General features: G+C 43.9%; 8 protein-coding genes across 11 annotated transcripts in view; 6 read left to right on the forward strand and 2 right to left on the reverse strand.

The window, feature by feature from the left end:
• Positions 1-1,097: 1,097 nt before the first annotated feature.
• On the forward strand, positions 1,098-11,786 carry cap1 (CAP, adenylate cyclase-associated protein 1 (yeast)). Its single transcript, XM_035428797.1, has 13 exons — positions 1,098-1,250; positions 5,835-5,939; positions 6,442-6,542; positions 6,906-6,983; positions 7,170-7,313; positions 7,567-7,652; positions 8,092-8,197; positions 8,300-8,480; positions 9,068-9,246; positions 9,474-9,597; positions 9,693-9,775; positions 10,039-10,182; positions 10,910-11,786. The coding sequence occupies exons 2-13, from the start codon at positions 5,837-5,839 to the stop codon at positions 10,991-10,993; spliced, it is 1,413 nt and encodes a 470-aa protein (XP_035284688.1). The 5' UTR covers positions 1,098-1,250; positions 5,835-5,836; the 3' UTR covers positions 10,994-11,786.
• Positions 11,787-12,998: 1,212 nt separating this feature from the next.
• On the reverse strand, positions 12,999-17,321 carry ppt1 (palmitoyl-protein thioesterase 1 (ceroid-lipofuscinosis, neuronal 1, infantile)). Of its 2 annotated transcripts, XR_004766505.1 has the most exons (11): positions 17,187-17,321; positions 16,650-16,791; positions 16,207-16,316; positions 15,546-15,673; positions 15,110-15,180; positions 14,924-15,026; positions 14,727-14,817; positions 14,501-14,599; positions 14,308-14,379; positions 13,165-13,521; positions 12,999-13,106 (listed from the first exon to the last, which is right to left on the reverse strand). XR_004766505.1 is itself a non-coding variant. In XM_035428801.1 (10 exons), exons 1-10 carry the CDS (start codon positions 17,187-17,189, stop codon positions 13,399-13,401), a joined length of 942 nt encoding a protein of 313 aa, XP_035284692.1. In that variant the 5' UTR covers positions 17,190-17,321; the 3' UTR covers positions 12,999-13,398. The 2 variants fall into 2 exon arrangements, 1 of the variants encoding a protein (XP_035284692.1); XM_035428801.1 differs by having other exon boundaries at positions 12,999-13,521.
• Position 17,322: 1 nt separating this feature from the next.
• Positions 17,323-26,915, forward strand: si:ch1073-513e17.1 (sialin). 2 transcript variants are annotated; one of them, XM_035428795.1, is made up of 11 exons: positions 17,323-17,416; positions 20,242-20,339; positions 20,785-21,002; positions 21,147-21,380; positions 21,462-21,636; positions 22,299-22,417; positions 22,894-23,055; positions 23,443-23,575; positions 24,088-24,235; positions 24,624-24,714; positions 25,126-26,915. In XM_035428795.1, the coding sequence occupies exons 2-11, from the start codon at positions 20,249-20,251 to the stop codon at positions 25,303-25,305; spliced, it is 1,551 nt and encodes a 516-aa protein (XP_035284686.1). In that variant the 5' UTR covers positions 17,323-17,416; positions 20,242-20,248; the 3' UTR covers positions 25,306-26,915. The 2 variants fall into 2 exon arrangements, with proteins under 2 accessions (XP_035284686.1, XP_035284687.1); XM_035428796.1 differs by having other exon boundaries at positions 20,788-21,002.
• Positions 26,916-33,470: 6,555 nt separating this feature from the next.
• Positions 33,471-37,390, forward strand: LOC118233278 (elongation factor 1-alpha-like). Of its 2 annotated transcripts, none has more exons than XM_035428799.1 (8): positions 33,471-33,626; positions 34,353-34,519; positions 35,209-35,388; positions 35,512-35,808; positions 35,922-36,072; positions 36,173-36,429; positions 36,648-36,882; positions 36,970-37,390. In XM_035428799.1, the coding sequence occupies exons 2-8, from the start codon at positions 34,376-34,378 to the stop codon at positions 37,089-37,091; spliced, it is 1,386 nt and encodes a 461-aa protein (XP_035284690.1). In that variant the 5' UTR covers positions 33,471-33,626; positions 34,353-34,375; the 3' UTR covers positions 37,092-37,390. The 2 variants fall into 2 exon arrangements, with proteins under 2 accessions (XP_035284690.1, XP_035284691.1); XM_035428800.1 differs by having other exon boundaries at positions 33,497-33,624; positions 34,356-34,519.
• Positions 37,391-37,619: 229 nt separating this feature from the next.
• On the forward strand, positions 37,620-47,613 carry LOC118233276 (elongation factor 1-alpha). Its single transcript, XM_035428798.1, has 8 exons — positions 37,620-37,775; positions 38,824-38,977; positions 40,226-40,405; positions 41,827-42,123; positions 43,118-43,268; positions 43,406-43,662; positions 44,710-44,944; positions 47,277-47,613. The coding sequence occupies exons 2-8, from the start codon at positions 38,834-38,836 to the stop codon at positions 47,399-47,401; spliced, it is 1,389 nt and encodes a 462-aa protein (XP_035284689.1). The 5' UTR covers positions 37,620-37,775; positions 38,824-38,833; the 3' UTR covers positions 47,402-47,613.
• Positions 47,614-49,072: 1,459 nt separating this feature from the next.
• LOC118232887 (cyclic GMP-AMP synthase) lies at positions 49,073-56,111 on the forward strand. The gene is made up of 6 exons (XM_035428108.1): positions 49,073-49,526; positions 50,831-51,074; positions 51,191-51,416; positions 53,739-54,032; positions 54,371-54,470; positions 54,639-56,111. Exons 2-6 carry the CDS (start codon positions 50,835-50,837, stop codon positions 55,123-55,125), a joined length of 1,347 nt encoding a protein of 448 aa, XP_035283999.1. The 5' UTR covers positions 49,073-49,526; positions 50,831-50,834; the 3' UTR covers positions 55,126-56,111.
• Positions 56,112-58,778: 2,667 nt separating this feature from the next.
• On the forward strand, positions 58,779-61,748 carry rpl11 (ribosomal protein L11). Its single transcript, XM_035431275.1, has 5 exons — positions 58,779-58,956; positions 59,255-59,361; positions 60,910-61,041; positions 61,321-61,431; positions 61,663-61,748. The coding sequence occupies exons 1-5, from the start codon at positions 58,833-58,835 to the stop codon at positions 61,690-61,692; spliced, it is 504 nt and encodes a 167-aa protein (XP_035287166.1). The 5' UTR covers positions 58,779-58,832; the 3' UTR covers positions 61,693-61,748.
• Positions 61,749-63,926: 2,178 nt separating this feature from the next.
• The window catches only part of klhl43 (kelch-like family member 43), a 9,375-nt gene continuing 5,355 nt past the window's right edge, over positions 63,927-67,946 (reverse strand). Inside the window, exons 4-7 of the mRNA XM_035431274.1 lie at positions 67,398-67,744; positions 66,670-66,969; positions 65,798-65,973; positions 63,927-65,386 (exon numbers count right to left, since the gene is read on the reverse strand). Coding sequence (XP_035287165.1) covers positions 64,603-65,386; positions 65,798-65,973; positions 66,670-66,969; positions 67,398-67,744 — 1,607 coding nt within the window. The 3' untranslated portion in view covers positions 63,927-64,602. The remainder of the gene's footprint in view (positions 65,387-65,797; positions 65,974-66,669; positions 66,970-67,397; positions 67,745-67,946) is intronic.

The raw sequence follows: 67,946 nt of genomic DNA on the forward strand, positions 1-67,946 counted from the left end.
CCCTCATTTCAGAGACAGAAACAGCGGCACTGCTGAGGAGGTCCTCAAACTGAAACTACGCTGATCTAAGCTGACTTGTAAACATCCAGTGTGATTTGCCCAGGCAAATCTAATTTGTGTGGGTGTTCCTCCGCCCCAGGTGACCATAAGCTACTCCCAGTGCAACTGTTTATCAGTCCATTTAATCACGTCCTGTGTCACCAGGGCTGAAGTCACTGTAGACATCAGTAATGAGCTCGTGGGTTTTAATCATTAATTCCCACACACCAAAGCCTAGACACATGCACCTTAATTTAGTGTATGTGTGCGTGTGTGTGCGCACGCACGTGTACGTGCACATGTTTCTTCTCTGTCTCCTGATAAACTTCAGCTCTGGAGGGAAGGACATGTTCAGACAAGAAAAATGGATACCAGAGGGTAAAATAATTCTTCCAAAAAATGTAATAAAATAAGAAATAAGATCCAGATTGTCATCCATGTGCTAGCAAGATTGTCAGTATTAATCTCCTATAAACAGCATGGCAGAACTATCCAGTAGTTCAGAGCTGTGGTCAAGGCACCCCCCAACCCCCATTAAGACTTATGGGAAACACACTCTCGCAATCTTTTCATTTTAAGCCTGTTGAAACTTGCCACGTCTCCAATCGGCCTACAGATGAACAGCAAAGGGGAAAATCTCACATCTCCATGATGTACAGCAGTGATATTTGTACTGATCCCCAGCTACTGGGTTGTGAAATTGTTAATAAATTCCCCACTATGATTATTCTACAATTTTCACTGCACACAGTAAACCTCTCAGATGCATCTCCACTCCAGTTAAAACATGGTTTACATTGTTGATGGCGTTTTCATTGTCACTAAAAAGGATAGTTATCACCACTAATGTCGTACAGGGGATCTGGGTTCAGAAGCAAGTGCACAGATTAATAACTAATAAATACTGTACAGAGAAATGTAATGATGGAACGACGGCATATGCGGACATACATTTTGAAGAGCTGAAGAAACCGTTCAGGGTGGGGAAATAAGCGGAAGGTTTCTGTCTTTCTTTACTTATGTTCACGCTCTCTTCTCCTTATAAGGAAAAGGAATGGCTATGCGAGGAGGGCGGAAACGGCGCGCGGTGACAGCTGGGAACTTCCCTACTGATACAGGAAGACCGAGACGGAACAAGCCGATTGAGCTAGCAAGCGCCCACGGAAAGCAAACAAATTAAAACCGAAATCAGCCCTAGTTTGAGTGAGAAGGTAAGGTATATATCTTATTTGAGTCGTGCTGTGCGCGTAGTGTTTCACTAGTGAAGCCCAAGTAGCACATAATGTGTCACTTATTAATGCACCGTTTCGGTACCTTAAGATGTCATATTTCGCAGCTTTCTAAATATTTTATTGTCCAGATCTATGATTGAATAGCTATACACTTTAATTAAAATATATACATTATGTAGGCTACGCCGAATGCATTGTAGTCACTGACGCGGCGCAGAAATCAGTACGGAAAGTTATGTCTTTAATTTTGCAGAGTAGGGCGCAGTTCGGAGAGGGAGGGGGTATTCGTGAAAATACAGGAAATACCTGAAAGATAGCGACAAGAGGGGGTGCGAAATCCGTGGTTTTTACCATCTTTATTCGAACTTGTTTCAATGTTATTTGTTTCTATTGATGTTATGTTTAGTAATTTACCAGACTCTCAGATTGTGATGCATGCCGTGAGCACCGCTAGCTACGTTGACGACTTCCAATCCCATTAAGGCCCACCTGGAAAGATTATCTGGCCAGTTAAGCGAAATCGGAGCCTAACTGGCAACACAACGCTGTGCTGTCTTGACGCAGTATAGCCAGTGTCGCTTGGCCTATTTCTCTCACCACTACAGCAGACATGACCTGCATTAAGTCTGGACGTAATGCAGACTGCGCCCGATTGCATCGGGTCTGCGCATTCAGCGATGGCACGAAGGGCTTGGACATGCCGCGTAACCCACTTCTCGCCCAGTCAACATGAATGCCTAACAAGCTGAATGGACAGTGTGTTACAGAATAGGATTCGTAATCATATGCGAAACTTTCGGTTATATTACCGGTAACTAAACATTCAAGTGAGGTGAATTGACTGGTACAGAAATGTCTGCCAACATTTTTGGGGTGTGTCAGTTTGAGCACGGATCATTTTTAAACTGAATTTGGTATTATCAGGGAATTTGTGTTTGATATTGCCTTCCGTTCCTAACATTGAGAGTCTTCTAGCATTTTCCTAGCTTTGGCGTTTAGTATTAGTAAAGCAGTGAGTGAAACGGACTCACGAGCTGCACAAACGCGGAGACAGTTGGACCCCCTCCAAGCTTTCTTGGCTGCAGAGCTGTAGAAAAGGGACACCTCCAGGTGTGGGAGACGTCAGACCTTTCATAATGCCTTTGCGCTATTTGGGGTGTAGAATTGCGTAATCTGTTATTCTATATTTAATCTGGCGCGATTTGTTTGAATTATCTGGTTGGTTTTATCTGTTACAAACCAAGGTGAATTGTCCCCCAGTCTTCGCAGTGCTGGGGAATCAGAGAATCGGAGCACGTGCATTTAGGTCAAGGATAGGCAAAAATGGGCCTCAAGAGCCAAAATGGATCAGGTTTAAAAGAGTACCTACATAACTACAGGACTTTAATGGACCAGTGTACCGCCCACATGTGTAGTTGCTGGAACATGCCTAGTAACATAACAGGTTTGCAGGGAATCTTTGGGTAAGAAACAGGGTGACAGAAGATTTGATTGGTTTGGTGAAATATTTAACTGTGGAATATTTCAACAGTTTCTCATTTTACGGTTTGAATAATTGTTGAGAAAGAGAAAAAAAAATACTAGAGGAGAAAACTTGAAAATCCAAGCTCGAGTTCTGTGTGGGTAAACATTATTTATTTTATTGCCCAAAAATGACTGGATGCAGGTATGGCTGCAAGACCTTAATTGTTCCAGCTATTCCTTTAAGAAAGGAGACTTTTAGTCACAGTCAGGTGTAGCTGGGCGTGGCTGACTGGGGCTGAGTGCACATGTGAGCACCTGTGAGTCAGTCTCTTTGCTTTCCAGGTGTTCGGTTTCTATGTGTGTTACGCAACATGGACCCTGCGGCTGTGTGTGTGTGTGTGTGTGTGTACGTGTGGCTGCACTTGCCATTGTGAAAGGACCTCTTTCTAACTGCTGCGGAACAGTGGCTCCTCACTTTGCTAAATCAGCACAGAGACCTTTTTTTAGATAGTGCAGTGTTTGCATTGGATAGCTGCAATGCTTTTCCTCGAGCTTCCATTTGAAGACAGGGCGTAACAGGTCCAGTGATCTGTGTATTATATGAGTGCATTAGTCTCATCATCAAGCACTATATACTGTATATCCAGGCGGTATAAACAACCAGGGTTCTGTGTTGCTCTTGCTCTTAATGTCTGTGAATGACCAGCAGGAATTCACTGATAGGATTGAATCCAGGATGAGACGGTGTTGTTACCTTTGTGAAAGGTACTGAAGATGTATTATTTCAGTAAAATATCCCTATTTGTAATTTGATTGACTGCTAATTCAATTAATTATGTAGGCAATTTAAAGCTCTCTAGTAATTGGCATGTATGAAGCAAACTGTGTTGTTGAACGAGCATGTTTTTTTTTTTTGCATACAGAATAAACTTTGCAGAATAAACATGCATCATTCTCAGCAAAAAGAAGTTTGTATGAAATTAAATGGTTGTTTTAGGATCAAAAGTACTATTAGCACTATACTTTTTCATATTGTATTAATGCCGTTGGCCTTAAACAAAAAGAAACCTCCAGAAAACAGAACAGTACTTGATGCTGAAGCTCTGACAGGCTGTGTTGGTTCAGAAGTAACACCCTGCTGTTCATTAGCATTTGATATTGATAAATCCATATGAAGAGCTGCATTTGCTCCCCAGCCCCTACCCCCATCTGCCCCCACAGTAAACATTATAGTTAGTAGGAAAGTTAATTGGTTCCACCAGAGCCAGCTATGGGTATTAACAGTGATGACACATGCTAGCCTCATCCATTCTCTCCTGCCAGAGCTGGCTTTGTTCTTTCTTTATTGTTCTGTATGTATGTGAGATATCGCCTAGTCAGTAATAGGCTAACAGCAGAAATACTTAAGGAGGCACAGGAATGAAAGAATTATGTTTAATCAACATCATTAAACCACATTTAACCCTCTAATATTGAAATGTGGGAATTAAATACAACTAAATACAATTAAATGCAAGCATACAAAATAAATGCGTGATAAATGTGTCTTGCACATAGTGTGGGGTGCAAATGAGGCATGCCAACTGTACAAGGTTGAAGAAGAGATACTGTACACCTCAACACCACTTCCCTCACACTTCAAAGATGAAGGCGTGATGTACGGTGTAGTCTGACAGGGTAGATGCGCTGGAGTGAAGGCTGTGAGAGGATGTTGAGGAGATGGGTAAACATGGCACTGGAGGCAGAGCCCTTAGGTTTTTAAACCCCGAGTGTTTGCCCATCTCCACTAGGTTTCGTTTGTCATCCCAAATTATAACCAGCAGCTGGAGGATTTGTGCCACTTATCAGTTTTTCTTTCCCTAAATACCTCAGTTTCCATAAACATTATTTTGTTCCATGCGTTGCCCCACCCCCACCCCTCCCACATTTCCCTGGAGATGGAGGAAGAGGGAAATGCAGAAAACAAACTGGGTGATGGGCAGCTCTCCAGGAGCAGGGCTGTGGCAGTGGAGAACAGAAGTTGTGTATGTGCAGCAGTGAGCCCCCTAGTGGTGGAATAAGCTGCGTGACAAGTGCTGCTAACCACTTCCTGCTGCCGTCTCCGTATGGCTCACGTCTAATTGAAATGTTTTCCCTCTGTTTGCCTCCCAGTTTGCATTGCTCAGTGACGTTTGTAGACCAAATTTAGGGTGTGTATATATCGGAGTGTGTCTCTGTTGTTTCTTCATTGTGGTGACCACCAGCTCGGCTGCAGAGTCATGGTGCTGAAGGGCTTATCTTCACGCACAGCTGGGACAGGGAGATCACGGGTGCTTGTAGGACTAAAGCGGCTTCTGCTCTGAGGCGAGGGAAACCGTGATTTGTGAATCCCCCCTCTGTCTGTGGGCAGCAGTGACCCCTGGTGGCTGACTGCAGTAGTGCACTCCATCCTGAAATACAGCAGGGGTCTTCTGCAATGGGACAGGCTTGCAGCTGCCATTGGGAATTTCAGAGGAATAAATATTAGGGATTTTTTTAAAGAAGTTGCTGATGAAGATGATGATAACAGGCAAGGGAACATCCAGTATGCACAAGCCTGTAGTTGCCATCAAACTTCATTTATGGTTATGCACTGTCTGTGCACACCTGAAAGATGTTCCATGACTTGTCCAAACCCACCCACCCCCCAGCTTACCCTTCTTTCCTGTGCATTTTTCCACCGCTGTGAGGGAATGTTTAACTCGCGCTGACATCCACATTCTGTCGGCCCCTGTAGGCAATCTCTAACATTGCAGAACTTAATTTAGCTAGCGGCTCAGATGCTGTTTCTAGTGCTGGGGACTGTACTTGTCTGTCTATGCCAGGTTTGTGAGCCTCTAGCTTTCATGCCATCTGTGGCCGCTGTTCTAGTGGTAATTTGCTCGGACCCCACGGTTTAGCACGCGCGCATCACAATGTATTATTCATTGAGGATTTGTCCACCCAAGTCGGCTTTTGAAGCGATGTTCTCAGCAATAACTCCAGTTCACTTCCACTTTCCACCAATGAGAGAATAGTGATGTAGACACCCCTCCCACTCCACTGACCTCTGCCCCCCCTGATCCCCGTCCCCGTCCCCAGGTATGGCTGAGCTGGCGGGTTTGGTGCAGCGCCTGGAGGTGGCCGTGGGACGCCTGGAGGCCGTCGCGGGGGGCGGCGGCAGCTCTGCTGGGGGAGGCCCCGAAGGTACCGCCAATCACTCACCTGGCTGAGTCCGCTCTAAAGGGCTCGTGCAGTAAATTCACACACCTCGAGAGCAGCCACGTTTAAGTGGGGAACGTCGTCATCCAAAACGGTGCTGCCGTTATTAATTGATTATGGAAAGGTGATGTAATGGTGAGGCAAGAATGATAAACTGCTGCATTATCAACCACTTAAGTCTTCGATGGTTATATTTTCATGGTTTTATGTTTCTATCATTAGAGCTTGTTATGGATATAATGCATTTAGCAGAGTTAAATTGCATCAGTGCGTCTTCACTCGCTGATCTAGGAATGCTGTTAGCTCGGTGTGACACCATTGCTCATATTAATCAGGTGAACACACTTATGTTTCTCCTACATTGCAAGTCATTCCGACAACAGCGTTTACTAAGTGCAATGTAATGTGAATTATATTTATTCATCACCATAAGCGTCCCTTATGTACTGGATATAATAGTGAACACCCCCCCCCCCCCCCTCCACAGTGGTGTCTGCGTATGTGGAGGCCTATGATGACTTCATATCTGGACCTGTAGCGCAGTACTTGGTGATCAGCGGGCAGATTGGGGGCGATGTTCAGAAGCATGTAAGTGTGTCTCACGCTGGCTGTCTGCGGGCTGTGTGGTCCCCTGGATTCTTATGTCTGCATGTCACTCAAGGCAGGATGCTCTGATGCAGGGGCGTGTCCAGTCTTACCCGAAAAGGGCCGGTGTGGGTGCAGCCTTTTGTTTTAGCCCAGCACCAAGACACCTGATTCTACTAATTAACTATGCTGGTCTTTCATCTAGACAGTGGAATCAGGTGTCTTAGTGCTGGGCTAGAACAAAAATCCTGCACCCACATAGGTCCTTTTTGGGTTAGATTGGACACCCCTGGTCTGGACAGATGAAGAAGTGCTGAATAAAATAAAATGTCTTCTCTGTGGTCCTTGTTTCTCTCTCTTTGTCAGGCGGATATGATGAAGAAAGCTTTCACCTGTCAGAGGCAGTTCCTGGTCACTGCCTGCAACTCCCAGAAGCCTACTGATGTACGTAAAATCACAGATTCACACACACCAAATTAAAAGACAACATGCTTGCCTTTCAAGAATTTCTGTTAAGCCTCTATATAACAGGTTATCTTGTTTTTAAAAATATGAAATGATTTGGAAGACACTAGGCACTGCACTGGGTTGGGTGAGCGTTTTGCCAACACTCTGTCCTTCCACCACTAGGCCGCGCTGTCGTCCCTGCTGGCTCCTGTGTCCGACATTATCCAGCAGGTCCAGTCCTTCCGTGAGCAGAACCGTAGCTCTCCGCTCTTCAACCACCTGTCTGCTATCAGCGAAAGCGTCCCTGCCCTTGGCTGGGTTGCCATGGTAAGAAAGAGGGGCTGTATAGTTGTCGGCATGGAGACCGCGTTGGTGTTTGTTTTCTGTTGTGGCTGTCATGCCTATTTCTGCCTGGCTACCTGTCCTCCTGTCTCCTTCTGTGTGACTCATAGTCTCTCTTTCTATATCTATCTCTCCCTCTCCTCTCTCTGTTTCTCTCCTTCCCCCTCCTCTCTGTTTCTCTCTCTGCTCCTCTCTTTGTGGAGGATGTGTTGTATGATGGGGTCTCTGTCTCTGGCAGGCACCGAAGCCGGGCCCCTATGTGAAGGAAATGCAGGACGCTGCCATGTTCTACACCAATCGTGTTCTTAAGGATTACAAGGAGAAGTGAGTGCCACCAACCCAAGCCGTTTGTGTGTCTTTCTCTCTCGCGCACATGCGCTCCCCCTCCCTCTCCCTCTGTCTAGTACGGTTGCGGCCATCTATACACATATATACATACATACACACACATGTTTGCAGTGTAGTTTAACCCATTTTTATATTGCTCCTCTATGTATGTGGTTGCCTCTTTGTGTAAATTAGACAAACGGTGACTTTAAAGGTGGTTCTGGGAGATCAATGAATTAAATCTGTTTGGTTTCTTGGTCCTAAGTCTGCAGGCTTAAATTTGATCACAGCTGAGGATGAAATCAGTCGACTCAGTGAAAGAATGCATTGCTAACTAAATGTACAGCACTTAACAAGCCTCAGCCCATTAACGATGCACATTCTCCATGAAGTCTGTAAAGATGTCAGCAGCAGTCTCCATTCCCGTCTCTGTTAGGGATAAGAAGCATGTGGACTGGGTGAAGGCCTACCTGGCCATCTGGACCGAGCTGCAGGCCTACATTAAGAAGCACCACACCACAGGCCTCGTCTGGAGCAAGACTGTGAGTACCTTCCTGCGCTGGCTGCCTGCATGGCCCAAGCACAGTGCGTCCGCCTGTGTCTGAAGCTTGCACAGTCCAGGAATGCCATTTGCTCCCTTTTAGGGTCCGGTTGCCTCCGCCTCCTCTGCAGCTGTACGCCCTGCTGGTGGGGCTCCTCCTCCACCGCCGGGGCCCCCACCCCCTCCCATGGATTTCAGCCAATCATCTGCTGGCGGCGACTCGAGCGCCGACTCCCGCAACTTACTATTTGCTTCCATCAACAAGGGTGCCAACATCACCAAGGGTGAGTGGCAAGTGCTGCTTGCTGAAACTGCACAAACTGGGCTATGAAAACGGCATGCTGCAGTGTGCTTCCCTGGCAGAGCTTGTTTAAAACTGAGTGAAGCACAAAAATGCTCCGCAGCAAGAATGCTCTGAATTGTAAATGGTAAATGGACTGCATTTATATAGCGCTTTTATCCAAAGCGCTTTACAATTGATGCCTCTCATTCGCCAGAGCAGTTAGGGGTTAGGTGTCTTGCTCAAGGACACTTCGACACGCCCAGGGCGGGGTTTGAACCGGCAACCCTCCGACTGCCAGACAATCGGTCTTACCTCCTGAGCTACGTCGCCCCAATTGTTAGAGTAAAACTATGGAGCCTGAAAAAAGCTGTGTTCACCGAGGAACATACTCGCATTTTATTTCAGGATGGTTCCGTTTACCCTGCATTTCAAAGGTTCCAACTGAATGACTTGTCTTCCCTAGTTGAACTCTGAGATATTTGTAACCCCTTTCATCCCACATTAAAACATAAAGCATCACAACATTCGGAAGGTCTATTTGGAGAAGCACTTGTATGTAACTCCATTTTCTCTGGCCCACTGACCCAGGGCTGAAACACGTGTCTGATGACGAGAAGACTCATAAGAACCCGGCGCTGAAGACCCAGGGAGGAGTCGTGCGCTCCGGGCCAAAACCTTTCACTTCACCCCGTCCTGCGCCGGCCGCCGCCCCCACCGCCCGCACTTTGCCCCCCATGCTGGAACTGGATGGCAAAAAGTGGAGAGTGGTGAGTGAGCAGACACCTTATGAACATCTCTGAGCTCAGAAGGGCTGGGTGACTGCCTCTGGGTTAAGGATACCGAGCTGTGAGAATCCTGTGGGTCTGTGAGTCTGTGGCCATGACCGCTGCTCTACCAGGCACAAGAGCTTGTGCTGGATGGGTTCTCGTATCAGGTGATCGCTTTTTAACCTCCGCTCCCCCCCCCCCCACCACCTTTCTTCCTGTCTCTGCAGGAGAACCAGGAAGGCGCTCAGGGGCTGGTGATTGACGACACGGAGCTCAAGCAGGTCGTCTACGCCTACAAGTGCAACAACAGCACCTTGCAGGTCAAGGGCAAGCTCAACTCCATCACCATCGGTACGCAGCGCCCCGTGCCGCTTTGCGTCTGTACGCGCGTCGCGCCCAAAGCGGCGGCCGTCTCGTTCACGTCTCCCGTCTGCCCTCTCTCTCAGACAACTGTAAGAAGTTTGGCCTGGTGTTCGACGATGTCGTCGGGATCGTGGAGGTCATCAACTGCAGGGACGTCAAGATCCAGGTGCGTTCCTGTCTAAAAGTGCTCCGTGGTTCCACCCGGGGTGCAGGGCACCATTTTCAAACGGCCATTTGCATGATGCCGGTGATAACATTGTGAGAATCTGCCTTAAAACAGAAAGGCACTCGTGCAGTTGTGTTATTCTGTAATGATTCTGATAATGAATTTAGGAAAGTTTGACAGGTGTACCTGGGTGGGGTTCGGCCTGCTGCTCTTTCTCTCGCGTGCAGTGCGTGTGCGTTGATGCCTTTCTTTTTCCGTTCAAGGTTATGGGCAAGGTGCCCACCATCTCCATCAACAAGACAGACGGTTGCCATGTCTACCTGAGCGCTGATTCGCTTGCGTGCGAGATCATCAGTGCCAAGAGCTCGGAGATGAACGTGCTGGTGCCAGGCGCGGGGGGAGAATATGTAAGTTCCGGGATGGGGATGACAAAGCAAAGGGAACAGTCTCGGTGTGAATATCAATGGAGGTTATGGGGTGATGGGTATGACAAAGCTTTACAAATACTTTTTACTGTTACAGCGGGAAATGTTTTTGGTTGTAATCTATCGTCAGCAAAATCCAATCCACAGCTGTGCATTGGGAAAAACAATACAATTGATTGATTTATACAGTATAGTGGTAAGGGAGGCCCCATATAGAGAACTATGGAAGCCAAGTTTATTTCTCGTAGTTCTGACTTTATTTATCGTAATTCTGACTTTATTTCTCGGATTTCTCTTCAGTCCTGAAGTGTTAAATGGATTTTGCCTTGGTATTAGCTAGTATTTTCTTGTAAGAAGGAGCATATTCCTGTTGATGTGACCATTTGTGCTATGTCAAACTGGAAGAGCATTTGTTTACTTCCATCCATGTCAGAATTGCAAGAAATAAAATAAAATTGCGAAAAAGTCAATTCCACAAAATAAAGTTTGAATACAGAATTGAAAGTCAGAATTTTGCTAACTTTTTTTTGTGGTGTAAACAGGCTTCCATAAAGAACAGCTGTTGATCTGGAGATAAGATGTATGGTGGAATTAAAGGTGGCATGGGGATTGTTTTAAAGGAAGTTGAAACCAGGAGGATGAGAGCGTCTGTCATAAGTCAGTTTTAACAAATTAAATGATGCACCCTCTCCCCTTTTCCCCCCCCTAGACTGAGATTCCTGTACCTGAGCAATTCAAAACCGTGTGGGATGGCAAGAAGCTGGTCACCACAGCAACCGAGATTGCAGGATAAAGCAGCCCACGAGAGGCCGCCCCCTTTTGCAAATGCCGACCTGACTAACCGACCAATCACAAAGTAGACTGAGATGCCAACCTCTCACACATTTCCTATCATCCAGTTACAGCTGCAGCCCCTACCTTCCTTTTGCCAATGAGAGGACTGCTTGCTTTATGTGGAGCACTCCTACAGCCAATTGCAGGGGAGCGACTTCATTCCGTTCGGTACACAGGGCTTTATCAGTGGCCACTGGGGAAGTGAGTTCATTGAATGGTTTTATTTTCATTTTGCCAATACCAAGCTTCTGCTTTATTTTGAACATTCCAGCCAATTTAGGAAGATGGTGAGTGATTCAGAAATGGCCAAATCAAAAAAAGTAAGGATTTGTCTGCTTTTCTGTTCCATTTTGACTCCTCAAGCAATCGGGTTATGTTGTGCTGATTTCTGTAACCTCATGTGGGAGGGTCATTTATGTCTGATTCTTGTTTCCTTGTTCTAGTCAGGGGGGGCAGGCGTACGGGAGGGCCAAGGTGGTTTTTGTACCATATATGCAATTCAGCTGTAAAGCACATTTACAACTTTCTGCAGTCATTGATACTATCATTCAAGATGATGATGATAATAATAGTCATAGAATTAATGACAGAATTTGTGTCCTCGTCCTCATTAAAAATCTAGAGAAAATAACGAGTTATGTGCAGGAACACTGTTGTCTTTTTTTATCATTAACACTGAAGAAAAACAAATGTAAAAAAATAATAATAAAAAATTAACACCAAAAGTCTTCTTCATCTCGTACGACACTTTCCATCTCGTTGTACGTTCCCATTAATGCCTGCTTTCAGGACTCAACATTCCACTTTTCAAGCTCACGTTGAAGCAGAAACAGGTGGTTGAAAGTGAGAAGGTGGTGAGGACAGGTGTCCCAGTTCTGGGTGAAAACTGGAAGCGAGGAGTTGTGCAGAATGCAACATGCCATTTAAGGCATTGTGGTTGAAAAGTGTGTACCTCCTACGTGTCCTGCTTTACCCTTTATAGGGCTTGCTTTGTGTGACCCCAACATACCTTCCTGTCTGCCTGTCTGTCTCTGGTGCCCTGTGATGAACCTTCTTGTCCTGGCCGTTTTCCTCCACTCCGGCATGTCCTTTGTGTCAAGTTCCAATGATTCCCCCCCCCCCCCCCTTTTTTTTCATTTAATCTGTACTCTCATTCTGAATTCAAATCCTGTTCATGAGTACTGGAGGAAGACATCTTCAAAAAAAAAATAAACAGAATAATTCATAGACCTTGTGTCCATCAGTATCTGTATTCTGAATGTAAAAAAGGAATGGATTATCAAATGACTTTTTATGGAGAAATGAAAAGCAAGATATACCACTGAATGGTGGGGTGATCAGACATGGGGTGTATTTTAAAAGCTTGCGAAGCTCTCTAATAGCAGTGAGTGTGTGTTGTAGCAGCCAAATTATATTGGTAATTGAAAAGCATAAAGCATAGTCACATTTCGCATAAATACAAATTTTACTCAAAATCTCAAGTGTATTTTCAGATAAAATATTTCCTAGGAGTAAACATAAAGGCAAGCTTCTGTAAATCGGTAAGCAAAAATGTAGATGTAAAACGCAGGAAGTTGACCGCTTCCTTATAAGCTGTGAGATTTTTTTATTGAATCACTGGTCCATTTAAGTGGAGCTGAGCAAAGAACCTCCAGGACAGAACATTGTGCAGCTGCATGTGAAGGACGTTCCAGTGCCCCCCCTCCCCCCAGGCCCATCTCCGAGTGTAACAGAAGGTATGTGCAGCAAAAGGTATCCAATGGTAAAGATGCAGGTTTGGTGATTTGTATTTAAATCTAAACGGCTTCCAAGTTTTAGTGACAGTAAAATTAATGTTTCAGTGATATATTTTAGGAATAAACTTTCTGGTTTAGGGCTGAGCTGAACAAGATTGGTGTATAGAGGATAATGAAAGACATTGTAGTTTTTATGCTTCGTATAATAAACACACTCCCAGAAACTGATAATGGACCATTCAACTTTTATTTCCAAAGTTTACCTATTCATTTTTTTATAAAACACTAAAATCTAAAATCATTTGAAATCTTTCATATATTTACTCATTTTCATTTCTGTAGAGACAGTTAAACCAAGAAATTTTCAATTTTTAGTTTTTTTTTTTTAGAGCAACACAGTAAGGTAGATGAGCATCCATCTTCACAAGCAGACCAATTTAGTTGCGTTAAATTGATTACAGCAGTTAAAGAAACAGGAGTGCAGTGCAAACATGTGTGAGCTATAAGCATGTTTAAGTATGTTACCAGTATGTTAAGGACTGCTGGCATGTCCAAGCATAACATGCCGAATATTACACTGAGTTTGTGCCCAAGTTTGTCCCACTACCAAATACAACCCTGTGTACATTCAGCGAAGGTACGGCACCAGCTTGGCATTGAACCACTCCCTGGTGAACTGCAGGTGATCTCCATCTGAAGCCAGGAACACCAGCTTCCCTGCCTTGTCCATCTCTGCAAGGCCTAGGCGGTCCTGCAGAAAGCAAATGCAGGTCCTATTGGTGCTGGACTGATAAACTCACAGCTCCAGTTAGCGTGGGACTGAATACATGTAGGTCTTGTGAGTATGTGACCGAAAAGCAGACACCGTTAAAAAACTTCTATGAGCACCGTCACATTGCCATTAAGTAGCCAAACCGGCAGCAGACATGAAGGCCATTGTACAACCAGGAATTACTATGAAGAACACTTGCTTTTATATGATCGCTAATGCAACAAACCATGACTACAAGGGAGGGAAACAACTTTACGCAAGCACAGAATAGGCTAGTTTTCCCAGCGGCATTTACCATGTAGCTATTAGCTAAGTAGTGTGAGCAATCTTACCCCATGCTTGCAAAAAAACTCTTCTGCATGCAGATCAGAGGCTTAGCAATAATTACTATAAAACAAAAACCTACATCCCTACCCTCCACCAGTGACTCCCTGCAAGTAAATGTGCCTCCATGTGGGCCTATGACTACCAAGGTACAGATGGCACTTCGATAAATAGGTGGTCTTTTGGAAAAAGTCCTCTAAACAGCAAATTATACAGTCCTTAAGAATGCTACTAAAATGGCATCTCTGAAAGGGAAACTGGTCTTAGGGACATGAGAAAGAAATTCAACCCATATCCAATATACCAGTCATACAATGGCTACCCTACTATAACAGTGCTGTGTTACTTGTGTCCTCCAATGAACTTTGACTTTTGTGGTTTGGTCACAATAGAGAGTTGTATGTGCATACGTACGTGCGTTAATGAAATATAGTTGTTTACCTCTTTATACAAAGTGCTTTCCTGAAGAGTCTCAGTTTCTTTTGCTTGACCTGACTTCAGAAAACCAAACCACTGAGAATGACAGCGAGAAAGAGATAAAAAGACAGAAAGGAAAGGGGCATAATTATACAATAATCCTACTGATTTGTCCATCATTCATATATGAACATAAGGTAGGCCAGTTCCTCTCTACCTCTGAGTCTACTGGGTCAACTATTTGGTCCTGCAGGAACTTCACCATCACAAAGTTCTCCAAAGACTGTAGGTTCTTCTTATAAGTCTCATTCACTCCCTGGAAGCAGGATAATGAGCAGTGAGAGAGAGATTCTGGGTCACATGAACAGAAAGACAGACAAATGACATAAAGAAGGGACAGAAGGACAGAGAGAATGGACATAGAAAAAGACAGATGGACAGACCCGTTCTTGGTTGATGTCAGCGAGGAAGAGGCTGTGTGTTCTGTACAGGTCGTCATTGAGGGGGTCATGCCAGTACTGCGCCTGCACAAGACTGAGAAAGAGAGAGTATTTGAGAGGACATTCACATTTACAAAACACACACGCGCGCGCACACACACACACGCGCGCATGCGTGCGTGCACAAAGCAAGCACGTACTGTTTCTGCACAAAGTCAGTGTAGGCCCCAGAGTTGAGCTCCTTCCGGATCCAGTCACAGATGTGCGAGCTCTCTCCTGGGCAGCGGGGAAGACCGTATACTCCTGAAAGCATAGAGCAGACCTGATGGTTGCTCAGTGTCACAGAGAGGGACAACATGCCACTGCCCCCATTCTGCTGTGATTACCTTGGTGCTGCCCCCCAACTGAGATCAAAGTTTTCATGGGGGGAGATGGACAGCGTTGAGCTACTGCTCTCCTGGATGGATAGAGGGAGGAAGAGAAGAAAAGGGAACAAACAGAGCGAGAGACATCTTCATTTTATACTTGTTCCTGGTTATGGTTATACACTTTGTTGTACGTCGCTCTGGATAAGAGTGTCTGCCAAATGCCTGTAATGTAATGTAATGTAATGTATTCAAATGCCCAATCACCAAAGGTCCCCACTGAATCAACTGCACAAATCTTTTCCACACCAAAGGTTGAGACTATCCTTTTATCGCATTAACCTCACATCTGTAATACTCCTGGCTGACCTAACAGTGTCTAATACAAATTTATCATCTCTTCACTCACATAACAGCTTTTGACTCCTAAAATGGGCCACAATCAAGCACAACTCACAGGAACTGGCCTCCCTGGGAGAACCCCATGGCATTGTAACCCCCCTTCAGTTTGGGGTCCTGGGACAGCTGGTTACACACAAACGCCACCTGAGCATTGACGTCCATGAAGAAGCTGTTCTCAGTGTCCTGACAGGGAAACAGAAGAAATCTTGGTTAGTGTTGGATGTGGATGAAAGAGGCTAGGAGAGTGTGGGAAAAGTGAGAGGGGTAAGCATAGTCTCAATAAGGTAGTTATTTAGGGGCAGGGCTACCCAATCCTGTTCCTGGAGATCTACAGTCCTGTAGGTTTTCACACCAACCCTAATAAACCACACCATTTTCAAAAGGTAGAGGTCTCATTGAGATACTAATTAGAAGAGTCAGGTGTGCCAAATTAGTGTTGAAATAGAAACCTAAAGAACTGTAGATGTCCCGGGTCAGGATTGGGCAGCTCTGTTTTGGGACAAGTCAAGAGATTGCAAGAGGATTAGTGTGGCAGGAGTAAGGGGTGAAAGTAACGTTATTGTAGGGAAGCCAGTGGGTATTTTCAGTCAAAAGAGAAGGGCAGGAGTGTCCAACCAGATACGAAAAAAGCTCAGCCCAGCTTGATAACACTTTATTCCACTAATTAAGCAATCTTGGTCTTCATTCAAGACCTAAAACAAGAAGCTCTGTGGCACCTGAATAATGGTTTCGCCTATCTTCAGCGACAGAACGTAGATTCCAGGCACCTCCTCTTCAACCATTTTCTTTATGCCACCCATGCTCAATGGGTTACAGCAGCTGTCCCCTACACCCACATACCAGAAATAGAAACAAAACAGAGCCCTGTTGTGCTGCGAATGTTCCCCAAAACTTATAAGTGAAAGTGACGTCAAAGCCTCTCTCCCACTAAAGAGAAAGAAGACTAACTTCCTTGTTAAAGCTTACAGTAATCACTCTAAACATTCTTAAAAAATCAACTTCACGTCATCTTTGCTTTTCGTTCTTCAGTATATATCAAACTAATTTCATTATCGTTTTTGTATAGCCTAAGTTTTATTTACATCTCTTCTATTCATTCAAGACGACTTGTCGCAACAGAAAGGTACGGATTATAAATTAGGCCGTTCTTAATTCTCACCCATTCCGTGCCACATAACAAGCGGAGTGGTTGTGTTGGATCCCCAAGCCGAACCGAAGATAACGAGCAACAGGGGGGCCGCTCCGAAGAAAAAGCGCAGGAGAGACGAGGATGTCATGTTTGAAGGCTTTCTCTGAAAATGCTTGTGGAAAGACAGGCACACACAAATTCACATCAGTTGGTAAATCATGTGACAAAAAATGGAGCCAGAAAAGAAGGAAGCGGGCGTCATGTGTTCACAAACATATCAATGACGAATTAAACGCTTAAGATGCGTTGGAAGCTTAACCCAGTTTCTGCGCATTTTTTGCCGGGGCAAAATAATAACTAACTGAACACCAAGCCCAGGAAAAGTCGTGGAGCTAGCTAGCCCGAATATATAGCTAGCTCTCGTTAGTTAGACACGACAGGTAGTTAACAATGATTGGTATTAAATTAATCTTTGCCGTCATGAATTACACAAGTGCTTTGCAAAAATAAATGCCAAGCAAGCAACACGTTATTTGCTCTGATTTACAGTGTTAATATCAAACGTACCATTTCTAAGACATGCCTAGAAGGTTTAGCAGTAGAGTTTCAAGGTAGATGCTTCCGTGTCACGTGACCGTCGAGTGCCACGTAATTTCCTTACTGCTCTGTTGCTTGAAACAATGTTTCTGACTTGTATCTCTAGAGTCGGTTTGCAGAGCGATGAGGACGATCTGACGCCAGTTATACATCTGTTTGACCCTGATCGATCGACTGGACCAGTCGACTAGCAGTATCAGGTAGAGTCGTATGCAAGATGGTTATGTAGACACGAATCTGTTCTCTCTGTTTGTCCGGTGAACCACTTCATTATAATTCGGTTTACAGTACAATGAAATACAAACCGGTAGCCAACCGTCTAGCTAAATTACCAAATAGAATTGCGTAACTTGCTTGCTGTGTTATGAACGTAAGGAAGTTTATTTTGTTTGTCTTGTACTTAAGAATAGTTGTGCGATTTGTTTCCAGATCGATAGATTGCCATATAACTATGTTAGTTAACTAAGCTAGTTTTGAATGATTCTCACCATTCTTCCAACACTACTTTTTATAAATACTGTTTCACTACGCAGTGTCGGGACACGTACATTTTCAGCGATATTCATATCACTTACTTTGGTTAATAAATATTTTAATAAACAAAATTTAAAAAAACACAATAGTCACACAGCCATTCCTCACTCTGGCACATGTACAATGTTATTTTATGTATGACGGTCTCTTTTTTGTAACACAATGCAGAAAGTGTCCCTGGAAACAGGCTTTTGTATATTAGAATTAATTTGTGCCACTTTAATTTTTATTTTTGGTCTCGAAGTTGTGAAGGTGCCCACCGTTTTCGTCTTGTCGGTTAATGTAATAACTCCAATGAGTGAGAAATTACTGCATTCTGTGTTTCCAGTCAAGTGCGATTTACTAATGGGAGTAAATGATTATCACATGATGCACATATACACCAGGCAGACAGGGCAAATATCGAGAAATATTAAACAATGTGTGTGTCCATAGTTTGCTGGACCATCCATGATGGTCCACTCAGAAGAACGGTGATCACTGGCAGGCTGACATGCAGACACAATGGTTATTTGTAATCTTAATGTCCTGCAGATATGTAAATATGATTTTCTGATACCTCCCTTGTGAGTGAGTGTGTGTGTGTGTATGGATGCAGTCTTGCATGCTCCGTACTGTCTTCAAAGTTGTGTTGTTCCAATGACCTTCGCTGTGCACTTCTTGTACGTCGCTTCGGATAAAAGCATCTGCCAAATTAATATGATGTAAAGTATTTTAAGCCTGCTGTCCACTGCCAGAGCAAAAAGCCTCACCATGCTGACCGTGGTCTTTGTTTTGGTTTTAGCTTTGTCAGCAGAAGCGCTTCTGTCTGTGTCTTCCGGCTGTCATCAGCCACACACAGTCAGCAGTCCTTTCCCACTAATAATGGTCCAGTTTAAGGGCGCACCTTACCTTAGACCTACGTGTCAATATTGACGTACTTCCACAATGGCCCCGCTTCACACAAATCTTCCTATGGGCCAATGTTTGCTTCAGCCCTTTCTTTTCCACTCAATAGGTTTATTAGCATTTTTTATTTAACCTTTATTTACCCAGGGTAGGTTCGCTGAGCACGGATACTCTTTTGCAGCAACCCCCTGCTCCACACTCATACACATTCACACCAGGGAGCTGCCCAGTACAACCACAATCCTCTATTGTTGGCCACCGAGCAGCTCCACTGAAGGGAGAGAAATTTTTTTTTAGCCAATTAAATCAGGGGATGATTAGGTTTCAAGTTTTTGTGAGAGCCAACTTCAAACTCAAAATTTGGCATGGGTATGAATAATTTTGGGCTTAACTGTAAATATGCATTGTTAAAGCAACGTCACTACTTGCCATTCTCTTTACGTTGGAGATGAGAGAGACCCTGCTAATGGTCTGACACTAGTTTGTCAAGGTCTTGGTTTTCTAGAAGTGACACTTCGGTTGGTGTATGGACTACTGTATTTCTCTTCATGTAGGATATGAGTGTAGTAGTCGGGAGACCTGGCTTCTTAGGGTCGATGCAGTGAGTATATGAGCACTGTGGAACTCCAGGAATGTCATCGGCCTTGTTGTCTGCCTCCCTGCTAGCTATCCTCCAGGCATGGTTTACTTCCCCGACAAAATGTGTTACAATCAAAAGCCATCTTATGCCCATCCTCCGTTTACACACACACCCCCTCATGTCCACAGCTCCAACACCGACCCGCACTCATGCACACATACGTAAACACACACTTTATGTTATAGTTTTTTATTATTACTACTACTTTTTTTAGATTGTGGTCTTCATCATATTCTGTCATAGACACAGGCAAGCCCCACTATCACTTAATTAGATCATGGGACATAATTGGCCGCTACCTGGCTAGACCTCTGGCAGATGATTGTGTAGAACCTCCCCACTAACCAGCAGGCAGCAGAGGTTAGTCAATTCAGTTAACAAGCCAAGACATCAAGGCATAGATATCTGATGTTGAGTACACATTTCTCTTTCCTACCTTTGAGAACAAAGGACTCGGATATGGTACTCTAAGACTGGTGTGATGCTTTGCAGTAATCACTGACTATCTTGTTGTAACTGTTTGGATACCAAATTAAATTTAGTCAACTTTTCAACATCGCAGCCGTGCATTATAATTTCTTACATAATACACACTGAGTGCTTGATTTATCACTGTTTTGCTTAGATGACCTTGCTAGCAAACCTTGTTTTTCATACCGAGTAGTCAGTCAGTCTCAGGTCTAGTCTGAGAGTTTGACAATATGGAATAAAGTCCAAGGGCCCGATTTACTAGTCCTTTATCAAAAACTTTAGCACACACAAAAGTAATAACACAGCCAATGGTTGATGCAAAACCAATAACATGGCCAATCATTGGTCATGTTATTGATTTTGCACGTGCTAAAGGTCATATATGAGGCCCTAAGACTCATTCAACGCACATTTCCTCGTAAATTGACGGGCATCACTCATCTGTTGTAACTGCGTGTTTCTGTGTATGTGCGTGGTGCACTTGTCTGACAGGGTTGTCATGGCACGAAACCAGTGGCGCTCAATTAACTCTGCTCCCAGTGACCAAGATGACCAAGACGTGCCTCTGCTTGAGAAAGCGCCAGAAACAGGTGTGTCCTTGTGCAATTGCCTTGCTTCTCTTTGAGTTTTAATGTGAGGCTGTAGTTCCCAGTATGATCGCTTGCCCTTATGTATCAAGCGGACGTCAAGTGCACCTTAATTTCATTCTTCTTGGTTCTCATTTTTCAGTGAGTGTCTTGGCCTAGTTAGATTGAGAATGATTACTGTAACAAAAACAATCACATCAGACTTACACGTCAAAGAATATTGATAATATTGATCAATATATTATATAATTGGAAGGCTTTATTAAAAAAAAGAAACACTGAAAAGGTGATTCTAACAACAGATATCATTATCAATGTCAGTCATTTTTATAGTGGTAGCAGTGGTGAGACCATCTGCATTCATTTTAAATGGAGTTATTTGCATGTATTTCATTGGTAATGGATACTCAGTGTGGCTGGGGCTTGGCTGTGTTTTTGTAATGTTCAGCAGTGCCCCCACAGTGCTGCTCTGCTCGCTGCAACCTGGCCACCCTGATGTTCTTCGGCTTCGCTGTAGTCTATGGACTGCGTGTCAACCTTAGCGTCGCCATGGTTGCAATGGTCAACAGCACCAGTGTCCATCCCTCCACCAACCACTCCCTTGTGCACGTGTGCCCAGCCCCTCCGTCTGGCTACAACAGCAGCACTTCAGCGCAACAAGATGGGGTGAGGAACAGTTCTGCAGCACACACACACACACATATGAGTATGAGACGTGTATGTGTTTTCTAAATAATTGTTTTTAAATAAACAGAAGTCCCTCCATCCTTCTCCCGCTTTTTTCCCTTCCTCTCTTTCTCCATCTCTCAGATCCCTCAGTACTCGTGGGACACAGACACTCAGGGCTACCTGCTAGGGGCTTTCTTTTTCGGGTACCTGCTGACCCAGATACCAGGGGGGTACCTGGCTGGGCGTCTCGGGGGGCGGATCTTCATGGGTGGAGGGGTTGTGGGCACGGCGGCCCTCACCCTCCTCACCCCTCTGGCTGCTGAGCTTGGCGTCTACTGGCTCTTCGCCCTGCGGATGCTGGAAGGCTTCGGCGAGGTAAGGCTGCTTTTAATGTGGAGTTCGCGGTAGTGTTTCACACCTATTCCGAAATGTACGTTCCTCATGTGCGTTTATCAGGGTGTGACGTTCCCAGCGATGATGGCAATGTGGGCTTGCTGGGCTCCGCCCCTGGAGAGGTCGCGCCTCATTACTTTTTCAGGAGCGGGGGCAAATTTTGGTGCCTTCATGGCTCTTCCCCTCACGGGCTTCATCTGCCACACATTGGGCTGGCCAGCCGTCTTCTACTGCTGTGGTGAGATGCATACCAGCAAACATACACACACACAGACATCCACACACACACACACACACACACACACACACACACACACATACACACACACACACACACATACATACGTACACACAAACATACGCGCTCATACGCACATTCACTCAAACCCATTGATTCACATTCGCAAACACAATAACACATACACCTTCATACAAACTTGTGCACGCACACACACACACACACTCCTACAGTCCTACAAAGACGCATGCATTTATACGAATGCACACATCCTCACACTCGCACAGACACACACACACAACAACTCTGTTCCAAATGTTTCTGTTGAGCAGTACAGTTTTGTATTTCTTTGTATTTTTAGCTTTTTAAGTCAGTTTTTTGGAATATTTTTTTCAAAATTATGTCCGTGTTTTACAACTCCATTGCTTTCAATTACCAGAAGTGATTGTTACATCAGCTTTTGAAAGTTCAGTTAAGAACCTTCTCATCACATATTTGTGATCTCACACCCTAAAGGGTTAAGCTTAATAACTCTATAAATAAAGCACGCTAATCACAGTGATGTCACGCAGATCATGTGAGGACTGACCTTTAAACAACATATTCATAAACACACCACAGACCCAGCCATCCTGGTCTTACAACACTTCTTTACCCACCAGGGGGTGCTGGTTGTCTGTGGGGACTGTTCTGGTTCATCTGTGCGTCAGATCATCCTCGCTCTCATCCACGAATCAGCGATCATGAGAGAGATTACATCATCAGTTCCATTGGGTCTCAGGTAACACGTCTGATTCTGGGTGACTCATTTGGTTGACTCATTCTGTGGTGCGTAGATGTGCCTCACAAATCCGGGTTGTGCCTGTACTAGCAGATTTAGGTAAATCTACTGGGGCTGACAAGCAATTGGCTATTCCTTTGCCCAGGGTATGGGTGAGTTCAGTTGGTCTGTGTTCAGCTGGCAATCCTGCTGGGCGATTGCGCAGGTTCGGCAGTGCTGCGTGTAAAAACAGGTGGACGAGCCACGTATTTCATAGGAAAGCTGTGTGTCTCTTCCACGGGTCCCGTGCAGTGGAGTATACCCGTGAATGCTGTTGGGACATAACTGGACTTTCCAAAATGCGGTGGGAATTAGATATACACAGCCCTGTGTTGGGCAGTCAATTATTAAAAGAAAATAAAAAATATTTATCTGTCAACAGAACACCAAGTTATTGTACTAACTCCTCATCCTCTCTCTCCTTTTTTCTGCCACAGGGTGGTACCCATGGTTGGTCAGTTCCCTTCAAGCCCATGATGCTCTCTGTTCCCTTGTGGGCAATCATTCTCTCGCAGATGTGTTCCAACTGGGCATACTACACACTACTGACCTCACTGCCCACCTACATGGACACAGTGCTGCACTTTGACCTCCGGCAGGTGAGGACGAGAGGACGAGAGAGAAGGGAAGGAAGCAGGGAGGGAGGGATAAATGCCTACAGGAGAGAGAGAAAGGGGGAGAGGACATAAGGAGGATAATGGGGAAATGAGAGATTGTATCTCAAACCATTTTACTGTTGAATGTACAAATGGGTGACAAAGGAAAAACCTGAATAAATGAGAGGAGAAACATAACGAATGTAGATGCTTCCATACATGTGTACTGCATGATGCCATTATGAATTTTTGTTTTTTCCTTTAATTTGTCACCCGTCTGTATATGTGAAAATCCCCTCCCGTCTCATGTTTAAAGGGGTGGATATTGGCTGTCGTTTCTTCTCCTTTTCTGTCCATTTTCTCCCTTTCTATCTCTTTCTCTCTCTCTAGAATGGGTTCCTGTCTGCTTTGCCATATCTAGGTGCTTGGCTGTGTGCTGTGACGTCAGGCGTACTAGCAGACCACCTCCTGGAGAGGAAGCTGCTGAGTGTCACTGCAGCCCGCAAGATTTTCACTCTCACAGGCAAGGTGGATGGACTGGAGGACTACAGAGTGTGGATAAGGGGGGGGACAGATAAAATTAAAGAACCAAGATTTATATTATATATTTATACAATAATGTAATGGAATCCTTTGTTTTATTGAATGCCTTTTTGGCTGGACCGCAGCAGCAGGGCCAGCCCTACAAACGCGAATGTCTGTGACTGAGTGACTGAGTGAGTGATGAAGTTACACCATTGGTCGGCCGAGTTATGAAGTCACACCATTGGTCGGCCGGTCCAGCCATATACTAGGTTTTGTCCTGGTCTTGTTTATCTACCTTTGTACCTTGAGTTTTACCATTCGGGTAAGGCGTCTCATCCACCTTAGCCAAGTAGTACCCACCTCTTATCTCTTACTGTCTGATTTTATTTTAAAAACCAGTACCTTTCTGCCAAATGAAGCCTCGGTGTAATGTGTAAACTTTGCCATTGATAATTTCATCAGTTCCATCAGTATAACATTCTAATTTAGTCACATGTATCTATCGCTCAGGTCTCCTCCTGCCCGCTGTGTTCCTGGTTGCCGTGGGCTTCGTTGGGTGCAGTGGTGTGCTCGCTGTGACCTTCCTCACGCTCTCCACCAGTCTAGGGGGCACTAGTGCAGCCGGAGTCTTCATTAACCAGATCGACATCGCTCCCCGGTATGCGTGTGCTGTAACCAGGGTAACAGGGGCCTGCCTGTGCGTCAGGTGCCTGTTTTAGCTGTCCAGCCGTGTCAGTCTCGTTTATCTTAAGTTGTTTTGCCTGACTGTGTGTCTGTATCTCTGTCTGCACTTCTCTTTGTCAGCACACTTTCTCTGTCTCTCTCTAAAAAAACTTCAGCATGGTTTTATTGGAATGAAAAAAATATTATATGGCCAAAGCACGTATGTATTGTACATTTATTTCTGTACTGCTGTAATTGTTTAGTTGGCCTTTCTCTCTCTCACACTTGGGTCTCCATGTCCCAAGAATGTACTTTCGTCTGTGTTTGCTCTCTGTACCTGCCCTGTCTCAACCCCCTTCGGCTCCACACTCTCTCCCACTCAGATACGCAGGCGTGCTGTTGGGCATCACTAACACTTTTGGGACCATCCCAGGGGTTCTAGCTCCCATCGTCATGGGCTACCTCACAAGAGATGTAAGTGCTCATTTTGCAGCCCACTAGACCTAGTCTTACTGGCTCTGTGTTGGTACTGCCAATTGCTAATTATTTCCATGACTCCTCTTAATCAAGTACACCTACCGTCAAGCCAGTTCTCTCTTTCTCTCACTCTCTATATGTCTCCCTTTCCCTCTCTATTTAAATATCATTTTCATTGTTTAGTGTTATTTTGTTAACCCTACATTTATTCCACCAATGCTGTATTGCACTGTCATCATCCATCAAGTCAGACAGGAAGTCCAGGAACATGTTTTCTGACATAATTTATGCAAGGTGACATAAAAAGACCATACAATGATCTGCATAAGACATTGTAGGTTGAAATTAGGTGTGCGAGAATTTGTAGCATAAACAGATTTCTTGTCTTTTACCCCCTCCCTTTCACAGCACTCCTTGACTGGGTGGAGGAGTGTCTTCTATTTGTCGGCAGGGGTGAGTGCATGCGGAGCCCTCATCTTCACCCTCTTTGGCAGCGGAAAGATCCAGAAGTGGGCTTTGGAGGATGAGGAATTTGAAAGTGAGACAGAGAGTGAGCAGCCAGATGGACGGGTGTATGAAAACGCCTGACCCGAAGCAAATGGAGGACTGAAACGGGACTGAAGTGGAGACACCCTTCGTTTTGGGTTTGAGCCAGTATTAGACTGTCAGTCTGACCGTGTTGTACAGATTTTTATCCATTTTATTGCATGATTTGACAAAATATGCCACTGTTGCCTACTATTTAAATAATTCTGTGATGGTTTGAAATACTATACATTTTTACAGACATTGACACAAATCCATTCCACACACTCATCCACATTCACAGATACAAACACAATAATACAAACACATATGGCCATACTTTCATAGAAACAAGCCTGACCTGAAGCAAATAGAAGATTGAAATGGGGGTCATATGTAAACATCCTCCACATGGGGTTGGATGCAGTCTGACAGTGTTAAACAGATTTCATATATTTTGTCACATAATCCACCGCTAATTATGTCACTGCATGTCTACTGTTTAAATTATGTGATTGTTTTCAATTCTGTAGGTTTTTTACACACATTCATTCAAACCCACACCGCTCATTCACATTCACAAAAACAGACACAACAACACACAAAATATGCCATTGCTTGCCTACTGTTTGAAATATTTTGTGATGGTTTTGAATACTGTATGTTTTTTTAAATAATCAAGCACCATTGCAGTGATGGAACTTCCTGTCATGGTGCAGTGGTTCCCATGTACTGGCCATGCAGAAAGGAATCAGGGCCCGGTACAAGAAAGTAATCTGATATTAACGTGCAACTTTTTTTTATGTAGCAACATACTCATCCTCAAGTTCATGCAACTGAAGGACTTACTGCTGAGTATTTAATGTAAATTGAGAATGAGAGCTGGTCATCACTTAATATGATATAACTTAATATGATATTCCATAGATTTAGAAAAAAAAAAGAAGAATACCATTTTGGGCCTGGGTTGCCCGTTGAGCTCCTGGTAACAAAGTTTCAGAATTGCTGCTACAGTGTCACAGTGGTGTAAAAGCTCAGTTTTCTGGATATTAGACAGTAACTGATGGTACTTGTGTTTTTACGTGTATTAATCAAATCAAATCTTAATCTGTATTTATGCAATGTGTTTACTTTTTGTTTTAAGTAGTTATGGGTATATGGGAACATTCTATGAAACAAGTTTTTAGAAATATTGAAAGCCAAATACAAGGTACATGTGTTCAGAGTGAACATTTTATAGTAAACTTATGAAACTCATACAATATTATTGGATGTGCTACACTGAAGATTGTAAAAAAAAAAAAAAATAATAATAATTTCCAAACGTTTTATTTTATATTACATTCCAATCTATCCAGACATTCATTAAATGGATTAAATGGATGTCCCAAATCCAACTCTGGACAAAGAATGCTGGGAAAAATCAGTTTGTATGGACATTTTAACTTTTTACTGTTGACACAACTTTTTATGTGTTAGTTTTACAAACAGCAAGGTAAAAATCTAGCTGTATGTACATGAGACAAATGTACAAAAGTCTGTAATTAAAATACAAACAAACTCATTAAAAACCAGGAGACACCTCAAATGTTCAGGAAATCTTGCACTGCCACAATTCTGGTGTGCCTTTAGAGATGATTTTGTTTTAATAAATCATACTTATGAAAATCTCACTTTATGCATTGTCATTGTTTATTCCTGTAGGGCAGTCTTTTTACATTTTTCTGTAACAAGCCCAGATTAGGCCTAACGGTTACATGTACTCTGTAACTATTGCTATGCATATGAGATGTGGTGTTTACTATGTGTGAATGTATAACTTCACAATATCAACAACCCATTTTAACTTGTTTCTCACAACCCAGCAATGGGTCTCAATCATAGATTTTTACGTATAAAAATATGGTAACCACAGCTACAGACAGAGTCCTTTCTATATTCAAACATCAAAGAAGCAGATATGTTATACACTGCAGACGTTACAATACGTTTTCAGGATATTTAGGGGCTTCTGTGTGGCTATAAAAGCGATCAACTGAATAATTCAATTGGCTCATTACACCTGGGAGTTTTTGATCAACAGAACGGAAAGAAAAAACCAAGGCGTCACATGAGGTAACTCATTCACCAGGCGGCGCTAAATAATGATTTCCTCTTTTAGTCGGGTCAGTCTCTTGCATCAGATTTTGTTCACGACCCGGATGTGCATAGGGCCACGCGCATTTGTAGCATTGCTGGTTATATAGTCTATGATTAGCACTACGAATAAATATATTTTGATGGATTAAGATCCGTCGCCATTGACAGCGTCCAGATATTGTGGAATATCCCTGAATATAGTGTGAATTACAGTGTTCTTGTGCGATCTGGCATAAGCCATTGATGTGCGTTATTACGTTTATTCTAATGGTTTTGCTGGATGGTTTGCAATGAGAATTGTGTTACGCTGGGTAGTGTTGCCAAGTATCTGATGTTTGTTAGGTCTCGCGTATGATTTAATTTGTTATATCACGCAGGCCTTTCACACCGAATATCTGCTTCTTGTCTACTTTTAAAGACCGTGTTCTGTAGTGAAATACGTCAGATAGCAGAGTTGAACAGATCATATAAAGTTTACTTAACGTAAACGAGGGCTGATTTGTGCGTGTTCCTCCAAGTTTGACTAAACTGCCACGTGCGTGATGCACACTGAGAACTTTGTCCTGCAAAATGGTTGTGTAATTACATCACGAACACTGAATATAATCTGCTCGCGCCATGTCTGGGTGGGGAGGAAGGCTAGCAGTTTTTTTTTTGTCATCCTCGTTTAGTTTAACCGGGGGGTGTCCAGTCTTATCCGAAAGTGGCCTCTGGGCGCGGTTTTTTGTTTTTGTTTTAGCCCAACACTAAAACAGATGATCTACTTAAGGTCTTGATTTAAGATCAGATTAGTTAACTAGTTGAAATCAGATGTCGTTGTGCTCAGATAATGGACACCCCTGGTTTAATCAATACTTGTCTGAAGGAAACTGGGACATAGTACTCGTTGGAAATAAAGTAGAGTAGGCTACGAGCGCATAATAGGTTACGATAATATTGTCACTCCTAAATTGAGCTAAAATAACACACTTAAATACAGCACTAGCCATTTTTATCTGGTCATTTGTCGTTTCATCAATTTACCGTCAGGGCAGACAGTTTATTAGTTGCACTAGGCCATACACGTAGCCTACTTAACTATATGCTGTTAACAACACTGGCTTTTCCACTTGTTATGTAGCAAACGTGTAGATGGGTTCCCGTTTCCTGATTACAGACACGGTTTACCAACATATCCTGGACAGACATATTATGGAGTCGTTTGACTTTTTCAGACAGCTGTTTTCAACAGATAAGCCTGTAATACGAGTTGTGCGAGTAAAACCGGCCGCGCCTAGGGCTACATCGTTTTCATTGTCAAGTAGTGCTAAAACCCGCTGTCTGCATTAAAGTCCATGATTTAGTAACGACCATTTTTTATGCATCTATTGACGGTAGGTTCAGAACTCCGTTAATCATATTTTATATCGTCTTAACACTGATACATTACCTCTATTCATTTCACGTGGATAGAAGTCGCCAGGCGTATCAAAATGGCGGCAGTGTTTCAGCTTAGATGGTGGCCATCTTTGTGGTGGCAGCTGGAGGAATTATTTTGCATAAGGTACAAAATGAATTGGTGAAACAACATAACTGTTTACGTTCAGACTTGTCATTTTATTTAAAAATGTGTAGTGAATTATTAAATGAGTGTAGTGAATCCATCATTTGTACTTGAATGTGCTTTCTAACCGTTGGCTTTACATCTGGTCACACATTTATGATTTTACTTACTTTCTTACAATTAAGTTTACGAGGATCACAATCCAGGAAATGTAGATGTCATTGTTTTACCGGCAACAACAACAACAACAAAAAACAGTCATCCTGAAAGGCACAAGATAAGTGCAACGTCAGCATGTTTTTGTGTAGACGCAGACATTTCTCTTTAGATAACTTTTATTGTGTCAATATTCACTATTGAGCACTGCATCATTTAGCAAAATTATTTACAGCTTTTTAACTCTTTGCAATAATATATTGGACAAAAACATTTTTATAGACTTCTTAAACTTTTCACTGAAGTATAAATCATGCATGTAAGAAGTTGGTAGAACCAGATTTGAAAAAGATGACAAATTTGACCACAGTTTTGTGATATCTGATGCTTATTTGCTGCACTGTCAATGAGTGAGGGAGTCTTTGGTCCGATGTTTTATGTGTGTGCTGGCATGCTGTCATGTCAAATTTCTCCGACGAAATGATAAAAGGCAGGTCCAAAGCAAAATTTTAAAGGGCTGTACCTTAGAATGACGGCTACCCCTGGTTGGATGAGAGGTTTTCAGAATTGACAGGATGACAGATTTAACAGCTTTTTTTGTCAGGTAGTCATTTGAGTGTTGTAGGGGAAACCAGGTGGATATTTGCACAAATATGACATGTTAAATTAATTAGAAATTGTCAAACTAAACTAATAAAAATATGATGATCTAGATATGATATAAACCTAAGTCATATTTATACCATTTTGTAAGTTCTAACAGTTCATAGGGTAGCTGTCATACAGGATTCAGGCTGCTGTACTAGTATCATGTTGGCTAGTCTATATCTCGAACATCTGATTTTTCAATCTGTCAAGTCCAGAAATATACAGTTAATTTAAATGCCATAAACTAATAGATATTTTCTTCACAATTGTGGAAGCTACCTGTGTTTGGACTTTTTTTCAGTGTAACACCTGAGGCAATTTTGCAGAATTGACATGACAGAGGTATGTGGACACCTGACACCCAACATCTCCAAAATTATTAATATGCAGGTGGTCCACCCTTTGCTGCTATAACAACCTGAGGTCAGGGCTCTGTGCAGGCCAGGCCACATCTTTCACAACAAAACCATTTCTCTATTGATCTTGCAGAGTGCCTGTGGGGATTGTCAGGCTGAAATAGGAAAGGTCCTTCCCCAAACTGTTGGGGAAACACAGAATTGTCTAGATTGTACACTGTGCCATTAAGATTTGCCTTCACTGGAACTAAGGGGCCTAGCCCATAACATGATAAGCAGCCCCAGACCAAGGGGTGTCCACATACATTTGGTCATATAGTGTATTAGAAAGACAGACGCACAAACTCACAAAGGTGTACGCCCAGACAGCGAAGCCTCCTTTGAAATCAGCTGTAGAACAGACCGCCCCCCTGGCTTCAGGTATATGACTCACTGCAAACATTCTGCCCGCCCTTTCAGCCCTTTGCCTGGTTAATATTTGAAATATTTTGTCCAGCGGCAATAAACAGGCAGATCCTGGGAAAGAAGCATGAACAGTCACAGAGTTCACAGCTCACCCAGCCAGTGAGACTGCAAGTGATACATCTGTTCATGGTTTCTCCTCTGCAGCATATATTTCTCTCTCTTTCTCTCAGACTCATCACATGTAATCTGGGTGGGGCGGAGCATGGGGCCTGGCAGGCACATGGACAGCTGCTGTTGTTCTTAACTGACTGTCCCGCTGGCAGATTGATGGGATACATCGTCACTCCGACCACCACTCAAAATGTCACCCACTGCACTCTGTTGGCATGTTCATTCCGGGCCTCTCTTTTATGTCAGCGCTTGCAATCGAACTCGAGTTCTTCTCCCTGCCGTCTCCTTCCTTCCCCATCACTCACCATCCCTGTTCGCAGCTGCCCTCCTTCACAAGCAGGGACTGGAGTAAGTAGGTGTCTTTGCACATGACCCCTTAAAAGTTTGGCAGGGCTTCGGGATGCTTGTTATTCTGCTAAAATGATTATTTGTGGACCATGGATCCCACCAGTTTGGAGCTGTTTAAATGGTGGTACTATGAAGCATTCTAGAGTCATCTGCCATTTTAACAGGATATTCCTCTCATTGATTTGAATGTGATTCTTGAGCAACAGCAACTATAGCAGTGTGAAAATGAGTAAATAATGAATTATCTGTGTGTACAATTGAGAATAGTTCTAGATTAAAATAACTATAAAACAATATGGGCAGTCAACACTGAGTTGAGTTTGGGCCAAATGCATGTTTAACCTGAAAGGCTACTGTCAGTTTACAAACCAGGAACCAGTTCCCAGCTCTGCTGGTGGCACCGACACGCTTCCATTACTTCAGCTGTCAGACTCCCAGTAGTGAAACCTCATTTGGCAGCTGCCCAAATCTCACGCATATTTCCTCCCCTTTCTAACGATCGAAATACAGTTGCATGAAATGATGTACCCTGCTCCGATTTATTGTTTTAATAATCGTTTCCCCACTCTGCCATTGGGACAGAGTGGCTGGGAATGTTGTTCTTGAAGTATTACATTACATTACATTTATTTAGCAGATGCTTTTATCCAGAGCGACGTACAATAAGTCCATACTGAAGTATCTCTCAAGTAACAATTATTTTCTCAGTTATAATTCAGTCCATCTTGAACAGTTACAATATACAACATTGTATAACAGCAAAAGCAAACAAATTTAATTACATTTTTTTGTATAGTGCTTTATACAGAGACACTGTCACAGAAACTTAAGATGGAATGATGTAAATATACACATTTATAATTACAGACTAACAAACTTTTCTAGTTGGTGAGTTGCAGATTATCCTTCTAAAATGTAAAATTAATTTATTCATCACAGTCCCTAAGGAGGTTGCAGATGAGGTGGTTGTGTGTTTTGCTATAGATTAAATATACCTCCTTCCCAAGAAGAAGGGGGTATTGTCACCAGATTGGACAGGTCTGTAAAATATTAATAGTTATCTGTTTTGGTATGAAATAAGTTTTCTTATTTGACAGGGTTTCACATACATATGCACTCTATCCATAACGACTCTTACTACAACAGTGGCGTCAAATATTTCCCTACCCTGATTACTCCCAAGAGCACAGGGCAGTCTCTCTGCTTTCCTCCCTCTCTCTTTTTCTCTGGATTGAAAGCAGCAGCTGAGAGGAAGGCCAGTGGCTGTCACCTGAATGTGAGAAGAGTGAATGAAGAGAATCAAACAGTTGATTTTTACACACCCAATGTTTTGGCTATGATCAATTTCCCACCTAGAATCAAGCTTTGCTAATGATGCAAAGACACAGAACTGGCTAAGAAACAGCTGAGCAGCTAACTGCCAAAGCCAAACTACTTTTGCTTCCCTAAAATGGTGGGACTATGTATGAAAAGGGCTGTGATTCCTGCACGGATCACCTGATATGGTAAATACCCTCAAGTTAAAGCTGACGGTCTGCACTTTAACTTAATATTCATAGTTTTATTTAAAATCCTGTGTGCTGGAGTACAGACCCAAAACAACAAAAATTGTGTCACTGTCCCAATACATTTGTATTTAACTGTATATCAGATTAATATACTCCATTTATTTAAACAGGAATGGGTAGCCTATTCCAGCTGCCGGAAAACAAAAAATGTCTATTTTTAGTCACAGGCCCGGAGGGTACAAATATTTTACAGGGCTGGATGTCTAGCATTTTTACACATATTTTCACAACCTGATTTTCAGGATTTGAGGTAATGGTTTTCCATGACTGGAGGGTGACATATTGCCTGTTAGACCAGTTTTCGTGGGAAAAAAGCATGTCCAGGATAAGTTAAATTCGTGAAATTTAGCGAAACGTGTTTAGTTCTCATCCATTTGTTTCCCTTCTTCACACCATCTTAGCTTTATGTCTTCTGAAGGGTGGTACATTTAAACAGAAAAATAACCAGGAAACAACTATCAAAAGGGAGATTCATTTTTTGTCAGACTAAATAGGCTAACAACAAGACGACCGCTGACATAAAAGCTACTAAGCAACGGCAAGGCCTATTCTGTGATTTCCCGCTGGTTTTACATTGCCGAGCTACAATTTATCTTCGGAGTGTATCATTAGTTTAACAAGGAAACAAAATGACAACAGGCATGACAAAATACACTGCAAACACTATATAACAATATGTCGCCCATAACATATTAAAAAATGTCACACAAGAAGTTCATTTTCATTTGTGGCCCTATCCACTTCTATTAAAACCAGAACTGCAGCTAGTCTACATAACGATTTTGAAATCCTTTTTTGAGGCTTGCCACATGACGTCGACATAAAGTTTTCCACATTCTAAACGACATGGTGACGTACGTCGACAGGCGGGGAAATTTTGCCTGAATTCTGTGATTTGTGGGTGGATTGGGGAGGGGAGAGGAAGTTGGGGGGTGCAGCCCTGACTGGCCGCCTCCCCGCGTATAAAAACTCCGACACAAGCCTTTCTTCCTTCTCTTTCTGTTACCTGGCTAGGGGCAGTAGCTGCGGCCGAGTGATCGCGTAACACCGGTAAGTATTTCGCATTACTTGCCTCCTGGTCAAATGGAATGTAGCGTACTTTTCCATTTTTTGTTTAGTAAAAAGGAAAATCAACTTAATTACAGAAAGCTCCACGGCACATTTTCTACAAACAATGGATGTATCACTTACAAGATTAGTAGGCTTTTATTCCAAATTTGGTCGTCTCGCAAATAATCGCATGGGCCTTTTAAATTGTTACTTGTATTGATACATTCGGTTTTTTCTAAATGTATTGTGAGAAATGTTAACTTTTTGTAGCGTTTGGAAACTGCTGGTGGGGGAGGGGAGCAGTGGACAGAACAAAGGAGTTTTCCCCGGCAAACTAGGCCTTCAGTATGAAGGAACTTGATTCTTTTTCTGAACCCCTCACCCGAAAAGACTGTGCCCAGAACTGGATCTGGGTGTGGTGATGTTTTCGAATGTCTGGCCCATGGTCTGGCCGTAGGTTAACTTAATACGACGTGGCCTTAAGCAACACGTGTCGTATTGGCTCCCGGCCCGAATCTGAGTACCGGGACCGCCAAAAGGCCTTGGTTGTCAATCTGATGTCTTTGGAACTATTTTGCCCTGGGCACAAGTGTTTTTGCATCCGTTTTGTTTAATGCACAGCGGCGTTTGTCTGCAGGCTACATACATTTTGGAACTAGGTTTCTTTTTTTTTCTTTTTTGTAAGCCAGATTGGGGAAGCTTAAGTGTGACTTGTTTTACTCACAGAAACGAAACGAAACGAAGTAACCATGGGAAAGGAAAAGTTTCACATCAACATCGTGGTCATCGGCCATGTCGACTCCGGCAAATCCACAACTACCGGCCATCTGATCTACAAGTGCGGGGGCATTGACAAGAGAACCATCGAAAAGTTCGAGAAAGAAGCTGCTGAGGTGAGTTATCACAAATGTGTTCCTGCTAATGTGGACTAAAGATGGCGGCGGAAACGTGCGTGCCCTGGCCATTGAATAGGGAGAACCAGTGTACGGGGCCTTGAAGCCGGGTGGGCATGCGATGGGCGGAGCATGCGCAGACTCAGTTTCGTGTGTGGTGACGCTGCACTTTGTATAGGGCTTATAGGTCAATTTGACCTGAACATTTTAACGGCTGTTTTTAAACGAGGCCCTCTAATTTACATTCTATTGTAGATGTTCTGAGTGTGTTTTAGTGACTTATTTTAACTTTCGGTTGTAATTGCTACGGTTGTCTGGAGTTGAAGGGGCATTGGATCATTTAACTTGAATGAACTAGGCTATATGGCTAGGATTCCATGTAGCTACTAAAACTTACTGAATTGTGAAACTATGAAGTTATAACATTTAAATCTTTGTTTAAATCCTTTGATAATTTTAGATGGGCCAAATTCACACTTACACTGGCTAAAATTGGTGGCAAGTGGTGCATTAAATGCTTTAGTGTGGTTAAAATTACATTGTACATACTGAAGAATATCTAAGGCCTAAAGATGTTTCTTAAGAAACTCATAAGTTATGCTTTTCTAACACTGGTTTTCTGTTATTTCGCACTTGAAATGTCAGTTTTGAAGCTAAATATTCAGTGCAAGCAATTTGTATGTTTTCAGATGGGCAAGGGCTCCTTCAAATATGCCTGGGTTTTGGACAAACTGAAGGCAGAGCGTGAGCGTGGTATCACCATTGATATTGCTCTCTGGAAGTTTGAGACCACCAGATATTATGTCACCATCATTGATGCCCCTGGTCACAGAGACTTCATCAAGAACATGATCACTGGAACATCACAGGTAGGATGGTTATCTTAAACTGGGGGAATGTGGCTTGGCAGCCATTAAGCTTGACCAGTTTGGTTGTGTGCTTACATTGGTTCCTCTGCAGGCTGACTCACTCTGCCTCTCTTCCCTCTGTAGGCTGACTGTGCTGTGCTGATTGTGGCTGGTGGTGTAGGTGAGTTTGAGGCTGGTATCTCCAAGAACGGACAAACCCGTGAGCACGCCCTCCTGGCTTTCACCCTGGGAGTAAAGCAGCTCATTGTGGGAGTCAACAAGATGGACTCCACTGAGCCCCCCTACAGCCAGAAGCGTTTTGAGGAAATCACCAAGGAAGTCAGCGCTTACATCAAGAAGATTGGCTACAACCCAGCCACCGTTGCCTTTGTGCCCATCTCTGGTTGGCATGGTGACAACATGCTGGAAGCCAGCAGCAATGTAAGTGTTCCTGCAGTACTAAGTTTGTACACTTCAGTGGACTTTGAACATTACCCTGGCAACTAAGCTGTTCCCCCTTAGTTTGTGCAAACCACTGTGTCTCTGCCACACAGATGTCCTGGTTCAAGGGATGGAAGGTTGAGCGCAAGGAGGGAAATGCCAGCGGCACCACCCTGCTGGAGGCCCTTGACTCCATCCTGCCCCCTGCCCGCCCCACTGACAAGCCCCTGCGTCTTCCCCTGCAGGATGTCTACAAAATTGGAGGTAAAGTCCAGTTTGCTTAGTTTCAGGTTTATTGTATTTATCTGCTTGGGTCATCAGTGGCTCTGCCCTGAACAGTACTGACATTTCTGCTGCTTTCCAGGTATTGGAACTGTACCCGTGGGCCGTGTGGAGACTGGAATCCTGAAGCCTGGTATGGTGGTGACCTTTGCCCCTGCCAACGTGACCACTGAGGTCAAGTCTGTGGAAATGCACCATGAGTCCCTGCCTGAGGCTCTTCCCGGTGACAATGTTGGCTTCAATGTCAAGAACGTCTCTGTCAAGGAAATCCGTCGTGGCAACGTAGCTGGAGACAGCAAGTGTGATCCCCCCATGGAAGCTGGTGTCTTCACTGCTCAGGTAAGGTGCCCTAGTTGGCTTAAAGTATTCTACCCATTTAAACTGGTAACCCTACATTCTCCAGCTAAATGGTCTTGATTTCGTTAGTGCTGACTGCTGTCTTTCTATCTTAAGAAGTTCATATGCGTTTAATCCAGGATTCGAGCAGTTACTGCAGTTAATGCAGTTTGTAGTGTGCTTGTGTTGAAGCTGCCTAACCTGATCATCTCTTTCTGCAGGTCATCATCCTGAATCACCCTGGACAGATCTCCCAGGGCTACGCCCCTGTGTTGGACTGCCACACTGCCCACATTGCCTGCAAATTTAGCGAGCTCAAGGAGAAGATTGACCGCCGTTCTGGCAAGAAGCTTGAAGACAACCCCAAGAACCTGAAGTCTGGAGACGCTGCCATTGTTGACATGGTTCCTCAAAAGCCCATGTGTGTGGAGAGCTTCTCTGAATACCCCCCTCTTGGTGAGTTGCCTTCTAGTGCATTTGCATCTTGAATGAGGACAAGTTTGAGATTGAAATTGCTAAATTAAATGCAACTTCTTTCTATAGGTCGCTTTGCTGTCCGTGACATGAGGCAGACCGTTGCTGTTGGTGTCATCAAGGCTGTGGACAAGAAGACTGCCTCCAGTGGCAAGGTGACAAAGTCTGCACAGAAGGCTGCCAAGAAGTGAATTCCTCCCCCCCAGGCTGTCCCTCAGGGCCTGGGGTCTGCAGTGCCCCATTACACCTTGTCTCAGAACCTGAGCTCCCTCTTAAAGGACTGGCTAATGCTGATCAAAACTCATCGCAAAAGTTTCCGCAGGAAAAAAAAATCAAGGAAATTCTTGGCTTCATAAATTGAGTGACAGTGCCTCTCAGTTTAAATTTGAGTTGATTGGAAAGCTGCACTTGTTTTGAACATGTCACTTATTGGATTGGAAAGAAGCTGCTGTTAAACTAATAAAGGTCTTTGGATTTCTTGATCATTTAATGAGTTTCCTCCTTTCCTTCTAACTTTGAGCAAGCATGTGGTAAGGGGGTGAAGGTGTGGGTTGTGAGCACTGCAGTGAGGATTTCTTACTCCTGTAATCTTTTGTGCCTTGTCGACCACGTGTTATTTCTCACCCCCTCCTCACTGCAGCTGTCACTGACGTTCTGTGTCCTGAATGATTTTTATTTTCGTTTGCCAACCAATCGACATGGTGAATTTGTGCTGCAGTAGCCAATAATACCCGGCTATCTTGCATTCCAGCCTCACGGTCAAAACTGACAGGTTCTCCCGCCCCCCATGTGCCGGTATAAAATGCGATGTGGGACCGAATTCGGTCCTTTCTCCGGTCTGATCCAGGGATAACTGCCGCAATCGCTTACAGCAGGTTTGTATCCACGTTTTAAACTATTTCTGGACAGATGGTGTTTGTACTGTCGTGCCTTATTCTGCATTTCTGTTCTACTGTTTTCTCACGTTTTGTTCGGGACATCGATATGGACGAGAGCGGGGGAATGTGAATAGATTGGTATTTTTGCATTCTCGGGTTCGTTGACTGATTTCGGTCACTGAAGCGGCGTTGCCAGATTAGAATTTTATTTGAAAGGCCCAATTTGGTGACTCTTTGGATTCCAGCAGTATCTAAATTGTCATGGTTTGGCTAACGGTTTCGATGCAAATCCTTTCGTAGCGTTGGTTTGCAATGTCTGTCCGAACACTGACGACAAACCGTTACTTTCTTGAGATAACGGTCCTGTCTGTTTCCATGAGTCATGGAATGTCAAAAATCATGCTTTGGGGGGGAAGGGAGGAGCTGCGGTCCCTACTGGGTTAACTTTGCTGCATTGGATTGAAGCTTTAGCTACACAAATGTAACATTTTGGCGCAGATATGACGTTTATTTTGGTCCGTATTAAAGGTGGTGTTTAGCTAATTTTATGGTCAGAAGCGGTACTGGTGGTAGAGGGTAGGTTGGGAGCCGGCTGGACTTTACCCAGTCTGCAGGAGTATGAAGCTAGCTACATGGTTGGTTGTGCTGATCTTAATATGGCCGGGCGGTGTTCTCAACGGCACCTCAACATGGAGGGCAGAAAGGGAGCATTGGAGGGGGCGGGCACAGCTGCGCAATGAAAAGTACAAACGTTAGCTAGCTAAATTCTAAAATGGTTGTGCGGATATTCTTTAAAGACAGGCGCTTGCCAAATAATTGTCCGGCGCTTAAAGACGGGCAATTTCCAAAATTGTCTGGCTCGTTATATACTGGCCGGGGTGGAAATATTGTGTTAATACGATCACTTGCCAAAATGGCTTCACTACCTTAGCGTTAAGGTTATTGGCTAAATATAGCGTTCTCGCCTAGTTTGCTACAGTTATTTACTGGGATTCTAACGTCGACTGAATGAATTCACATCGACGGTATTTCCCTCCTGAAATAGTAAATAAAACATGGGGAAGGAAAAGATCCATATCAACATCGTGGTCATCGGCCATGTCGACTCCGGCAAGTCCACCACCACCGGGCACCTGATCTACAAGTGTGGTGGCATCGACAAGAGAACCATCGAGAAGTTCGAGAAGGAAGCTGCGGAGGTGGGTGTCGGAAATGGAGGGAGGAGGAGGAGGGAGGGAGGAGGAAGGGAGCGCGAAGCGTGTTGCAAAGAGGAGGGGTGGGGGGAACCACATGAATATGATCATTCCTCGGGCGTGTCTTGTGTAACCAGCGCCTAAACGGAACAATGGCGTCACCTACTGTGCAATTCTGTGTACATCTGATTCCCAGTTAATGTGGTTCAACCCTAAAATACTATTTGATTGTAAGCGGAGGTTGGAAAACGTTTCTTCCTGCCCGTATCATATGGAATAGGAAAATATCAGACCCGATCGAGATATTCATGTGATATACCCTTTACAGACAGCAATTCTACACTTTTATATGCAAGCTAAAGCATTAGTCTGGAAACGTTTTCCTCTATTTGCATTCAATCTTATAAGTCTTAGATTAAGTCAGATGTTGCATGTTACAGTGCTTGAATGCACAATATTTATGTTCACCTTTATTTTGTGTGATATTTTCTAAGAATATTGCCCAGTACTGTTCATGAAAATTTACTGGAGGATGTCATAGAACAAATAGCAAGTTATGAGACTGTACACTTGTCTGGTATGTGCCTAATACATATGACTGCATAATGTACAGTCCTTACTAGAGCGTCGCATGAAAGGTTTATTAAAGGGATGTGTTTAGAAATAGATACATACACAAACATAATCTCACAGTTTCCAACTTATTCAAAGGATGACTTCAAATATGAAATATTTATGAGCTTCAAAATTAGTATTTTAAAATGCTAAATTTGGTGTACAAAATATATCAGTAGGTGCAGATTTGTGTAATTTTCTGCACATTGCATATTATACGTGTTGTAAAATACACCGTATAGTATTTGCATGAATTGGCATAGAGTTGGTAATGTATGTGTGATGTGCATATTTTGACTGTCATCGCATCTGCAACATAAGGTTTATACTGACTTCTCTGTAACTTTAGCTGCTATTAATTTCAATGCAATTGCCTATGTAAAAGCTAGATCTGTAGTCACTACATGGTTATTGGAGGTGGGACAGTGCACAGGAATTTTTAGAAAGGTTACAGTCTTTTGCACCTTGAGCAAATCCAGTTCTAAATGTTTACAAAATGTCTTAAGTTGTAAAATGTAGTATTATCACATTGACTCAGTCAAAACTAAAGGGACTGTTTAATACTGGTTTAATCTTAGGTTAGATGATGTGTTGTGTTACATAAAATACAATCCTAAATTGTTTTACATCTGTTTGTAGATGGGCAAGGGCTCCTTCAAATATGCCTGGGTTTTGGACAAACTGAAGGCAGAGCGTGAGCGTGGTATCACCATTGACATCTCGCTTTGGAAGTTTGAGACCAGCAAGTACTATGTGACCATTATTGATGCCCCTGGGCACAGAGACTTCATCAAGAACATGATCACGGGCACATCTCAGGTAGGGTGTTCCACAGGGTTTTGAGAGTAGGGCAGTACACCACCACTGCGGGGAGCTTGTGTTGCTCAGGTAGTGGCCCCTTTATTTCAGATGTGTAGTTGGGATTAGTGGGGGTTGGATCAGTTGCAGTTATGTGTGATAGACATGCAATGCAGTTTTACAAGTAAGCTTCCTGCATTAATCCATCTCCATTTAGATTTTTTTAGATATCTCTGAGGACTTACAGAATATACAATTCTCACAGACAGTCAGAATGGGAGACGTGGGTATGCAACTCCACCACAGTGATTTTACATTGGTTTAAATTCTAAAGTTATTGTTTCAGAAGTAATATTTAACCTCTCGTTTCAGCCTTTATTTTACCTGTGCTCAAATATTCAGGCAACATTGGGTATATGTCATTAGTTCAAAGGGTCAGTTTTATTCGTGGTCAATCGGTAAGGGTTTTTCAGTGGTTGATACCGATATTTAGAGAGCAGGGAGTTTTTTTTATTAAAATGTATGGGATGTATTTTTTTTGTACCTGATAAAATATAACAGTACAGTGTTTGCTAATACTAGTCAAGTTGGCAAATGTGTGGTCTTTGCAATCTTAGGATCCTATTCATTTACCTATTGATAGCAGAGTTCATGACCAGTCACTTTTCCATCATTTGCAAATGCCCGTTGGTGACTTGGCATACCAGCAAACCAGCCGAACTTGTAGCTAGCCAAGTTATGTAGGCAGCTGACTTCCCCTCAGAGTACCTATCGATATTACCTGACGTTAGCTGAGAAGGAGAATCTATTTGAGCTAACGTTACTTAGCAAACTAACTGAGACTTGCACAAAATGTCAAAAAATAATTACCATTGACATTGTTTGAATCAACACAATAAATATGCTAAGCAAAAGCATATATTTAGCTAATTCACAAGTTCACTAATGTTAGCTAGCAAGTTCACTAGCTAGCTTAACTGGTTGATGACAACTAGTTTTGCGCTGGCTAATGTTACAGTTGCCAACTAGAAATCGTGTTTTCTCATGAATCTATTTGAATTAATTGAATTATACGTACATTAAGCGGTGTATATGATATTAAGAATGGCCAATTAAATACACTGAGATTTGAAAGTTAGGACTTCAGTCTTAGTGTTTTCTCTCAGGCATATTCAGTGATAGCAGCAAATTTCCTACTGTTCTCTCTACAGATGGCAGAATTGACACAAGGGGGAGTGCTAACATTTTTATTAATTGGCCATGTGGGTGCAGTCATTGTCCAATGCCTATGGAGTCAAAATGCCATATATTGGCCCAATTTTTCGGCTGACCACTACAGTTCATTTGAAGTGGAGACTGGTGCTGTTGGGTGTCACCAGTTCTCTTTATTAGCACCTTACTGAATTTCTCCCCCCCTCCCCCCCATCTCTCTCCCTTTGCAGGCTGACTGTGCTGTACTGATTGTGGCTGGTGGTGTAGGTGAGTTTGAGGCTGGTATCTCCAAGAACGGACAGACCCGTGAGCACGCCCTCCTGGCCTACACTCTGGGAGTAAAGCAGCTCATTGTGGGAGTCAACAAGATGGACTCCACTGAGCCCCCCTACAGCCAGAAGCGTTTTGAGGAAATCACCAAGGAAGTCAGCGCTTACATCAAGAAGATTGGCTACAACCCAGCCACCGTTGCCTTTGTGCCCATCTCTGGTTGGCATGGTGACAACATGCTGGAGCCTAGCAGCAATGTAAGTGTTCCAGTGAGCAGAACCAGACTGCCTGCAGCCACACTGACCTGATTAAAGCTTCCACTCGTGGAACTACTCTATCCTATGTACATAGTTTTTGGTGTCAGGTTATTATGTCAGCTTATTGCTTATAAAACAGAGTTCATAAGAGTTCAGGTCAATCAGGAGTATATCTGTTAAGCTTGACATGCATGCGAACCTGACTTGCATACTGCAGAGTGAAATAGAATGCAGTGGCTAAAATCACACTTTAGCAGAGAGCAAGCGCCTGTCCGCTTATTTAGCGGAGGTTGCAGCAATGAGCACGGATAAATCCTGTTATGGGGGTTCATGCCGGGTCCGGCGAGGACATGTGGATGACGCACCACACCCCCAAGCTGTCCATGTTATTGGCAAGCGAGTCTATCCAGTTAGGTGCAGGCAGAGTTCCACAGCGGAATACCGCCAGCATCTGATTGGATAGACGCGCTGCAGTTTGGTTTCGGCTCCCATTTTCAAAACCAGGACAATATGGCCAACCATTGACAAACTTTCTCTTTTTCCACCTAAACAGTCATCTCTGAAAACATTTGAGGCGAGAGATAGGCAATGCAGTTGCAGAATCTTCCCTTATATTTGATCTGCAACACCTAGTTTGAAAATTTGATCTGAGTTTTGTGAGCCAGAGCGACCTACGTTTGACACATTCATTTGCATAGAACAAGGATGTAGTACATTCTATGCAAATAAAGAACCGGTGACAGGCCACATCACTTGCCGGACCACTTCCATCACCGAGCAGCCTGTCGATAGAGAATGAATAGGATGCATTGAGTGCCAGATATGGTGTGAAAACCCCTTTAGACGTTATTAATTGAGGAGGGGGGTGTGGGGGGTATTAAGAAACGGGTGGTTTTGCCATAATTTGCTGTTTCTGCAGTACTGCAGAAACGCACAAAAACAAAGCTGTTCCCCTTTGAGTTTGTGCAAACCCCTGCGTTTCTGCCACACGCAGATGACCTGGTTCAAGGGATGGAAGGTTGAGCGCAAGGAGGGAAATGCCAGCGGCACCACCCTGCTGGAGGCCCTTGACTCCATCCTGCCCCCATCTAGGCCCACCGACAAGGCCCTGCGTCTGCCCCTGCAGGATGTCTACAAAATTGGAGGTAAAATCCTCTTAACTGTCCCTTTCTGTCCTCATATTTGAAGACTCATAAATGGCAGAAGCATTCAGGTCAAGGTACTGACCCTGTGATCCTGTCAAATCTCAGTTAACCGGCCCTCTTCTCCCCCTTCCTAACAGGTATTGGAACTGTACCCGTGGGCCGTGTGGAGACTGGAATCCTGAAGCCTGGTATGGTGGTGACCTTTGCCCCTGCCAACGTGACCACTGAGGTCAAGTCTGTGGAGATGCATCACGAGTCTCTGGCCGAGGCTCTGCCTGGCGACAATGTGGGCTTCAATGTCAAGAACGTGTCCGTCAAGGAAATTCGCCGTGGCAACGTGGCCGGTGACAGCAAAAATGACCCTCCCATGGAGGCTGGAAACTTTACGGCTCAGGTGAGGGTGGGGCTTTTTCTTTCTTTTTTTTGGAATTTATCTGACGAAGCATCAGATGCACACTAAGGAAAGGAGGGGTCTGTATTGTTGAAATATAGCATTTGCTATGTGTGTTCATTATTCATGTAGCATTAGAGTTTAGATTAGTTAGATAGTTTAGTACTGGCAAGAGAAATAACTGCAGCATAGTTAAAGGCATACTATGCAGGATTTTTCCCTTGAAAATATTACCATGCTAAAACATATCAATGATGCACTGTCAATCTTTGTCTTCATGCACTTTCGCAGAATTTGTGCACCTGCACCTTTACTTGTTATTCTAAAATGCATTTGGGACATTTCTGAGCGTGTCACTCTTTTCTGTGTGGGGAAGGGTGGGTGTGGCTACAGAGCCTGTGGTTTGGAATCTGATTTCAGTGAAAGCAGTAACAATACAGAGAAGCTTGTTCAAGAACTAGAGTTAACAGTCAGCTGAACGTCACCGAGGGCATGAAAAGCGACGTGGAGTTGGCTTGTTTTCTGTTGGACCTGTAAGTAACGTAATCTGCTGTGTGAAGCTAGCGACAATAAGGACTTTTGCGAGGGTCTAAAATTTTCAAATTTCCAATAAAACCGAGATTACATTCAACATAATGGAATAATTAAGCAATAATCAAATCTGCCTTCTTGCTGTTGCTCAAGGACACTCATTTCACGGTACTACCGTTACCTCTAGCTATCCAGCTCGCTACGTTATGTGGGATACTCGGGGTGAGTGGGTTGAAGACAGAGGAGGAGACTTCTTCGATTGTAAACACAGGACCGCAGCAAGGCTGAAAATCCTGCATAGTACCCCTTTTATTTTTCTATTAATACAGCTCAGACATTCTACAACTCTCAGAATACTCATTTTACAATGAGTAGCTGTTGTTCTATGAGACTTTCTTTTTCATTCAGAAATGCTGTTTTGTGTTCCTGTCCAAGTGAGTGTCAGGTCCTGGCCAGCCTGGTTTCGCTTGTGACCTCTGACCTCACCCTGTACCCCCTGGCATTCCTTTTTATCCCCAGGTCATCATCCTGAATCACCCTGGACAGATCTCCCAGGGCTACGCCCCTGTGTTGGACTGCCACACTGCCCACATTGCCTGCAAATTTAGTGAGCTCAAGGAGAAGATTGACCGCCGTTCTGGCAAGAAGCTTGAAGACAACCCCAAGCACCTGAAGTCTGGAGATGCTGCCATTGTCGTCATGGTGCCTGGAAAGCCCATGTGTGTGGAGAGCTTTGCCACCTACCCTCCACTGGGTGAGTTCCTTTCCCCATAGAGACTGTTTTGTGTACCTTTACAACCCTGCACATACTCTGTAGTTCCTCTGTTCACAAGGTTTGCCAGATCTGAATGAAACTCTTTTTCAGTATCCTTCTTTCCATGTCGTTTAAATATTAAAATCCAAGGCCCAATCCTTGCTCTGGTACATACATTTTCCTAATTCATCTTAGATTCCCAGGGCACACAATTTTGAATACATTTTAAATACACGGATGGCTTTTGAGCTTAAAATAAGGCAAGGTGAAAATGAATCTTGTATTTCCTGAATCCATTTGACTGTTTTGGTTGGTTAAAATATTTTCATTCAAGCAAGTCGCCCATCAGCAGCTGTTTTTCTCTTTCATCTAGTGTTGAGCTTAGAATTTTGTGCACCACACAAAATCCTACTTATGTTCAAAAACTACAGGATAGCAAACTTCTTATTTTGTTCTGGCTTCAAGTCCCGTGCAGTCAAACATGTTGCAAACAAAAGTTGCTTCAAGGTATGGAGAGTTGTGGTGTTATGTGTGGTGTTGCTTCAGGGTTTTTGTTCACATGGGCACTCCTTTGAGATCTCCGAGATGGTTAATAATAGTAAAATGTATGGAACGATTTGTCTTTGTGCATTTAAAAATAAAAATAAGCAATTTCATTTCGCCTTAACTACCAGGGGGGAAATGTGTCAAATGTTCCTGGGTTGGCACCTGTAGCCCAGTAGAATTGCACAAAGTGTGAAAATTGGTCGTCAGGTGGAAACCCCGTAATATAAAACAGACAATGCAAAACAATAATCAAACACTAAAGCGCCAAAGAAATTGGCATCAGCAACATGGGGGCGCCAGTGTAACCACCTACAGCACAAAAGCATGCAAGTCTGGTTGTTGGTGCTTTCAGGTCACCACTGGGGTCTTCCTTTTTTCAAGGAAGATCTGCTTCACAGCCCAGGCAATTGGTAGTGGTTCACTGATCATCTACTTATAAAATAAGTGAGATAGCTGGCTATGTGTTTCCCCTATGATCGCTTGAGAGTGTATCGCTAGCTTTTGTCTGATATTACACTGGCTTCGGGGTGTGTTAGCTATGGATAGCATAGTTAGCCAGTTAACTAGAAAAGGCCAACCCGCTCATTGGCAGTATAAACCAGCTATCTAGCCAATGTTAGCTTTACGTTAGGGAGCATAGCATGGAGCAGAATTATCAGTGCTGTTCTGAATACAGCTGATGGACTAGTTCCCGTTTGGGTGCTACTAATCTAATTCAGCCTCACGCAAATGATCAATTGAGCTACCATTACATGATGTGATAATTATGATGTTCAAAACAACAGCAGGGAGATTGTATAGAAAACGGACTGACCGTCTTATCAAAGAGTAAACACTGCAATTCATTGGCTCCGTTAATATGAAGTTATTTATTATATTCACAGGAGGTGGAATAGCTAATAGGCTATTATATATTAGCTATACTAATAGTTAAGAACATATTTGAATTGATTTGTAACAAATAGAAATGACAATACTAACAATTTGTAATAACATTTAAATGAATTCTGTATTTGTTCATTCACTCATGCTTTTATTTATTGAAATGGATAATTAAACACAAAAGATCAAAATCCCAACAGAAATGCATGTGTCTTAGAAAATGACAAAAAAAGAAATAGAGTCCTTCGGAGTGTGGGGGGCTCAGTCTGGAAGAAGTCTGGAAAAATCCGACTGGAATTTAGATTTGTGAAAAGAGCAAGAACCCTGTTGCTTTAACAGTAAGTTCTGGAACCAGTTTGTAAGCTTCTACCAATGTGGTGTAACACTGTATTGCCTCAACCAACCACGAGGAGGAGGCAGGTCCTCCTGGATGTTCGACTTGTTTATTGAAAGATTCATTTGAAAGTCGGGATAAGTGTTCTGGAGCACGGGGACCCTCTTTGAATCTTTCTGTGTTGGCTGGTGTCCCGTTAGATGAACATTTAAATTGGAATTGAAAGACAACAAGATTTTTTAAAAATGTGTTTAAGTAATCTACATTAGCCAGTCTTCAAGGGCCTTCTATGTTAAAGATACATACTGGCTCGTATAGTAATGGGACAGCGCACTCACCGAGTCATTAGTTTGCAGTGATCTGTGATCCATCTCATGAATACCCACCATCTTGGTGCAGCTATCTTTAAATTAAATAAAAGCACTTGTTGAGTTACGTCATGCCAACTCTTCCTCCCTGCCCTTTCTCTGACCTCCCCCCCCACGCTTACCTTTCTCTGACCTCCCCCCTCCCCCCTCCCCCCCCACGCATCCCTTTCTCTGACCCCCCCCCCCCGCATCCCTTTCTCAGGTCGCTTTGCTGTCCGGGACATGAGGCAGACTGTGGCCGTGGGCGTGATCAAGGCTGTGGAAAAGAAGACTGCCACCACTGGCAAGGTCACCAAGTCCGCACAGAAGGCTGCCAAGGCCAAATGAACTCCCCCGCCAGACCCCCAGCGCACCGCGCCCACGGCTCCCCGCCCCACCACGTGTCAAACCCTGAGTTCTCTCCTGAAGGACTGGCTAATGCTGATCAAAACCCATCGCAAAAGTTTTCGCAGGAAAAAAGTTTATTTAAAAAAAAACTGCTTTGGGGGGAGGGGAAATGCTGTTAACAATAATAAAAATGATCAATAATTGCGTAAATACGAAACCAATGCCACTGTGTTCTTTCTAAGTCAGTGTGTCTAAGGCAGTGGTCTCCAACCCTGGTCCTGGAGAGCTACAGGGTCTGCTGGTTTTTGTTTTTACCTTAAAATCAGCACCCAGTTGAGACCCAAGACACCAGGTGAGTTGAGTTAACTGTGTAATTAATTGCTCTAATTGATTCATGAAGTGCAGAGTCACTATGAAAACCAGCAGACTCTAGCTCCCCAGGACCAGGGTTGGAGACCACTGGTCTAAGGCAGATGGGGACCACCATGGGTAAAGGGATGTCATTGCATTTCTTCAATCAATCAATCAATCAATCAATCAAACTTAATTTGAATAGCACATTTCATACAACATTTGCAACTCAATGCGCTTTACACAATAAAAGGGAAGGGATAAAAACTACAATTAAATAACAATAGCAATAATGGCAAAATGAGTGTATTTAAAATAAAATAAAGGGAGTAAAAAAAACAGCCACATTGGCAATAGCAGCAACAATAGTATATAATGTAAATAAAATAAATATCAATAAAATGGTTGGCTAAAGCAATACCAAAAAGATGTGCCTTAAGATTCAGTGTCCACGGATACAGACACACACATCCTCATGTGGGCTGTTCCAAAGGCCAGGGCCACAGTAGCTCAAAGCTGCCTCTCCATGCCTTTTTAGAATTTTGCTGGGCACAGACCTATTGGTAGACCATGCAGGAGGGCGTTACAGTAATCAAGCCTGCTAGCAATAAAACCATGCGTTCTTACTTCTGGTTGTTACAAGCAGCAATGTTCAGTTCTTTTTTTATTCAGGTGTTCTTTGACAATAGTTCATGATAGATGTGCAGAATGTATGAATACATTATAAACAGGAAATATTTTGCAGCTCTGCTCATGTAGCAGTCATACAGGGCTGACGCCATCATGTCAAACGTCTATTTATGTCCTGTCATCCCAGGACATTCATGCCTTCACCGCTCTCTGTTATTTATATTAGCGACATTCCTCACAAAATCTTCCATGGAGATTACACAATTATATTAGTGCTTCTAACTTCTAGCTGTGAGGACTTTCCTTTTCGATGGAACAGTAGAGATCAGTGATCAGGCATCAATTCAGTTTTTTCCCCAATTTCCACTGATTGCAGACATCCATAGACAACATTTTGTGGGGTGTTATGATATGTCTTCCAGACTCCCGGTAACCATGAAATAAGTTCCTGTTCCACACTGTACACTGTCCATACTGTACATACTAAAGATACTGTAAGCATGCACAATAGACATGCACTACAGTACCTTCTTCTGCACCTACGTTTTTTATTGCACTTGCCACTTTACTATATATATATATATATATATATATATAATATTACTTATCATTCTCCTGCTTATTTAGCTAAATTGTCTTTAGAACTGTTTTTTATATGTTGCTGCAAGGACGAGGAGCCGAAACCTAAGATTTTTACTGTCTTGTACTTTGCGTAATGGGATGTGACAACAAACTTCTTGAATCACATGCGCTATTTCACATGAATAGAAACTGAAAGAGCACTCAGCTTGGCAGTGCAGTTCCACACCCTCTGTTAGAGGAGGTGTCTCCAGGCGTAGGTACTCTGAACAAATACGACCTTAATTACTTTAAGGTTTTCGTCGGGAAATCACAGGACAGACCATACTGGCTCTGTATACTGTACTTACTGTACTTGATCTTCTTTTTTTTTCTACTGAAAATAGCCTCAGGGCTTTGACTGAGCAGTTTCACCGAACAAATTTTGCCTACATTCTCTGGATGGGACAGGAAACCGGATGGGACAGAGCAGAGGCTTGTTGACGTGAAACAGCTGTGAAATCAAATTAAATCACCTGACTGCACATTTGAGGCACTTACCTTGGCATTGTCAACCCTGACACAGGTATGGCTTAATGTATTTTCTTTTATACAGTCATCTGACATTTTTGTAATTTTTTCTTCTTTTAAGTTAGACTGAACATTGGTTCAACAGCAGAATAGCCGGCTAGGTGTGTTTTTCTACAATGGTGAGAGGGAGGCAAAGAAGCATAAGTTTTAGACTGGTGGCTAATCAGGATCATTGCCTCTGTTTAAGTGAGAAAGATTCAGAGGAAAAAATTACCTGGCAAGAAATATTGTCTGTGGTAAATGACATGGAAATAGTAGATGTCACTTACAGGCAAAGTTAACATGATCTTGAGAGTATAGGGGAAGGTTCAGATTTCGCCAATAGAACTGTGTAACTAGACCCCATTTGATATCGGAACGCTAATGTGTAGCTAGGAGAGGTGTGAATGGGGAAGGAGGAAGGAAACGGGTATTTGAGTGCATGGGAAAAGGCCCTTTTCAGGACGTTAACTTCTCATAAAACCAGTCGTGCTACTTTTACTAAAAATAAATTTCTGCATAAAATGAGCATCATCTGTGGTGTCTACATTTAACTTTAAGCAGTGATCTACGCGTGTCCAGAGTAACCTCCTAAAGAAATTATTCTATATGGACATTATGATGTAAGATTATGTGAAGTTTCAAAAAAATTGGGGGAAATGTTATCAATGGCACACTGACACTCACAGTGCCTTGTTATAGAGAGCAAATTGTTTACATTGACCACACGTTAGCTTGTGCCATCATGGAATTTATGAGGCATGTCCCTTTCTTATCACTTCTGTAACCCCTTACGAGATGTACACGGACAGTGTCTAGCGAATACCAGCACACACAGTTATTTAGCAATGTGCTTATCACCAATAATGGGGATCAGATGGGTGAATTCCAATATGAAGCAAAACCCAAATCGCCTCTTTTTTCAAAGTAGCATGCACAGGAACTGCACCTCAACTGTAAAGCAAGCAGATCACCTTGTGTCACTGGCAGGGTTGCCAGAGGGGGCAATGCCCCCCCCCCCCACCCCCTTCCCACTTTCAACTCTCACCATACAGCATGTCTTTCAGTTTAGTACTGATAATTTGATGTTAGAAATAATACCCCCCACCCACCCCCACTAGGCGGTCCCCTTATCCACCATTTTTCAGTCCAGACAATTTGCTAAATTTTGTGCTGTTACATTACAGAATGCCTTGAAAACATATTTGTCTGTTTGGACCCCACACTTCTGAAATCCTTTGGGCACCCTTTGTCACTGGCATCTCTCCCTAGTGGCCTTTCAGAACTCTGAATCCATGGTAACTGTCCTTGTGTGTGCAGGAATATGAACAAAGCTATGCCCCAGTCCGATGAGGACGTCCCCCTGGTGACCCCGGCCATCTGCAATCTCATCAAACATCGGATGAAGCACCTCACCCCGCGTCGCACCGACCAGCAGCATTCTGCCAAGCTGGTGAACGACCTGCGAGACAGCCTCCTGGACTTTCTGAAGAAGAACAAAAAACAGCCCTACTTCAGATCTGTCACAGTGCTCAACAGCGGAAGCTACTATGAGATAGTGAAGGTGAGCCATCCCTATAGCGAGAGACTTGATTGGGCTGCGTCCACACAGGCTTCATATATTTTTCGGTTGTTGCTAAAACCCATGACGTCCTGCTCCAACCCCCTGCTTTTCTGCAGATAAATGACCCAGATGAGTTTGATATGATGTTGCTGTTACCAACCCCACGGCTAACCTGGACAGAGCTGAAGGAGTTCCACGGGCTGCACTACAGCGTCTCCCTGATCCGACCCACTCGCACTGAGATCCAGGCCTTCCTGCTGGCTGACGGGCTCACAATCTCAGCCAGCAGAATCCTCAGCGAGATGCGTTGCCTGGTCAGAAATTTCATCAGCACTTACAAAGGTCAGTAGAATTCTGACAGTGGGGAATGGGGAGCTGAAATTCATTCAACTTTTATTTAATTCTCGGGAATACATTGAGGGTGGGCCCTCATTTTCAGTGATGCTGAGGTCATTATGCAGCAATAAAATATAATAAAAACAATAAAATACAAACAAAACACAGATAAAAAAATCTGTTAAAAGAGTTACATACATAAGCAGGGAGGTTTGTGATCATGGTTTTAAATTGTCCATGGGTTAATAGAGAATTGATTTTTAGCGTGTGTTGAAGATCATTCCAAGAAGTTGGGGCACTAAGATAAAAAGCTGACTTTCCAAATTCAGACTGCGCTTGGGGGACATTAAGCATAAGCCAGTCATTTGAGCGAGTTAGATAGGATCCAAAGTTTCAAACCAGCATCACACCATAGCTATCACACCATAGCTATCACCAGCAATAAATCTGCAGGACATGATTCGTTCTTATATGCCTGCTCGACCACTCCGCTCTGCAGCAGCAGGGCGCCTTGTACCCCCTCCCACCCGAGCAAAGGGATCACAGAGCTTCTCCACCCTGGCTCCCCAGTGGTGGAACGAACTCCCTGTTCCTCTTCGAACCTCTCCCTCACTACCCATCTTCCGCTGTGGTCTCTTCAGACTATACCTGGACTCATCTCTTCAGACTATACCTGGACTAACTACCACCACTCTGTATATTTCAGTCTAAATATATATATATATGTGTAGGTAGGGAATTAGTGGTTTTGTTTTTGTTTGAGTTTACTGCTTTCCAAAATTTTGCAGGGTTTGAATAGGAACTAGTAATTAGGTCTAAATAATTATAGATTTGGCGTTTCGCATGGAAGATGTGTATTTATTTCTAAGTTGTCTAAATACTGACCAATGTGATGGATCCCCAGAGTGTCTGGCAAGTGACCAGGCTCTGTTCCTTTCCTTAAATAAGACTGATAATTTGGGTGAAAACCAGGGAGTTACTCTTTTATTCTAAGCTTTTTGAATGGTGCATGTTTATTAATGACTGAAAAAAAGGTTTTTGTGAAAAAGTCCAGCGCCATTTTAACATCTGGGATCACAGATGTATAGTGTATGTCGCTATGGGAAATGTCAGTTAAAAAGGCTTGATCACTAAAATACCTTGTCTTAAAATGGTTTCTCTTTGTAACCGTGTGAGATTTTGCCTTCTTTAACCGAATATTTATGATACATGCAGTAGGGCAATGATCACTAATTGCTAGCTCGAAGACACCACAGGCAATAATTTTGTCAGCCCTATTGGAAAAGATGAGGTCAATTAGGGTAGACCTAGAGTAATATTTCAAATTTGGCCTAGTGGGTTCTGCTATCAGCTGGGATAAATTGAGGCCACCACCAACCTCCTTGAGCTAATCAAATGTATCATTCAGCCAGTTCAGATTAAATTCATCCACAACAATCAATTCAGCATCGGAATACCGAGAGAGTAGATCCGCTATTCCGTCAGTGGAACCTGTATCTGCAGATGGGGGTCTATAGACCCCTGCCACAATTACTGAGTTAGGCCCTAACTGAACCTTCAGTGCAAGAAATTCAAAACATCTTGGTATGGTGACAGCATTTAGAATTGTTACAGAGAAACCTGATTTTACATATAACCACCCCTCCTCCCCTTCTAATTCTGTCCACTATATACAAGTTGTAATCCTTTAGAGCTACATCCAAGTCATTGACACTCTTTTTGAGCCAAGTTTCACTCAACACCAGGATATCAGGATCAGACTGCAGTACTAATATATTTACATGATAAAATTTCTGAAGTAAGCTTATTCATAAGAGTAAGTTCATAATTCATAAGTAAGATTATTCATGTTGATAGAGTGACTGAATCTAGTAGGCCTATTTTCCCAAATGACAGGAATGGCACTTTTACATAATGTATCTCGATTTAGAGGGACAATTGTGGAAGCATTCCCATAGCTACTAATATGGGGTGGTTCGCCGGAAGACAAGCAGAAAATGATTTAGTAGCAGTAACAGTGAATTACATATTTGTTTTTAAAAGGCATGTACCCAGCCTACTGTGATGCAAACCATCACAACTAAAAACTTCAGTTCGGCCGATAAAAGCTGCAAAGTTATCAATATAGGGTAGAGACAGAGCACAACAACATCCTTTGAGCCTATATAAGAAACTGCCTAATTCGACTGATGAGGGCTGTGTTGTGGCCATGTGCTTTCACTTTTCAGTTTCAAAATAATTTTTTTTCCCCCGATGATATCAGGAACAATTGCCCTCGGTTGTGCATTTTGTGCATCTCCTGTGTCTGTCTGTCCCTCTGTCCGTCAGTCCCCAAGGGAGCTGGGCGCTGGGTGCTGAACAGGAAGCGGCCCAGTTCGCCAGCGGTGACACTATCGCTGATGTGCAATGCGCAAGATGGTGAACAGGCGACAGAGCTGCTGTCGGTGGACATCGTTCCCGCCCTGGAGGCGCCTGAACTGCAAGCCTGGCCGCTTGCTGCTCGAGATGGCCTGAAGGTGGATAACTGGCTGGGCAAGAAGGCCCGACGTGACTTCACCAGGCAGTCCTTCTACTTCGTACCCAAGAAGCCGGCAGGGCGTAACCTCAGCGATGCCGCTAAGGGTAGGAACTTCGCTTCAGCTGGGCCACTTGCAACATTTGCAATGCCAAAGTTTCAAGGGGCGTAATTAGCATAGCGTCTTATAATACAACAAATTTGATAAAGTTCGATAAAGCATCGGAAGAAACACCACTAAAAGGAGCATGTTGACTTTTCGCAATTTTAACTTTTATTGGAATCTTTAAGCTTGATGATAATGCTTATACACCACTTCAAAGTAGGGTGGTATAAAGCTACCGGTATGAATTCACACAGTGAAAACACACGCTTCAGCTGCCTCTACTGTATGTGATTTCAATTGTCTGTGTGTGACAGTAATTGTTTGCATGTGTATCACCAGAGAGCTGGAGGATTTCCTTCTCTCACATTGAAAAGGAAATTATCAAGAACCATGGTCAGGCCAGGACCTGCTGCGAGGGCCATGCCACCAAGTGCTGCCGGTGGGCCTTTCATTTCTCCAAAGATTTCTTCTTTTTGCCTGAAAAGTCATAATAACCAGCATGTAAAATGTCAATGACTTAGCCTTATTCATAAAACAAAAAAACAAATGTGTGTGCTTTTGGCTGATGTGCGAGGCTCAGTACCCTGCTCCCCTCTCTCCTTCCCAGAAAGAAGTGTCTCATGCTGCTGAAGTGTCTGATCGAGGGCCTGAAGGTGCGGTTCCCTGAGGAGCTGGAGCGTCTTTGCTCGTACCATGGGAAGACAGCCTTCCTGCACACCCTCTGCAGGCGCGGCAGAGACTCGCAGTGGGCCCCCGGTGATCTCCCCTCCAGCTTCATGGAGCTCTTGTTGGCCCTGCAGGACCACGCCTTCAGAGGCCAGCTCCCCCACTTCTTCATTCCGGCCTATAACCTATTCGCTGCCCCTGCCTTTCCACGCAAGGCACGGTCCTGCCTGCAGAAGGCACTAGAGGAGCAGGTGAAGTTGGGCCTACCCCTCCTGCAGCAGCCCGGCCCTGCTCCACCGCTTGCTCTTAACCCAAGCCCTCCCTATCCCTCCCTGGGCGCAAAGCGAGATCATTCACCAGTGATGATATTAGCATCAATAGTCATATCGCTAGGGTTGCTCTCTCTGGCTGCTATTGCAGTCTTTTAGATCAGTGGTCCACAGACTTCCTGGGGTCTGTGAAGTAGTTCTAGGGGTTGTTTACCAAAATTGGAAAACATTTCTGTTTATTTTTACATATTTTATAAATGATGCATTTTTGACAGATAATACTTTGCCTAGTTTACTTAGTACTTAATAATTAATACTGTGTTCATTGTACTTAAAAAAAGTACTTATGAAATATTTATTGATCCATAATATCATGAAATCAAGATTTTAACATATTTACAGATTTAGCACATCTGATTTGTTAAATAGCTACTGCATTTGGATAAGGGTATCAAACAACCAGTCTACTTATGAGGAGGTTTAGTTTCTGTGAAAACAAATGTACGTGTCATGTCCTTGCTGTAAGAGTTCCCTGTCAAGAAATTTTTCCTGAATGGATTTTGCCCACTGACTTGAATTTTGACACTGATATACTGCAGTAGGGAGCATATTTATTACCACAGAAGGCAAATAAGTTATTTTTCCTTCTGTATTATATGTATGATAAGCATCAGGGATTGTGATTTGCCATCTAGCGGTACATTTTTATCATTATTATTATTGGCCTATTAAATTTTTTCTAATATCTTGTGATTTCAACTATTTTGCACCAATGTTTTAGTTTGTTTTTAGTTTTAGGTTTATATCTGAACATTTCTGTTGGAAGTCCTTGAATTTCTGTTTTAACAAGTATAATACATTCTTGCCTTGAATTTTCTTTTTTTTTTTTTTTGCATCTGGCTCTTTGTTAGCATGTCATTTCAGATATGACTACACACTTTTTTTTAAAAAACATAGCCTTTTGTTTTAATTCAGCCAATTCTTATTCAGTGGTTCTCTTTATGCCCATCTTACTTTAGCCTGTATCAGTTTGAAGTTGTAGTATCATATATGTTTTATTTGTCTGCTTTTCATTGTTATGTAATTTGCTAATTTGCTAAATTTGTAATTTGTCATGCTTGAAAAAAATATATATTACCATGTTGTCTCTGCATTTATTTAATCACAAATGCCTCTCAAGTCCAAATAAGACATGAAATCCAGAAACAGATGCAGTCCTCCTTGCCCACCCCAGTTCTAGACCAAGGATATGACCAAGTGACTGTGCTAAAACCAGACACTGACCATGGTTTGAGACCAAGACAATTACAACAGAAGGCTTATGTGAAAAGTGAGACAGTGTATCAGATGTATCTTTGAAAGCATGCATTTTACCAAGATCAAGGGTGAGGCTTAGAGGGGTGCTGGGTGGCTCATCCTCTTAAGGCACTGTTGTTGTGCTTGGATGGGGCCCCCCATTGAAGATCAAATGCTTACTGTGCCAGTGCCAAGTGTGGCCAGTAGCCTCGTGAGGACGTGCAAAAGTTTTGGTAGCATCATCCAGGATTAGGGAGGGTTCAATCAATCAGAATCTGCATTTCATTGTTCTGTAGCAACCCCTTCTGATCAAACAGGCACCCAAGGTCTGACTGAAAAAGCATGAAGAGCCTATGGGCTGTGGTGTGACAAGAAGCAGCTGGTGACATCACATACTTTGGATGGGAGTGGGTGCTTGGCTTCACTCTCCCACATCAGTTACAGAGATGGTAGCATAAGTGTGGTTGTGTACCACTGGCCATTCCAAAGTGAGGATAAAATAGAGAAAGCATAAAAAAGACTGAGATTTAAGATTATGATCTGGGATCCAGAAAATCTATGTTTGACTAAAGCCTTTGGTGAAATGGGAGTTTATGTTTTGGGGAGGAACCAGCTGAGGGGGGAGCATTTATTTATTATTGATTTCATCATAGAATGGCAGTGGAAAAGTGTGATGGTTGTGAACTTATTGTTTGACTGTGAGAGGAAATCAGCCAGCAGAATAGGATGTAGTGGTAGAGAGGATTTTTCAATGGGCACTTTTTACTTGTCACTGCACTTTCCTTCCCACTGGGGTTTATTTATTTATTATTTTTAACCTCAGTTCCTTGCTTTTTCTGGGTTTAGGCCTGTTTTTTGCCCTGTTCCACAACAAAGTGTCTTTGCGACAGTATACTTTGTAAGAAGTGCTATAAAAATAAAGCTGAATTAAACTGAAGTTCACGCAGAATTTTGGGCCAAACTGAAGTATCAGACCAAATACTAGGGAAGTTACTGTTGTTGTCTTCTGTAAGAATGGTGCATGTAGAGACACCGCCCAGTGCTTATGTATTATATATTATTATTATGCTTATGTGTTGAGAATATGTCACCAACACCATCACCACCACTATCACCATCAACATCAAAATTCCAATGGTACATATATAAATAAACATTTATATTTTTAAGCTTTTCAATTTTTACCTGTTTTATTGTATTGCACTGTTACAAGGGGCTGATGTGCCCTCATCGATCCAGTTTGATGGTGACCAATATAGATGGGTTGTCTAAAAGATTTCTAATTATCAGAAAGGGGTAAACAAGGACAAAATAGTTTGAAAATTGTCCTTTTATGATAATTACTGGATGCATCCAGTCATAGATTGACCTCTATTATGTCATGTATGTTTTTTTGTTGTTGTTAAAACTGCAATATATTAACTTTATTTTTATCATATGTTTTTATTGTTGTTGTATTTCTAGGTGTATGCACTATTTCTCTTTGTATGCATGCCTTTACCGTTGTATTGTCTAATTGCCTTATTCTTTGAATAAAATGATCTTCACGTGTATTACCAAGTGCCCTCGGAACGTTAGTCGTCATTCTTTGTGTCCCCTCGAGCACTGCATCGTGGACACTTGGCTATAAATTCGCGCGCCGGAAGTTCGTCGTCCTTTTCTAGTGATCAAACATGGCGGTGAGTCTGTCTTACTTAGTGAAGATGGCGTTGTGTGCTTGGAATAGAATTTAAATCCATGTCCATCGGGCTCCTAAACTATTATTTATTGGGAATAACCAATTGGTTATACTGTTATGTGGCTGTACTATTGGTCCCAAACGATTTGTGTGTATGATTTTAGTCTGAAAAAAATACAATCGTAAACTGTCATCCTCTAAATACCAAATTAGCGTCACTACTTCCATTTATCGCCGCCAGTCTAGTCTGTTGTGGGCTTCGAAACGGCTTTTTAGAAACGTAAACGTTAACATAGAACTTTTGGATTCTGTCTGTGATTGTAATTACTTCATCTTCATGCGGTTCGCAAGAGCAGCTAAGCTCATATGGGATATGCACGGGCATGTCCGGCAAGCTGGCAAGGCATTGGCAATCAGTGTAACTAGCTAGCTACATTGCTTCTTCTGATATTTGTATGAAATTGACTTTACCATAGATGTCTGGGTGGGTACTTGATCCGCTTCGATTAGTCTGACTTGTTGGTTGATTCAACCAAGTGTTTTTTTTATGTAAAGTTAGGCTAGCGTTGGGCCCATAAGATTGCAATGTACAAACATAGGACTGCTAACACGTATGAACAGGAAGATGGCCGCAATTCATTTTACTTGTTTATCACATGTTGCCGCTGTGAAATAACTGAATGTACGGAATAAAACCTGTGTTCGTTGGGAAGGGTTTCAACAAGGTTTCAAACTGGAAAACATTTTTGGAGATGTAATTTTTATGTGAACGTGTACCTACATGTTTAGTACTGAAATGCCGAGGTTAACTGCTGCTGGATATAAACAGACCGTTCACAAACTCTGACTTTCCTCTCTTTTTCAGGAGCAGGGTGAGAAGAAGGAGAACCCCATGCGCGAGCTTCGCATTCGCAAGCTCTGCTTGAACATTTGTGTTGGTGAGAGTGGAGACAGACTGACCCGAGCAGCCAAAGTGCTGGAGCAGCTCACGGGACAGACGCCCGTCTTCTCCAAAGGTGGGTATTCCTCCGCCCCTACCTTTCCCCTGAGAGTTAGTCAAACTTCAGTATACAACTAACTGGTGCAAAGAATGTTGAACTCTGAGTTGTAGAGTCTTTAAAGGCAGGCTGCGGGGGCTGTGGGAGTCTATACTGCTTGCATGAGCCAGCTGTGTGTGGTGCTGCTTTGCTGGTGAACATTAGAATGTCCAAACTTGACATTCAGAATTTGGATGTGAACAGTCAGTGGAAACCTGGGTCAGTTAAATGCTTTTTCCTACCCTGATCCCCGTTTCTTTTTGCGTTGTCCCCACAGCTCGCTACACTGTGAGATCCTTCGGTATCCGCAGGAATGAAAAGATCGCAGTGCACTGCACTGTCCGTGGAGCTAAGGCCGAGGAGATCCTGGAGAAGGGGCTGAAGGTGAGGGGAAGGTGCTCTTTTAAAGGCAGGGGCTGTGAACTCTGCAGAGGGCATTTCATATCTGCATGTACTACAAGGTCAAAAGTGCACTCTGTGCTGGGACTTTTTGAATGGGGTCATTTTTGACCAAAATGAGCAATGAATTGCATTTCTTGTTTTTCTTACCTGTCTTTTGTGGGGACTCAATCTGTTATTCTCAAATTCTCAAAGACCCAAGCTTGGTACAGCTGAGGCTTTTATAGACCCCTGCAAAATTTGCGAACAATAACATGACTGATGCATGCACATTTTGGCAACAAAACTGTCTGAAATCTGACTGAGTGACTGCTTGATGCAACTGCACTTTCAAGATTGGGCTCTTTATCCAGTAAGCTTACCCTCTCAACAAAATGGCCTCCTGTTTGGTGGCCATATATATATACGTGATTGGCTAAGAAACCAAGCATGTACACGCATTCAGCCTGAAATTCTCTGTATTTAAGTAGAGAAAAATATTCCTGACCGACTCCCTCCCTGTCACTCTGGTTTCCACAATGACAGTAAGCGCATGCTTTGTTTCCAAAATGCACGTGTACGTTTTTGACCTGTCTAAAGTGGTTTGTTAGTCTCTGGTAATGCAAATCAGGAAGCGATGCAGCTTCATTTCTCTAACAGGATGTGGCACTCCGTACATACAGCTACAAAATCCTATACGAACTAATTTTGCATCAGAGGATGATAATGCAGAGTTGCGTCCATTCACGCTCGAGCATACGCAAACTATCGCCAATACCCAAACGGCACCAAATGCTATTTGAAATTGTTTACAGAAAACAATTCCATGTTTGTGTACATTCTGCTTTTTAACCCGGATTCTGGCATTCCATCTGCGATTTTCTCAAAAATGAATATAAGGCCCTACTTTTGCCATGGGGGAGGGAGGGGACAGCATATTTCAGGGTTTGGACGGTCATGAAAAACCTGGAAAAGTCATTGAAATTTAAAATGCAATTTCCAGGCCCTGGAACAGTTAAGGAAAATAATATTTTTTGAAAAGTTTTGGAAAAGTAATGGAAATATAGCTAAAGTTGCATCAAATATAATTACTAATTAATCCATTCATGAAAATAGTATACGTAGTAATAAAACGTAAATTGGAACGTAACCTTCGCGGTATTTTGGTGGTGTGAGAAGTAAATTCGGTCTGGCTCAGTCTGTTTACAGGCACGCCCAACACGCACGCTTCTGCTAATGTAGCAGTTAGTAAACGTAGGCCCTACTGTGCCGACAATATGCTAGGGAATTGCAGCTTCAATAATATATCAGGGCTCGAAATTAACATTTTTACTTGGTAGCACTGGTGGTCCCAACTTCAAAAAGTTAGGAGCACCCTCCAAAATGTAAGTCATGGAAATTCAGTTAAAGGTTGTGGAGAAGTCATGGAAAAGTCATTGAAAATCATTGGTGAAAAAGTGTATGAACCCTGATATTTAAAATTGACAGAACGTCTCTAGTAGATGTCGTAGTTTAGGCGATGGTTTCTCACCTGCTCAACCCCGTCCTCCACAGGTGAGGGAGTACGAGTTGAGGAAGAACAACTTCTCTGACACCGGAAACTTTGGCTTCGGCATCCAGGAACACATCGATCTGGGGATCAAGTACGACCCCAGCATCGGCATCTACGGCTTGGACTTCTACGTGGTGAGTAGCCCAAGGACGGCCCACCCTTACTGAGGAGGCAGCTTTAGCTAACGACAGCACTGTCAGTGGTGGTGTTTACCTCTGGCCTGAGCCTTGCTTGAGCTGAGATCACACTGCATGGCTGGCTGGGTCAGGGTGTGACTCCTTCACTGTCTGGTCTGTGCTCTGGGGTCAAGCTAGAAAATGAGCGGATGGTGATTCAACAGACCTGTACTTGTTTGATCTAGAGTGAGTGTAGCTTTGAAAAGAAGCACCCCCTCTGAAACTGTCCCCTCTCAGGTCCTGGGCAGACCTGGGTTCAGCATCGCCGACAAGAAGCAGAAAACGGGCCGCATCGGCTTCCGGCACCGCATCCGCAAGGAGGAGGCCATGCGCTGGTTCCAGCAGAAGGTGAGGCCCGCTCTGGCCCGCTCTGGCCCGCTCTGGACCGCTCTGGCCCGCTCTGGCCCGCTCTGGACCGCTCTGGCCTGGGCACCTTTGGTTCTGCTTGTAGCCTGAGTGCCACGAGGGGGGAAAGGGCTTTGAATGCGCTAGGGAACTTGAGTGTGAAATTGGGATTATCAGTGAGTCTGTAGTGAGTTTTGTGAGCTGACCTGCTTCTCTTCTCCTTTTTTTTTCCAGTATGACGGCATCATCCTCCCTGGGAAGTAACAGGACCACGTTTTTTTTGTTTGTAACATGAAAAATAAATTTTGGTGCAAACCGGATTTTGGTGGTGTGCTTTTATTTAGCCTGTGCAGTCTGAGATGCGTACGCTCACGCACGCTAGATTTATTTTGGGCAGTTACATTAACCGTTTCTATATGCATATACACAAGTTTTTTTCCATCCTGGATGATTGATGTGAACGGGGTGGTAAATCGAGAGTGTATATTTGTGGTGGGAAAGAACTTCTGAGCTAGCAAAGAGTTCTCCATATTGCTGCTGACTATTTGTGATTGGTATGTGGTCCTTAGAGCCAGAAATAGATTTTCCCAAAAAAAAAAAAAAACAAATGGCAGAAGTGATACTTAAGCTCATCCGGAGGACCATGAGCGCAAGCGATACGCGTCTTATGAAGGCTCTCTGCTCTGCTGGTGGTAATGTAGGGACTGCGTACAGAATGTCTGATATGTTATGGTTACAAGATTCAGTAGAATATAGTTTCAGTATTGCTTCTGTTTTACCACAGCGGGGCAGTGTGGTGCATTGTCTACTTTTTCCCCTCTGTAACATAGGGGTTACAGTATAGATGCCTAAGAAATTGTCTTGTCACTGTGCCAGTCTTGAGTAGATTTGCTGTGGGAGTGGTTGTTTTCCTCGTATAAAACTGAATGGTTTGTAGGTGTGGGCCTGCCGATTGGTACACACACCAGACGGGCCTGTTTGGTTGGTGGAAAAATTATGCATTTGAGGCGATGAAAATGAAAGTCTTTTGTGTCTGAGCTGCTTAGAAAATGTACTGGTTCATTGAATTTGGCTACACTGCATGTGCAGCAGATGTGATATCCAATGTAAATATGACTGCAGCTCTTATGATTATTTGTTTGGTACTTTTTTATATTCAATGTTAGCCTTGTCTTCCATTTGCTGTTCTTGCTGCTCATTCAACATGCACTACATGCATCTTGTGATGATTGAACTGTTCACTATTACATGAGATTATGCCACTAAAGTACAGTTGGCCTTATGGAAAGTGGGGAATAAATGACTTGATGAAATGTGATGGACATTTCACAGTATGGTGAATTTTAAGCTAGCTTCACTCTGGCTTTTTGGTGATTTGCATGGGTGTGGAAGAAGGGCATGCACAAGGGAGTTGTGCGATACCAGTTGTGTGTATCTGCATATATTTACGTGTTTGCAGGGGTGAATGAATGGACTCGCCCTTTGTTTGATCAGGGTGTCTTTATTCGGTGAAACCCCAGGAACATGTGCACTGGCGTAAGCACACGCAGGCCATCTCCCTGTCCACAGCTGTGATGCAGGACATCACACGCGCAGGCCATCTCCCTGTCCACAGCTGTGATGCAGGATATCACACGCGCAGGCCATCTCCCTGTCCACAGCTGTGATGCAGGATATCACACGCGCAGGCCATCTCCCTGTCCACAGCTGTGATGCAGGACATCACACGCGCAGGCCATCTCCCTGTCCACAGCTGTGATGCAGGATATCACTGCGCAAATTTCACAATGGGTAATTCAGATTATAGGAAGCCAGATAAGATTGCATAATCCCAGATAGAATAATGCAGGATCCACTCTCTGTTCACTTGCATTCATACCCTGGGGACAATTTTGAGTCTCCAATTAACCTAACATGCATGTTTTTGGACTGTGGGAGGAAACCGGAGTACCCGGAGGAAACCCACGTGGACACGGGGAGAACATGCAAACTCCACACACAAAGACCCTCAGATGGGATTTGAACTCGGCACCCTCTTACTGTGAGGCGGCAGCGCTACTTGCTGCACCACCGTGCCACCCCCTAGACCAAATGGCAATCCCGTTAAAGTGCCCGGGACAGCACTTCAGGTAAACTACCCTGCCTCTGCATTCGCTCTGCCTCCTGCTGGAGTTACACTGGCTATTCACTTGATTAGTTAAAGGGAAGGAGATGACTGTAGACACAGGTGAGTGAGCAAGCGAGCCCCTTCTTTAGAGCACTCAACCCCTCAGGACAAGGGTCAGCCCACTTGGCTATGAAATTTGTGAGACTGCCATCTATTCAGGTGAGACCATCTGCACAGAAGATAAGGGGCTTGATTAGTCCTTGTTTACTATTTTTGTAATTACTCACAGGAGTTTGAAAATCTGCATACCGTAACTAACTGTTCTAAACAGTCTTAGTGAATGTAATCTCTGCACATGTCTGATTAATCTCTAATTTTGCTATCATTTTGGTTTTGGTTGTTGTGGAGTTTGTGTGTAGTATCTCTCCTGTTGGGGTGGGGGACTAGAATTAGAATGAGGGTCAGAATACTTTGGGGATTAAAAGTGTCCACATCTGTTTCTAACCTGTGTCTGTCTGTATTGTCTGTGGACAGTGTCGTTTCCACTCTCCTCGCACATCATCTCATATCCCTCCATCCCTCCCTCACCCTCTTGTACTAAACCAACGCTTCATTGCACATATTAAAACATATTTTTTTCTTTTTCCACCGCTTTTAAACTAAGCTACTATCTCAAACTTTCCTTGAGTTAAATAGGTTAATCACAGTACAAGAAATTACTTCAATAAATAATTGTGAAATAGTGAAAACTGATGAATCTGTGTGAAGACCAGATGCAACTGTCATGGCCGTGTATTGTTTTGTTTGCCAAAGAACAGGATAAATAGAAACTCACACGCACGCATTTTCTCCATCATTCACTCTAAAACTACCTCAGACTTACATTCATTAATTATGATACAGTGTAACATTCACTACCACTATGACACAGTCGCCTGTTCCTTTCATTCAACCCTCCCTCCTTCCTCCTTTCTGTTTTCCATCCAAAATCTCTTTCCCCTCCTTTCTTTCTCATTCTTTCTTTCTTCCCCTCTCCCTTTTTCTCTCTCCTGTTCTCTTTTTCTCTCTCAGCCACTGGTAGGTTGTGGTGGAATACTGCCGTCCCGTGTTGGGTGCTCTTCGTGGGTGGAGCCTGGGCCGGGGGCGTGGCGCTGCCTGCGAGAGGTGTGGCGTGGGGGCAGGGTCAGGGTGCAGCAGGACACTCCCACCGTGGGCTCAGGCAGCTCCTCGCCGCCGGACCAGCTGTTGGTGCCGGGGTCGTAGCGCTGGACGGCTGCCTTGTAGCGCTTCTCCGCCTCGTTCCACCCTCCCAGGAGGTAGAGCTGGTCCCCGAGGGGCGACAGGCCGGCCGTGCTCACCCCCATGGGCAGGGCCGCGGCCTGGCTCCACTCGCCGCTCTCCGGGGAGAACACCTCCAGCGACAGAACGTCCACGCGCTCGCCCCCCGGGCCCAGCTGACTGCCCCCCGCCACGAACACCCTCCCGCCCAGGGCTGCCGCGCAGTGCCAGCCTCTGGGCGTGGCCAGCCCGGCCCGCTCGCTCCAGCTGTCCGTCTCGGGGCTGTAGCTCACCACCGAGCGGGAGTAGGCGCAGTTGATGTAGCCCCCGGTCACCAGGATGTCTCCGGAGGGCAGCACGGCGCTGGCATGGCAACAGCGCGGAAGCTCCATGGGAGCGCGCGGCTGCCAGCTGTTGGAGGAGGGCACGTAGCTCTCCGTGGTGGCCAGCAGGCCCTCCACGTTCCGCCCCCCGATGGCATACAGGCGCCCCCCACTGGGCACCAGGCTGAAGTGCGTGCGGCGCTGACGCATGCTGCTGAGGTGTATCCAGGTGTTGAAGCGTGGATCATATCTAGGAGGGCGGGACAAAACGAATGGGCGGAAAAGCTACATATACAATTTCACAGAATGACTAATAATGCACTTGGGCCTGTATGGCTGCACTAATGTATAATTGTGGGCCAAAGAAAGTTTTCTATTTTGACTACTTAATTTTTAAGTTTGTTCATTTAATTACTCTTATTGATTGCATATTTTTTACTTTTGGTCAGTTCATGAAAATGGCCTTTCCCATGGAACAATCCGGTTGGTGGTGGTGGAAAGGGCAGAACTTGGCACTCTGCCCGTGAAATCTTGTCTAGGTCACATTAGAAAAGTGCATAAGCATTCAGCTTTGAGGGGGCTGCATCGGTAAGTGTGCCGAGTGAATCCGACATCTGCGCGTGTAAATCGGCATGTCTGTGCTGCACGTGCGTGCCAGTACCTGCTGAGGGTGTTGACTGCATGCTTGGCCTGGTTGCGCGCGTCGTTCTGATCCTCCCCCCCGGCCACGTACAGGAACCCATCCATCACTGCCACACTCTGGTTGAAGCTCTTGGCTGGGAGCTGGGTGAGGTGGCGCCAGGTGGCCACGCCTTCGCGCGGATCCCTCCACAGCACCTGCAGGGGGAGATGGGCGGAAGGCTGAGGGGTCAGTGTGGAGCTGCTTTTGCTCTTGGGTGTATATGTTTCTTGTTTCGCACACAATTGCTGTGACATTGAATTGCATCATCGATGTTCAAAAATTGATGAAATACCTCAGACTCTTTCAGTTCAATTATTTCCAGAATCTCTGATTACCAAGGTCAAGCCAGGGCTCCAGTTGCCTTTACTTTGCGTATAGACAGAGGAGACTGGGTATTAATTCAGCCAAAGCACCTGTTAAACTCACTAAACTAGAAGGATTAAAGACAAAGACATGGTGCTACTTCTCTGTTTATTAACTTAAGCTTTTTTTTGTTCACGTAGCTAGTCATCTCGCAGATGCCAGGAAAGGCTGGAGCGTCATTTTGCAGTAAACCACTTATGAAAGATCACTCGCCTCACGCACACCTCAAACAAATCAGAGCCCTGCATCACAAGCTGCCTCCGCCGGGTGGAATATGTCACTCACTGATGGAGTGATCTGTTTGTTAGTAGTGTGTCTGTGTATTGCTTTCTGAGGTCATGCTTCATCGCTTCCTAACATTTGGAATAGTGGCCATTGAAAAAAAACACTCCAAAAAACTACTCCTCAAACTCTGCTCTCTACTGTCACTGCCTTTCTGCTGCGGCCGTTTCACCGCCTCACTCCCTGCCCCTCCTCCTTGCACGTACCTCCCGGCTCAGGGCGCGCTCAGTGAGGGAGGGCCGGCCCCCGACGGACAGCAGCACCTTCTGCCCCCCCCGGATGCTGGTGCGGCGGGACTGCAGGGCGTTCTGCTGGTGCGGCAGCAGGTGGTAGTTCATGGCTTTGACCAGCAGGCGGTGACACTGAGGGTCCTGCATCATTCGGGCCACGGGCTGCACCTCGCTGACCAGCTCGCTAGCCGGGATGGTCTCGAAGCGCACGTGGGACAGCAGCTCCGCGGCGTGCTCCTGGCGTTGGGGGTCGAAATCCAGCCACTTCATGACCATCTGGGTGACAGGAAAAACCAACGGATGTGAAACATTTAGTCCGTAGTAGTGTTTGTGTTGAAAAGAACATATATTATGTCCTGCTCACTGAAAAACTAGTTTACCACATACTCATTATTTTACATTCTCATGTAACTGGAGCTGGAGTCTTATGCTATCTGGGTAACATCAAGTCAACTTTGAGAATGAGTGAATTAGGGAAAGTGGTCAGTTGGACATACCAGTTACACATTGTGAGGTGTCTCAGTGCATAGGTTTTAATGCTTGGCATGACTAAGCCAATGCATTTCCTGTGCTTCATTTTCTCATAGGCATTTCCTAGATGCCTTTTAAAGGATTTCTTGTGTGTCTGGTAATCCTGTGTGTGTCAGGTTGTTTGGTGGGGTGTCACAAGGTTTGGATGGGCGATTTTGGGGGTGGCGTCTGACCTGGAAGGCAGTGAGCTCGGAGGGGAGGATGAGGCCATCGTCCTCCAGGAAGTCGGTGACCTGCTCCAGGGTGAGCTGGGTGAACTGGGGCGTGTCGGCGAACTGGGCGAAGTTCTCCAGGACGAACCGGCGGGCGGCCTCCCGCACCTCGTCCAGGCCGTGCACGGCAGCCATGTTCCACACGTACACGCACGTCTGCACGTTCAGCTCGGCCAGCATGAAGTCCGTGCACATCTGGAGCAGCTGTGGGATCTGCAGCATGCTGGCCGCTGACACGGTGCAGCCGATGGTGTAGAGGGACATGTGGACCCGCCCCAAGTATGCAAAGGTGATCACATTGGCCAGGCCTGTGGGTGGCATTGATAAGGTTAGTATCCAATCACAGATTATTATCTATACAGCTGCTTAAGTCTCCAAAATGTTCTGCCTTGTGATTGCATTTTGTTCTGGTGTATGTGACACACCTGTTGGAATTGGTGATTTATGGGTAACAGAATTTGGATGTTTGTTAGTAAGATGAGACTCTGCAGACTCACTCTTTCACCAAAG

This window comes from Anguilla anguilla, chromosome 8, assembly GCF_013347855.1.
Source record: "Anguilla anguilla isolate fAngAng1 chromosome 8, fAngAng1.pri, whole genome shotgun sequence".
Taxonomy (NCBI): Eukaryota; Metazoa; Chordata; class Actinopteri; order Anguilliformes; family Anguillidae; genus Anguilla; species Anguilla anguilla.

Bases quoted from the DNA above. Each gene is read 5' to 3' on its own strand.
- cap1 (XM_035428797.1), top strand. From the start codon at position 5,837: ATGGCTGAGCTGGCGGGTTTGGTGCAGCGCCTGGAGGTGGCCGTGGGA. The intron at 5,940-6,441 runs GTACCGCCAATC...CCCCCTCCACAG, and splicing joins TGCTGGGGGAGGCCCCGAAG to TGGTGTCTGCGTATGTGGAG. The intron at 6,543-6,905 runs GTAAGTGTGTCT...TCTCTTTGTCAG, and splicing joins GGGGCGATGTTCAGAAGCAT to GCGGATATGATGAAGAAAGC.
- ppt1 (XM_035428801.1), bottom strand. The intron at 14,818-14,923 runs GTACGTGCTTGC...TCTCTTTCTCAG, and splicing joins ACTGACTTTGTGCAGAAACA to TCTTGTGCAGGCGCAGTACT. The intron at 13,522-14,307 runs GTAAACAACTAT...TGCTTTCTGCAG, and splicing joins AAAGCACTTTGTATAAAGAG to GACCGCCTAGGCCTTGCAGA.
- si:ch1073-513e17.1 (XM_035428795.1), top strand. From the start codon at position 20,249: ATGGCACGAAACCAGTGGCGCTCAATTAACTCTGCTCCCAGTGACCAA. The intron at 22,418-22,893 runs GTAACACGTCTG...TTTCTGCCACAG, and splicing joins TCAGTTCCATTGGGTCTCAG to GGTGGTACCCATGGTTGGTC. The intron at 23,056-23,442 runs GTGAGGACGAGA...CTCTCTCTCTAG, and splicing joins TGCACTTTGACCTCCGGCAG to AATGGGTTCCTGTCTGCTTT.
- LOC118233278 (XM_035428799.1), top strand. From the start codon at position 34,376: ATGGGAAAGGAAAAGTTTCACATCAACATCGTGGTCATCGGCCATGTC. The intron at 35,809-35,921 runs GTAAGTGTTCCT...TCTGCCACACAG, and splicing joins TGCTGGAAGCCAGCAGCAAT to ATGTCCTGGTTCAAGGGATG. The intron at 36,883-36,969 runs GTGAGTTGCCTT...TTCTTTCTATAG, and splicing joins CTCTGAATACCCCCCTCTTG to GTCGCTTTGCTGTCCGTGAC.
- LOC118233276 (XM_035428798.1), top strand. From the start codon at position 38,834: ATGGGGAAGGAAAAGATCCATATCAACATCGTGGTCATCGGCCATGTC. The intron at 43,663-44,709 runs GTGAGGGTGGGG...TTTTATCCCCAG, and splicing joins CTGGAAACTTTACGGCTCAG to GTCATCATCCTGAATCACCC. The intron at 44,945-47,276 runs GTGAGTTCCTTT...TCCCTTTCTCAG, and splicing joins TGCCACCTACCCTCCACTGG to GTCGCTTTGCTGTCCGGGAC.
- LOC118232887 (XM_035428108.1), top strand. From the start codon at position 50,835: ATGAACAAAGCTATGCCCCAGTCCGATGAGGACGTCCCCCTGGTGACC. The intron at 54,033-54,370 runs GTAGGAACTTCG...GTGTATCACCAG, and splicing joins CCTCAGCGATGCCGCTAAGG to AGAGCTGGAGGATTTCCTTC. The intron at 54,471-54,638 runs GTGGGCCTTTCA...TCTCCTTCCCAG, and splicing joins CATGCCACCAAGTGCTGCCG to AAAGAAGTGTCTCATGCTGC.
- rpl11 (XM_035431275.1), top strand. From the start codon at position 58,833: ATGCGCGAGCTTCGCATTCGCAAGCTCTGCTTGAACATTTGTGTTGGT. The intron at 58,957-59,254 runs GTGGGTATTCCT...TTGTCCCCACAG, and splicing joins GACGCCCGTCTTCTCCAAAG to CTCGCTACACTGTGAGATCC. The intron at 61,042-61,320 runs GTGAGTAGCCCA...GTCCCCTCTCAG, and splicing joins ACGGCTTGGACTTCTACGTG to GTCCTGGGCAGACCTGGGTT.